This window comes from Chelonia mydas, chromosome 6, assembly GCF_015237465.2.
Source record: "Chelonia mydas isolate rCheMyd1 chromosome 6, rCheMyd1.pri.v2, whole genome shotgun sequence".
Lineage (NCBI taxonomy): Eukaryota > Metazoa > Chordata > Testudines > Cheloniidae > Chelonia > Chelonia mydas.
Window position 1 is genome coordinate 130318883 of NC_051246.2, and position 72089 is coordinate 130390971.

Here is a 72089-nt window from a genome sequence, read left to right on the forward strand (position 1 = left end):
CTGACTGCTATGTCATCATTTTTAGTATATGTGAGGGGTCTAGAGCAGAGATACGCCTTGAATGATTAACAACTATTAATTCCTCCTGGCCCTCAAATTTAGGGGGGGAAAAACTATCCACCTCTGTTTATCCCCAAATAGGGTCCACCTAGGAGGTAAAGACAATAAGAAAATGGTTCATATTGTGGGAGACACTTTGTCTCAGGACCCATAGATCAACCAAGATTGGGAGCTCCACTTCCCACAAACAGAAACTGAAATGGCTAAATGCGATTACTGCTAATCCCGTAGGCAAGACTCTCTCATACATTACGTGTGGATATAACCTTTCTCCCTCCCAACATAGCTAAAAAGAACTCCAGAAAGTTATCAGGAAAGGGTAACACCCTGCTTTCCTATACAAAATATCCCATTGCACATTGTGAGAGGATCAAATGGGGGCATGGATCAGCGTTCATGTTGCACTCCCCATCAGTAACTAGCCAAGTGGGCCAAATTCGGTGATGAACCCTGGTCATGTGCAGACATAGGTCAGGGGTTTGTCACAGGAGTGGGTGGGTGAGATTCTGTGGCCTGCATTGTTCAGGAGGTCAGACTAGATGATCATAATGGTCCCTTCTGACCTTAAGGTCTAAAGTCTATGAGTTGCATATATGCTAAGAAGTGGATCAAATGATGAATGGGGAAGATGTGAGTTAACCAAACTGGAAACAATTTACTGTCAGATTGAATGTCAGACAGGGCAAACTGCCTGTTACCCCAAGAAAGCTAAACCCCATGGTTTCACCCCAAATTTTAAACCACACATGTTTGCCTTAAAAAAGAATCAAATATACCATGGAGTCTGTTTTGTCCCATCACACTGAATAAGAAGCCACATATTTGTCTGCCTGGTGAAGCAGATGATACCTCTTGTTCTGATGTAAGCCCTAAATAATGTAAAATGTTTATATGCAATCAAAGAGTACAGAATATATCCAGCTAATTTAGAAGACTATAAAGGAGTTTGTTTGTTCTCTTGGTAAATGATTGTTGCACACTAGAAGCAATAGGCATTTTAAAGCAAAAAAATGAAGGTTGAAAGAGATAAGTCAAAATTATACCCTGTCTAAGTGATTATTAAAAGAAATTGCTAAAAAGGGGGAAATTCCAATTAACAACATGGGCTAATGCTGAAATTCATTTCAAGGATTGTATCAAACATAAAAAGCCGCCGATAAGAAAAGGATTGGAGACTTTGTTAAACACCAGCACCGGCTACTGGATACCGATTGAAGCAGCAGAGAAACTGAGAGCTGAAATCTGACACACAAGCTTTTGAGCTTACACAGTAAAGAAAAACTCCCGGTATGCTCAAAAGCTTCTCTCTCTCACCAAAAGAAGTCAGTCCAATAAAAGATATCACCTCACCCACCTTGTCTCTCTAATATCCTGGGACCAACACAGCTACAGCAGCTGAAATCTGAGGCACTCAACTGGCAAATGGTTCATAGAAATTAGAGTGTGGTCCCTCCAATGAGCCCTGGAGTCAGGATATATAAAACTGAGGTCACTATGTGGGTCCCTAGAGTTGTGTAAACCGACAAAGAAGCTGTGTGCCCAGGCCAGCTATATGTGCAAAGTACCCACAACGCACCATTAAGATAAGTGGTGAGATCTCATTTAAAAAATACATATATTTCTCCTTCTATTCTTTATTATGGAATCATGGGGTTAAATGGGACCTCCAGGGTCTTCTAGTCTAACCCTCTGCCAAGATGCAGGATTTGTTGTGTCTCAACCATCGAAGACAGATGGCGACCCAGCCTCTTTCAAAATCTGCAGTGAAGGAGTTTCCACAACCTCCCTAGGTGTCTGTTCCATTGTCCTCCTTTTCCTACAGTTAGAAAGTTTTTCCTGAGATTTAATTTAAATCTGCTGTAGTTTGTCCTCTTGTTCTGCCCTCTGTGGCGAGAGAGAACAACTTTTCTCCATCTTTTTAATGCCATGTTCTTGTGGTGCCCAATTGGCAAGGAGAGATATTACTCCAAGCTGCTGGGGGGACACCTGCACTGTATGCAGCCGAAGTGCTCAAACGTACAGTGACTGAACAGCACATCTATGAATGAAGTGGGCTGGTCAGCTACCAAAATGACCCTACAAAATACACCCTTCCCCAAAATGTCACGACCTATCTGGAGTTCCTGCTTCAGGAAAAATTTGCAGCTGTCACACCCAGGACGGGTCAGAATTCATGAGGGAATCAACAGGGTGTTGAGTTGAGCTTCCATATGGCTTACGCTGTTGTGGCTGCATGTAAACGCTCAGAACTCCACAGCCTTCCTCCTCCTCTTCCCCTACACACTTCAAGACAAAAATTCAAATCCCAGTCATACGTGATGTGACAGAGTGTACCTAGGGTGACCAGATGTCCCGATTTTATAGGGACAGTCCCGATATTTGGGGGTGTCTCTTATTTAGGTGCTTACTACACCTCCACCCCCGTCCTGATTTTTCACACTTCCTGTCTGGTCACCATAAGTGTACCTCACTCAGACCTTGCTGCAGGCCTCACAGTCCTACCATACCCCACCCCAGGAAACAGCTGAAGAGGTGAGTCCTCCAGGCTGCCTAGAGAGGCTACGGGAAAGCAGCCAATCAGAGAGATGCTGCAGGGAGCAGCCAATCAGTGCATAGCGGGTCCAGCTAAAAAGAGCTGCAGGGCCTGAGCACATTCAGTTTGCTGGCTGGAGCCAAAGAAACAAAAACGGTTCCCCCTGACAGGCTGCAGGAGCTGCAGGGCTAGACAGATCAGTGCTGGCTAGACCAGGCTGCAAGGAAAGTACTGGGGCTGAGAAGGGAAGTGGCCCAGAAGCAAACAGTTAAAGTGAAGCAATAGGCGGCTGCTACTTATAGGGTCACTGGGTCAGGACCCAGAGTAGTGGGCAGGCCGAGGTCCTCACACACACCAGCCGCCAGCCTGAGCAAGGGAGTAGCCCAGGGAAGGAGCTGGAGATCCAGAAAAGGGTCAGCATTTGTTGGACTTTAATACCCCCAGAAGGGGAGTCGACTGAGCTGAAAGGAATGAGACAGCTGGGACAATGAAAGTTAAAGAATCTCCAGGGAGGAAGCTCTGGGGCCACTGCTCCATATCAGAGCAGGGACGGTGGTGAGATAGCTCAGAAGGGGCCTGTCGGACAGATTGTGGAGGGCTGAGCCCAGAGACACAGCTGCGAATAGAAATACCAACAGAGGGCACCGGGCCCTGTTGGACTGTTTACCCTGGAAGACATCAGTTTGTTGTTTCACACGTGGACTGTGTATGACTTGGCCAGAGGGCTGAATCACCGAAAACCCGCCTGAGAAAAGTTAACACAGGCCAGAGAACTTCCCTGGATTAACTCCTGTTTGAACCACAGCAGAGCTCTTAGAAAAACAAACTAATCTTAATTTAAAGATTTGCAGTGATGCAGAATCCAGCACAACCTTTGGTAAATTGTCCTAATGGTTAATTACACTTCAAATCAGGTCTTCTTGCGCTTGGAAGGGGGGGGTGGGGATGTCAGCGCATTATGCAAGAAAAACACATTCCATCACATGCTGATGCAATAACTCGCCAGTACGGATGGTAACCTGAACCTGGCTTTCACCATTTGACAGAATATAAAATGTCTGACCAACCTGGAGGTGGGAAAAGTTCACCCTTTTCCCTTCAGGAATATTTTGTTGCAAAGCCCATGGTTTTATCAGGTTTGCACAGGAGTCATACAAAATTCAGTGTGGTGAACAATTCACATTTATTTTTGTGAAATAAGCAAGCCGTTGACATTTTGCACCCGCAAACTTTCCATCCCCATGTCAAGCAGGGATCCTGCTGAAACCAGATGTCTTGTGTGACGTGTAAAGGTGCTAGACACAGAAAACAAAGGAGTCCGTTTCACAGCTACACCCACCACAAAGAGAAGACACAAAAGCTTCTATCTGCTTAACCACTCTGATTAACACAGAGTGCAATCGCTCCATCTGGAAAGGCAGCAGAGGTCACACTGTCACCACCTCACTTTAAACTGCAGAGCTGTTCAAAAATTGCTATTTTTAGAAATTGCACGTATTTGCCTCAAATTGTCCCTATCTGACCCTGGCTTAGACACCAAAATGGTGAAAGTCCTAACCAGACTTCAGAATAGTCAAATAAACTTACTTGATATTCAGGCTGGATCCTTGGAGTATGAGGGCTTGTCTACACGGTGTGTTAGTGCACACAAGCTGGGCACTAGCATGTCCCGCGCTAACTGGCCCATGGGTACCCTGCCAGCACACACTAAAAGTCCCCTAATGTGCATTAATGGAGTGCTGTTTGAAACAGGACTACATCGTGCACTAGGGAGCTTTCAGTGAGTGCAATCAGGGTACACGTGGGCCAGTTAGTACGCGGCACATGGGTGCACACTAGACTTTACACCCCAGCTGGTGCACACTAACACACTGTGAAGATAAGCCTTAATTTATCCCCAGACTTTCCTCAGCAAGGCTTGAAAAGCGAAAGCCTATCAGAGTGGTGAGGATTCAGCTCGGTGGCTGCAGTGTTCCATAGATGAATGCCACCTCTTGGAACAGTGGGGATTTGATCCAAGCCTTCCAATTTGTAACCCGTTTTCAAATGTCACTGGGTAGCTTATCAAATATCACCCAGCTTTTACTTAGCAGAGGGCCGCCTGCCCACTGTGTGCATCATTGGATGGATACAAACATTAATTCAAGCTGACTCAGTGGCTTTCACACTTTAAACACCATTGGAATGCATCTGTCCTACATACATGGGCTGTTACGCTCCACATGGTCCCAATCCACTCTAGGCCAATGGCAAGAGGAAATGGCTTTGATCTAGATCAGTGGTTCTCCAACTTTTTATTTCACAGACCACCTGAAAATTACTGAGGGTCTTGGCGGACCACTTAATGATCTTTCCAAATGTTGGTTGTACCATTAGCTAACTATTGTAAAGTGCTTTGGATAAAAGCGCTATATAAAAAAAATTAACATTTTTTGTTCTACCGATAAAAGCACACAACTCATATTTTAATATCTTTAATATCTTACTTTTCTTACTTTTCTAACGCAACAGGTGTGCCTTCTCTCCCCCACCACAGCAGCCCCCGAGCTGGGACTGGGAAGGAGAGGGGGGTCTCTCTCTCTATCCCCCACCACAGCAGCCCCCGAGCTGGGGCCAGGAAGGAGAGGGGGTCTCTCCTTCTCTCCCCCACCACAGCAGCCCCCGAGCTGGGGCCGGGAAGGAGGGGGGGGGGGTCTCTCCCCCACCACAGCAGCCACAGAGCTGATGCTGGGAAAGAGGGCCTCTTTCCCTGGCTACCACAGCCCTGCACGTCCCAAATTCCCCCCACCCCCTCTTCTCACCCCACTGCCCCCTCCCACCTACCCCCTATTCCTCCCAAGGCCACCACCTCACCTTACATGTGCATCTTCTCCAGGGTCCAGGCACCGAATTAGTGGAGCCACGCCTGCGCAGCTCCACTAATTAGGTGGGTGGCCCTTCATTCTCTCGTGTGCAGCGGCCCAGGCGTGCACCTTAGAGGGAACTATCCGCAGACGACCTGAATGGAGCTCGCGGACCACTGGTGGTCTGCAGACCACAGTTTGAGAACCTCTGATCTAGAAGCTCTTTGGTGCCCTTTGGTTGATGAACTGGAGATTTCACTGATAATATCTGCACATTTGGTGTCTTTGCTGCGAAGGACCCTATCCAGAAATAACAGCCACATTAAACATCAAACATCTCATGGTAAATGCCTTTCTCGTCTCTCCTCCCCACTGACGACAGTTCCTGTGCCCCTTCTTCTTCCTGTCTTCCTCCACCTTCTATATTTATACCCAGAGAAGATGCATGTGATGCCACACTCCACAATGGGTGACGTTTTAAAGGAGTTCCAGAGAAATGGCCCAGAGGAGTTCACTATAAGGCAAGTCCACCACCAGGAGACTGGTTATTATTCATTTAGTCATTCGAAGCAGACAGCTACCATTCACTCATACTTTACTCTGAGGCAAAAAGGAATAGTGGGTGTAGTACATTCAGTAGCAACCAATCCCAACCCTAAAACCTAAGGCTGACTGCAAACAGGTAGGGACAGAGCTTAAATCCTTAATTCAGACATGCTGGCCTCATTCAAAGACTTAAAAGAAGGACATACACTAGGATTTAGCCAGCAGCCACAGAGGTGTGGTCGTGCCTTGGTGCATACAGCAATGAAGGCTTGGAACTGGGAAAGAAAATAAAAGAGACTGAAGAGAAAATTCAAAGGATTGCAGGGAAGAGCAGACAAGGCAAATGTAGAAGTTTTATGGAGTTCAGTGTTAGAGAACTGGAAGAGAGACCAACAGATCCAGAGCACATTAAATACTGCTTCCTTCTGAAGCAGGATCACGTCCAGGAGACTTGAGGATGGTTACAATGAATGATTCTAAGGACAATGAGGGGTGTGACCATCAACTCCCCACTCCATTCAAGCACAATCTTTTGCCGTTTGCCAAGATTCTCTGCCCTCATTCGGAGGGAAATGAAGGATTTCAGGGTGAAATACCACTGGGCTTCCCACTCAAAGTGACTTTCCATGTTTCAGTCTCCAGAAGTTGGTGAGCAGGTACTAAAAGGAACTAAAACATAAATAATAATATGTAATATTTGTTTTAGTGAGTTAATTTGTTCTTTGTCGGCTGTTTGGGGTTTTTTAATACTGCTGGGTGTATTATGCTGTTGCAAGATTAATTGCCAGGTCACCGAGAGCTCTCGCACAGTCGTTTGTCTATTAGTTATATATCTAAATAAATACAGACTAAATTGTTCGGTCTCTCTGTATTTCCTTGGATTTTATTTACTTTGCATCTGAAAAGTTCTGCAATTAAAAAGAGGTGTGTGTGTGTGTAACACACACAAATTTTTAATTGCACAACTTTTCAGATGCAAAATAAATGCATGCACACATATATACATACACATAATAGGATATTTAATCTTCACTTCTAAGTTGTGTATAGGTTTCTTGAGTTACGGTTCAAATGCATAATTAAGACTCTCTACTCCATCTTGCTTTGCTCTTAGAAAAGATTTCACAAGTTATCAGAAAAGAAAACACTTCCTCTAATTTTAGTGTGCTAAACTCTAATTACAGTAAGAAATTTTTTATTTTTTAATTCTTTACCATTTTTATTCACCCTCTGGGTTCAGAAATGTAATTAATTCTGCTTTACTTTCTCTAATAGATTTATGTGTATTATCATATATATTAAATTTTCAGTTCTGTAACTTTTTTCATTTTTATTGCTTCCCACTCTGACAATGTGCACTTCATTAAAAACATGTAATCCCTGAGCTGCAATCAAGACATAATTGCACATTTTTGTATTATAACAACATGCATGTTCTTCATATTTTATTAATGGAATTCTCAGTTCTGTTTGTCTTACAGTAACCTTCCAAATTGCAATCGGATTCAAAACAGGTTTAATCTTTAAGCAAACTAATGTTAATATTCATTTACATGTATTGAAGTATGCCAGTGACAAATATGGGAAAATGCTGTTTTAAACATTTTGCCAAAAAAAAAAACATTAGATTGTAATGGGTGGATCAAAACCAAGCAACAGGAGAGAACTTCTCTGTAGCTATGAACTGCCAAATCATTTGCCTTCTTGGAGTCAAAGCAGCTAAAAAAAAACACAACTGAAGAATGGTTGAAGGTGGCCTGTAAGTGGAATGAGCTATCAAGCAGATGTGAGACTATGCTCATGTCTGGATTGGTTTTGGAGAATGATCCACCAGATTTCCTTATTTTGAAACATACAAAACCCATGTAGACCCAAACAAAGTTTCCCTAGAACATGGTAAGAACAAAGAGTAGACTCCTTTATAAAGTCTACTTTGGACAATATCATGCAGATCTACATTAGCTGAGTTTGGGCAAACTGGACCTTCACAGGAGAATTTTGGGCAGGATCAGGCCAATGATCCAATATATAGCAATATTCACAAAGTAGTAACTGAGGTGAATGGGGTCCCTTTGGAAGGGAGAGCCAAGAGCCTAGGGCTATATTATATGATAAAGAGGGATCTGCTATACAGAGTAGTCCGAGTCCAAGAGCAAGTCGTGGAACAGCTCTTAGTACCACAGAAGCATCAGAGGGGCGTGATGGATCTAGCCCACAGCCATCTGCTCAAGGGGCCTCTAGGGGTAGATAAAACCCTCAATCGAATTCTGAAGAGGTTTTTTTTGGCCCAGAATTTATGCGGCGGTCCGATAATATTGTGCCTCCTGTCCGGAATGCCAATTACAAGGCCCCCGACCACACTTAAGGGTCCCTTTGATACCTCCACCGATTATTGAAGTCCGATTGAGCGAATAGCTATGGACCTAGTAGGGTCCATACCCTGGAGAAACTGGGTCCATAACTGGAGAAATCAGCCCAGGGCCATCAGCACATTTGTGCTAGATTATGTCACCCGGTACCCAGAGTCTGTACCTCTACAGAACACTATGGGCTGCCTGAGACCCTTTTAAACCCTCCCCTATTGGGAGAAGTGGGGGGAAACGAGAGAGAGAGAGGAGTCAAGCTGCCAGTAGGCTAGGAGCAGCAAGGCAGCAAGCCTCACCAGGAGTGGAGGCTGCATTCCCTCCCCTAAGGGAAGAAAAACAAGCCCAAAAGACTGGCTGAGAGAAGGAACGGACTGCCCCTGTGCATCCTAGAAGGAATGATGCATCCTCAAGGAACGATGCATCCTGTGCATCCTCAAGGAATCAATTCTGAAGCACTTAGAGGAGAGGAACATGATCAGGAACAGTCAGCATGGATTCACCAAGGGCAAGTCATGCCTGACTAATCTAATTGCCTTCTAAGACGAGATAACTGTCTCTGTGGATGAGGGGAAAGCAGTGGACGTGTTGTTCCTTGACTTTAGCAAAGCTTTTGATATGGTCTCCCACAGTATTCTTGCCAGCAAGTTAAAGACGTATGGGATGGATGAATGGACTATAAGGTGGATAGAAAGCTGGCTAGATTGTCGGGCTCAATGGGTAGTGATCAATGGCTCCATGTGTAGTTGGCAGCTGGTATCAAGCGGAGTGCCCCAAGGGTCAGTCTTGGGGCTGGTTTTGTTCAATATCTTCATTAATGATCTGGAGGATGGTGTGGATTGCACCCTCAGCAAGTTTGCAGAAGACACTAAACTGGGAGGAGTGGTAGATATGCTGGAGGGTAGGGATAGGATACAGAGGGACCTAGATAAATTGGAGGATTGGACCAAAAGAAATCTGATGAGGTTCAACAAGGACAAGTGCAGAGTCCTGCACTTAGGACAGAAGAATCCAATGCACCACTACAGACTAGGGACCGAGTGGCTAGGCAGCAGTTCTGCAGAAAAGGACCTTGGAGTTACAGTGGACGAGAAGCTGGATATGAGTCAACAGTGTGCCCTTGTTGCCAAGAAGGCCAATGGCATTTTGGGATGTATAAGTAGGAGCATTGCCAGCAGATCGAGGGACGTGATCGTTCCCCTCTATTTGACATTGGTGAGGCCTCATCTGGAGTACTGTGTCCAGTTTTGGGCCCCACACTACAAGAAGGATGTGAAAAAATTGGAAAGCATCCAGCGGAGGGTAACAAAAATGATTAGGGGACTGGAACACATGAGTCATGAGGAGAGGCTGAGGGAACTGGGATTGTTTAGTCTGCGGAAGAGAAGAATGAGGGGGGATTTGATAGCTGCTTTCAATTACCTGAAAGGGGGTTCCAAAGAGGATGGCTCTAGACTGTTCTCAGTGGTAGCAGATGACAGAACGAGGAGTAATGGTCCCAAGTTGCAGTACGGGAGGTTTAGGTTGGATATTAGGAAACACTATTTCACTAGGAGGGTGGTGAAGCACTGGAATGCGTTACCTAGGGAGGTGCTGGAATCTCCTTCCTTTGACGTTTTTAAGGTCAGGCTTGACAAAGCCCTGGCTGGGATGATTTAGTTGGGGATTGGTCCTGCTTTGAGCAGGGGGTTGGACTAGATGACCTCCTGAGGTCCCTTCCAGCCCTGATATTCTATGATTCTATGACTGTTTTACCCAAGCCCGTCTCACCAAGACTAAAAACAGCTGAGGCTGGTGAAACCGAGAAGGTACCTTGTCACAGTATATGGATGTGCAGATGCACATTCTGTAGTATCTCTACCTTACTGAGCTGGAGTGTTCGTGACTGTGCTAAATGCATTAATAAACTGTTTGTAAATATAGAAGAGTTCCTACGGTGTGAATGTTGCAGATGTGCACATTGGGGTTCCCAACTATATAATAATTTCAATAATACTGGGCCTGATCTTGGGACAAGAACCCACCAACCCTCCAAGTGATAACTGGGAATTCTTAAGTAATCAATATAATTGATACATAATCTATAGATCGGGCACCATTCAGCAGACCTAGGATTAGAGCTGCCCCACTCCATAACCCGTATCCAGTTCGAAGTTATTCTTAGAACTTTTTTCACTCAGCTTCATGCACTGATGAGGACTGGGGAAGAGCCAATGACGACTTGACCAGCACTGATATCTGCTGTGCGAAGACTTTTGACACGAGTGGATCTGTTTTAGGTGACGAATTCCCCTCTTGAGGTGTGAAGAAAATTGATGTCTGTGCAAAGAGCACTTCTACAGTGCCAAGTGGGTAGGGAGGCTGTGGCCCTGGGTAAAGCTGGCTGGGAAATAATTTTCTCGTCCTGTGGAAAATTTGAGATAGCAAAAAATTTCCCCATCCTGAACTGGGACAAAGTGTCACGATCTCAAACTTTTGCAAATCCAAAAGCCAAAAAGAATTTGGTTCAATTCAATCTAACGGTTTTGTTCCAATAATCTTGAAACATTTTGTATTGATTTTGACCAGCCTTTTAGCCCAGCCTCACACTGGTTTTGCCTCACTGAAGCAAACATAAAGAGCTTACGCTACAAAACCCCTTTAAACTGCCATATACAGCACTTATGAATTCTTTTTTATGCCTAAACAGATGCATGCTGAGGGAGAATGCCTCTGCTCTTATTTGATGTGTGGAGAACTCTGAGCAGTTCATGTGACTGGGAAGAGTGCCAATGTGAGCAGAAGTGTTGGTTTATCAATTTTTTTCCTAGTGTTGTTCATTAATACAAACGCTTTCCTGACAGTGACTTCTGTTGGCATCAACACTACATCCTGACATTGTTCTGAGATGAATCAGGCAGGGGGAACAACCTAAATGTAAGGAAGAGCTGCTTTGTGGACACTAAAAGTGTTGTAAAACACTGAAATGCAGTTTTCTAAAATGTGCCCCGACTGTTCTCTGTGTGTGTGTGTGTGTGGGTGGGTGGGTGTGTGTGTGTTTGTGCACAGTAAGAAAAATCAAGCAGTTTAAAGAAGTTTTGTAGTGTATGGTTTTTTTTTTCTTTCAGTGAAGCAAATCAATGTGCACAAAAGCTAAAGGACTGGTTTTCCTATACAAGAAGATAGCTTCGATAACTGGACAGATGCTTCAGCCCGTGGTTACTTGATCTTAGAATGTGTATTACGTCTTTTCTTTTTTTTTTTTTTTTTACTTCTATCTGCCTTTCATTGGTGGATCTCAAAGCACGTTAGAAACATTCTGTTATTTCCACAGGGCAAAAAAAATTATATCCATTTTACAGGTGGAAAAACCAAGGCAAAAATATTTTTAGCAACTAACCCAAGGCCTTACAGCAAGTCGATAATAAAAATGGACCAGTAATGCAGAAGATCTGACTCCAAAACACCTATTCTAACCACTAAACACTTCAGCTATCTGGAATGCAAATAAGGTTTACATCCAGGTGGGTGACTCTACAAACTAAGCTAGTCCTCATCCATACACTGGAAAAATAAACCATTGCATATGAACAAACCAAGTTCTGTTTAAATCATTGAATCATTTCCTCACTTTAACATGGATGTTGCTCAGTCAGCTTTACGACTAGTTGGAACATCACCACAATGAGAGATCAACTCAGTGTTATGCTATATTTTAATCTACTGTTTTAATATTACTCACTATAAATTTGATTGTCACCTTAAAAATACCAGGTTCCTGTCCAGCTTTTTAATATTCCCCTTCACTGGAATGATGTACGACAAAAATTGTGTTTAGTAATTACCTCCTAACTGTCAGAATTAAGAAAGAACCTGGAAAAAGTCATTTCAAGTCCCGTAGCAAGATGTCAGCTCTCATAAAAAGTCTTACTTAGATCAAATTAGAGATATGTCTCTGCTGACAGCAGCAACAAAACACACAGCCCAAAGACAGGAGGGAATCTGCTGGCTTTGGGAAAGGAATGGGGTTTCTAATTAAGCAATGCTATGTAAGGCAGCCAGATAAATCAGATTTCTCTCACATGCGTAACTGACACACAGATGCAATTAATTCAGAGACTTAAAGAAATTTTTGAAAAAGAAGGGAAAGCACATAAAGCACAAACTATACACCATCTCCAACCCAAAGAACTGATATAAACTTTGTCATGGTTCTCCTGATATTTTTTTTAATTCCTTGTTAAAATGATTATTCATATTCCTGTGGCATCTAGCAGGGCTTCTACTTCACCATCACACAGACTGATGCAAAGACCCCTAAGCTCCATGGAAGGTCCTAAGGACCTGCCCTCTGAAAACCAGGTCCCTTTACAACGTGCATCAAGTTGGGCTCCCAAACGGAGATGCCCAAAGCACTAGTCTGTGCACATCAGGCGTATTTAGCAGAAAGTGTTCCATCCCATTCATAGAATCACAGACTATCAGGGTTGGCAGGGACCTCAGGAGGTCATCTAGTCCAACCCCCTGCTCAAAGCAGGACCAATCCCCAACTAAATCATTCGTTACAGGCGATGCAATTCGACATCGATTAGGTCTCTAGACACGGCACTAGCCTCATGCAGTATGGGCAGGTGTTGACAAAAGCTTCTTTCAGGGCGGGAAGATTAGGTCGGGAGCTGCTGGAAGGATTTCAAATAATGCGGTGTGACGTGCTCACCTACCGTGTGATACTCCCACTTTCTGCCTTTCAGGTCTTGAAATATGAGGTACCATTAGAAAGCTGTGAAAGGAGTCGTCCCCCAAGGGGGTGCTGGGCTCTACTGCAGTACCTACCCTGCATATGTTTCCCCAGTTTGATAAATGCCTTGGGCTGATGTCAGTGGGACTCTGGACGGGCAGGGCTGGTCTGCCTAGGCACAGTTGATATTGCAACTCTCCCCTCGCTCACGGGGTGGGACAGCCCCGGAGCGGCTTAGAGGGGATTCTTCTGTGAACATTCCCTTCGTAGCATTTTTCAAACTCTACTTTTTTTTTGTAACCTTGTTCATCTGCCCCTCCCCACCACCCCCAGCTCTCATCGCGCCCCACTTCTGCATCATAACATCCATCCTCCCCCTCCTTCCATCTCCCTTCCCCATCCTCATTATCCTCACCCCTCTGCTGGTCCCACCAGCTCTGCCGGCTCCTCTTCCCCACTCCTCCTCCTTCCCAATCTTTCCCCAACTCTGCTCTCCTCTGCCCTCCATACTGCTGTTACCTACTGTCCACCTGGCTCCCCATCAGCCTTCCTCAGCTCCTGTCTCCCGGTCCTCACTGTCCCCCACACTCATCCTTGGGGACTTCCACGCTGATGAGTCATCCAACCCCTATCTGCACGTTTCTTCGCCCCCCACTTCTGCCTTTCACCTGCAGTCCTGGTTCAACTCCCCCACTCTCCGAAAGGGACGTTCACTTGACTTGGTCTGCACGAAGCACTGCTCTCTCTGATCTCTCTGTTGCTGAGCCCCCATCTCCGACCATCGCCCGGTCTCTTCAGCATCGCCCATCAGCCCCATCTGCCACGCCCTGTCACTTGGCCTTTCTGTGATTACCAGTCCATCAGCATGGGAGACTTCTTGTCTGCTGGAAGGTGCACATGGCAAAAACAGAGCTCCTGATCTCCCCACCACCACCAAGCATTCCCAGCTACCTCCTTTCTCGATCACGGTGCACACCACCAGCATCCTGCCTGTCACTTACGCCCATAACCTGGGCAAAGATCATTTTCCCACCCTGTGGCTTTGACCATGTCACCCCTCTTTGCAACCCTCCACTGACTCCCCCTTCTAGATCACATCAGCCATACACTACTTGTCCACTTTCAAGGCCCTTCAGAGCCTATCCCCAACTACCTGTCATTTCACATCCACTAACAAGATGTCTCCTGCCTCCAGTTGACCCATACCAGCCTCCACAGCCCACTTGCTAAATTTTCAAACAAGCTCCGTCATGCTTTCTCCCATGCTGCCCCTCATTCTTGGGAGAAGCTCCCTGTAAACACCCACAAAACTACCTCATTATCCTTCACATCCCTCCTTAAATCTCTCCTTTGCTGTCATTCCTATAAAAATCTTGACAGTGGATAGACCGCTGGTGTGCTAAGACCACAGCCTGTCATGCTATCATATTGTCTTACTGGTTCCTTGTACTCCCACATCTGGCTATATCCATCTGTTGTCTCTCATTGCATACTTAGATTATCAGCTCTTTGGGGCAGGGACCGTCTTTTTGATCTGGGTGCGTACAGCTTCTAGCACAGTGGAGTCAGAAATCCAAATAAATGAAAATAATTCCTACCAGTGCTATTTGGAGCAGGAAAGTTCTAAGGTACTTAGCAGTGAATCAACACTCATCTTGTCTTACATTTCAGGTCAAACACTTTCCACTGCACCATTCTGCTTTGCACTGCACAGACACTATCAATCTGCACAACACTTCAGCAAATTCCATTGAGATTTTCCAAGCCGATTGGCAGAATTCTGCAGCACACAAACTTACAAACCAAGCTTCAACAAGGCTCCAAGGGGCCTGATTCTCAGCTAGTGCAAAGTAGCGTAGCACCATTGACTTATAAAGTGTCTAGTTCACAGGAGTCATTTCCTGTGCATTTCACAAGGCAGGAAAGTTACGGTGAACATAACTACTGTAGAAAATGAGCAGGTAATCTTCGGGCAAGCCTGCACTACAAAATTAGGTCAACCCAAGGTACGTCGACATACAGACACCACAGTAATTATATAGCTTGTGCATGTAAGCGGCCGTCCGTCGACCTAACTCTGTAGTGTTCACCAGGCCTTAGTCTGTATTACAAAAAAGAAAAAGGGAGGGAAACACACAGTAGGTCCATCAAGGGGTATTAGTTAGGATGGGCAGGGATGGTGTCCCTAGCCTGTTTGCCAGAAGCTGGTAATGGGTGACGGGATGGATCACTTGATGATGACCTGTTCTGTTCATTCCTTCTGGGGCACCTGGCACTGGCCACAGTTGGAAGACAGGACACTGGGCTGGATGGACCTTTGGTCTGACCCAGTATGGCCAATCTTATGTTCTTGTGCTTCCTCTGGTTAGAACAGAGCATTCTGAAACCAGGCTGTGAGCTTTAGATTCTGAAAAAAATTATCTAGCAGATGATGAATAAGGGCTTTGTCTAACCTGCTGAACTTTAAAGATATGATGAAAACCCAGCGCAAACATGGTATTTGCACCTTCATCTTATTAGAGATTCACCATCTCTACCTAACCAACAGGCACTGGGGGCAGTACAGCACCTGCCCAAAAGACAGCTGGCGGCACAGGGAAACAGGGTGAGCAGGGGAGCGGTACCGAGTATGACCAGGAGATGTGGAGGGAGAGAAAGACTTTGGCTGCTACAGCACGGGCTACCGAAGCAGCGGACCTGGCTAAGGTGCTGTCTCCAGGAGAGGGTTCGCCACTGAGAATCCCAAGTGGAGGGAATCACCTCTCTCTGGCCCATCAGATCAGCTGATCACACCAGATCAGCTGCTTACCACCAAAGCCCCTCTCTCCACCCATCTCCTCAGCATTTTCTATTTCCCCACTCAGCTTGCTGGCTTGGGGAGCCTGGGTGGCTAAATCGGGGCTGACCAGGCAGCTAAGGGGTTAGGCATTGCAACACAGAGCAAAGCCACACCTAAGAACCTATGAGGATCTGGACCCTAGTGGCTACAAGGAGACACTAATAGCTTCGTGTTACAATGAGTCAATAATGGTGCCGTTAAACACAAGCCACATTTATAACTGGTAGCTCTTTCTTCTAGTTGATTATTTTATATTATTTTTGCTCAGTGATTCTAATCTGGCGTTCATTAAATGCTTGGCTAAACATCAATGGGCAGTTATGGCACTACTGCTGGTTCAGCTGTTTGCTTAGGAAATCCCTGACATCGGACAGTTATTCACCTATACACAACCAGCAAACAAGACAACTGTCGTAAGCTAAAGAGAAAAGAAAGATCTCCAGGGATGAATGTAAGGCAGTTTGCTCAGTTCCTCTTTTGGTGCTAGAGTCTCAGTCTTCCCATAGGTTGATGTCTGTCATTTCCTTTAAAATTCAGAAGGAAGCTGTCTGGTTTGTTTATCTGTTGTCAGACATGACAATCAAACTGGTGCCAATAGGAACCGATCAGCAGAACGAAAATGCACGGGAACCTCAACTATTATCAAGCTGCAACACTGATGTGCAAGCTAGAAATGTCTCCAGCTGAACCCCAGCCTCCCCCACTCTTAACCAGAAATGATAGGAGCTGCAAGAGATTTGCATCATTCCAAAGGGCTATTTGTAATTCCTGGAACAGCTGTGGGTGCCGGGGTTTACTGTGAGAGTCACAGTCTTGCTGAGAGAACAAGTTAAATGGTATTTTCCAGGCCTCTTCTTCACCACATCAGATTCCAAAACATCTGCTGCTAATGTAACACGCACAGCTGGTTAGATCCCTTTCACAACATAGACTCTCAGGAAACTCCAGGGTGAGATTTTCAGAAGAGCCTGAAGGAGTCAGGCCCCCAAATTCCACTGGCTTTCGGTTGTAACTGGGCTCCCAACTCTTCTGTCCGAGCATTGTAATTGGGATGCCAGCCAAAAAAAAAAGAAAAGAAAACCCCTCCACTGCTGAGGCCTCTTTCTCTGACTAACAGCTGCCATTCACTCACTCAAGCCAGTCAAACATTGTATTGGATCAGAGCCTGAATGGAAGACGCCCCATGGAGAGGATTACAATCTCTCTACAGTACCTAAACCCCGATGGCTCACCTGAAGACCGGATCCTCGTATCCTCCAACGCTGGTGCTACTGCCTTGTGCTGTTAAATGGCTGCAGCATTCTGCCCCTAGGGTGCAGGGGTGGATTAACGCAGGGGCCCGTGGGGCCCACACCCACATGTCCCAGCCAATTTAGGAGCCCCCACAGGAGCACTGGCACCTGTGGGGGAAATAGGGGGCCACCCGCACTGGAACTGTGGCCCCACCCCCTGCTCCTCCTCTTCTCCCCCTCTCCCCCGAAGCCCTACCCCCTGGTCAGACTGGAAGCCAGAGCCGGGCCATGGTAAGAGCCACCCAGTCTGCTATGGGAATCCCCGGACCTTCCACCTGCCCTGGGCGGGGGCTGGGGTGCCCAAGAGCAGCCCCCAGCCCATGTCCCCGCCCCCGCAGGGTTTGCCACCCAGGGCAGGTGGAGGTTCTGGGGCACCTCACAGCAGCCTGGGCTCCTGGGTAGCTCTTACCATGGCCCAGCTCTGGTTTGCAGCCTGGGCAGGGCCTCAGGGGAAGAGGAGGAACAGGAGATGGAGGAACAGGAGATGGGGCCCCATGACAAGGGGGAACGAAGGCCCATCTCAGTCCCCCAATGGGAAGAGGCTGGCGTAGCTAGCAGGGGCTGCGCTTAATGGCGGGGAGCTGATCACCTTATCAGCTCCCTGCCGCTGCTGCTCCATGCCGGTCTGAAGCTACTACGCCCATGTTAAAAAGTGGATGGGCATAGCCCCGCTTCCCAGTTCCAGTGCCCCTGGACCCCCCACGGAGTGGGGGGCCAAATGTTCTTTGTGCCCAGGGCCCCAATAAATATTAATCCACCTCTGCTAGGGTGGCTTCATTTCAGTGGTGGGCACTGTAATCCCTCACCTCACAGGTGTTTTATATTAATCTGAATTGATTATCATCTGAATTTTAAGTCAGGTTTGTAAATCATTCTGAGAAACAGAGGCAAGTGCTGTAGCATTGTCATTATTCATCACCTCGAGCAGAGCTGTTTTTGTGGCTAGGGCTCATGGCAATGGGGATCCAGCGCTGGACAAACAGCTTCAACCCGGTTTCAACCTGGTCAATATAAAGGAGGGCTGCAGCTTCTGAATGAGACCTGTCCATTCCGTTTCATTGGCTGGGTTCAAAGTACATTGCTGAACAGCTCACTCGGACCTTATGAGATGGGGTGTCTTGGGGATGGCATGTGGAAGAATTGGCCACTGAAATACCCTGCATAATGACAGGTTTCAGAGTAGCAGCCGTGTTAGTCTGTATCCACAAAAAGAAAAGGAGGACTTGTGGCACTTTAGAGACTAACCAATTTATTTGAGCATAAGCTTTCGTGAGCTACAGCTCACCTCATCAGATGCATTCAGTGGAAAATACAGTGGGGAGATTTATATACACAGAGAACATGAAACAATGGGTGTTACCATATACACTGTAATGAGAGTGATCAGGGGCGGGGAGGGGTGGAAACCTTTTGTAGTGATAATCAAGAACGTCTGAGGAACAGTGGGGAAGGGGGGGATAAACATGGGGAAGTAGTTTTACTTTGTGTAATGACCCATCCACTCCCAGTCTTTATTCAAGCCTAAGTTAATTGTACCCAGTTTGCAAATTAATTCAAATTCAGCAGTCTCTCGCTGGAGTCTGTTTTTGAAGTTTTTTTGTTGAAGAATTGCCACTTTTAGGTCTGTAATCGAGTGACCAGAGAGATTGAAGTGTTCTCCGACTGGTTTTTGAATGTTATAATTCTTGATGTCTGATTTGTGTCCATTTATTCTTTTACGTAGAGACTGTCCAGTTTGGCCAATATACATGGCAGACGGGCATTGCTGGCACATGATGGCATATATCACATTAGTAGACGTGCAGGTGAACAAGCCTCTGATAGTGTGGCTGATGTGATTAGGCCCCATGATGGTGTCCCCTGAATAGATATATGGGCACAGTTGGCAACAGGCTTTGTTGCAAGGATAGTTCCTGGGTTATTGGTTCTGTTGTGTGGTGTGTGGTTGCTGGTGAGTATTTGCTTCAGGTTCGGGGGCTGTCTGTAAGCAAGGACTGGCCTGTCTCCCAAGATCTGTGAGAGTGATGGGTCATCCTTCAGGATAAGTTGTAGATCCTTGTTGATGCATTGGAGAAGTTTTAGTTGGGGGCTGAAGGTGATGGCTAGTGGCCTTCTGTTATTTTCTTTGTTGGGCCTGTCCTGTAGTAGGTAACTTCTGGGTACTCTTCTGGCTCTGTCAATCTGTTTCTTCACTTCATCAGGTGGGTATTGTAGTTGTAAGAATGGTTGATAGAGATCTTGTAGGTGTTTGTCTCTGTCTGAGGGGTTGGAGCAAATGCGGTTGTATCGTAGAGCTTGGCTGTAGACAATGGATCGTGTGGTGTGGTCTGGATGAAAGCTGGAGGCATGTAGGTAGGCATAGCGGTCAGTAGGTTTCCGGTATAGAGTGGTGTTTATGTGACCATCGCTTATTAGGACTGTAGTGTCCAGGAAATGGATCTCTTGTGTGGATTGGTCCAGGCTGAGGTTGATGGTGGGATGGAAATTGTTGAAATCATGGTGGAATTCCTCAAGGGCTTCTTTTCCATGGGTCCAGATGATGAAGATGTCATCTATGTAGCGCAAGTAGAGTAGGGGCATTAGGGGATGAGAGCTGAGGAAGCGTTGTTCTAAGTCAGCCTTAAAAATGTTGGCATACTATGGGGCCATGCGGGTACCCATAGCAGTGCCTCTGATTTGAAGGTATACATTGTCCCCAAATGTGAAATAGTTATGGGTGAGGACACAGTCACAAAGTTCAGCCACCAGGTTAGCCATGACATTATCGGGGATACTGTTCCTGACGGCTTGTAGTCCATCTTTGTGTGGAATGTTGGTGTAGAGGGCTTCTACATCCATAGTGGCCAGGATGGTGTTTTCAGGAAGATCACCGATGGATTGTAGTTTCCTCAGGAAGTCAGTGGTGTCTCAAAGATAGCTGGGAGCGCTGGTAGCGTAGGGCCTGAGGAAAGTTAGAACAACGCTAACCCTCCCCCCCCAACCCGCTGTTCCTCAGACGTTCTTGTCAACTGCTGGAAATGGCCCACCTTGATTATCACTACAAAAGGTTTCCCCGCCCCCCCGGCTCTCCTGCTGGTAATAGCTCACCTTACCTGATCACTGTCCTTACAGTGTGTATGGTAACACCCATTGTTTCATGTTCTCTGTGTATGTAAATCTCCCCACTGTATTTTCCACTGAATGCATCCGATGAAGTGAGCTGTAGCTCACGAAAGCTTATGCTCAAATAAATTTGTTAGTCTCTAAGGTGCCACAAGTCCTCCTTTTCTTTCTGTTAAGTTAGTAAGTAATCTAGCTAGAAATGCATTAGATTTCCTTTTGTTTAATGGCTGGTAAAATAGGTTGTGCTGAATGGAACGTATATTCCTGTTTTTGTGTCTTTTTGTAACTTAAGGTTTTGCCTAGAGGGATTCTCTATGTTTTGAATCTGATTACCCTGTAAGGTATTTACCATCCTGATTTTACAGAGGTGATTCTTTTACTTTTTCTTCTATTAAAATTCTTCTTTTAAGAACCTGATTGCTTTTTCATTGTTCTTAAGATCCAAGGGTTTGGGTCTGTGTTCACCTATGCAAATTGGTGAGGATTTGTAACAAGCCTTCCCCAGGAAAGGGGGTGTAGTGCTTGGGGGATATTTTTTTTTGGGGGGGGGGACATTTCCAAGTGGACACTTCCCCTGTTATTCTTTGTGTAACACTTTGGTGGTGGCAGCTTTTAACCTAAGCTGGTAAGAATAAGCTTAGGGGGTCTTTCATGCAGGTCCCCACATCTGTACCCTAGAGTTCAGAGTGGGGAAGGAACCTTGACAGTCTCTAAGGTGCCACAAGTACTCCTTTTCTTTTTGTGAAATACCCTGTGTTCCAAGTGACCCTCTCCACGGAGGGTTTAGATGGAGGAAGCTGTTCAGCCCAATCCATCTCAAACAGAACAATCTCCAACGCTGTGCAGGCAGCTGACAGTTCCCTGTTCTCTCTGTTGTTAAGGAACAAGAACACGAATCCAGAGGGCCGTACGCAGCAAGTGCCATGACTGCAGCTACATTTATGCTGTAAAAGGAGAGCAGCAGAGGGGAAAGCTAAACATGTGTAGCAGGGCTGTGTGAATGTCAGTGCAGCTGTACCATTGACCCGGATGGAAAAATCCTATCGAATTTAATGGTGATTAAACTAATGGGAATTAAACTAAAATGTAACACACAAAGGTGAACTTGCTAGGGAATTCACAACCAACCTACTGGATTCTGCAGCCGGGTTACAATTCTCTAGACTAGAATTCTAAAAGCAAATAATTTTTTCTACAGAAAGATTATTGTTCCCTGTTAGACCATATAGAGCTTTTCTAGGTGAGGTAACTCTACTTTTTATCAGCGTAAGACTGGACCGGCACAGGTGCTCTCCCGTTCTGCTGTAGAATGTGAGTGACCACATACTACAGCAGCGCTCCATGGAAGAGGCATGAGATCGATACCTGTGCTCCAGAAACTGCCGTTTCTGAGTCTTTTCAGGATGCAATTCACCATTTCAATTCTCATCTATGAAGCCTTTTAGGATTTGGGTCCTGTGTATCTCAGAGACCCCAAGTCTCCCAGGGCTATATCCCAGCAGCTGGAGTTAAGAACCCTTACATACACTTGGCGGGGGGGGTCAGGAGTCTTGAGCTACAGCATCCACAGTGGAAATCGCCCGGCTGTGACATTTACACATTCCTCCCCCAGCCTTCAGACTTTTTTTTTTTTTTGACTATCAAGGTAGATTGCAAAGCCCGAGCATGGAAAGAGGCTTTTTGCAAGGATGAGGTTTAGTGAGTTGACAAGGGAGGGGCTTACATATGGTTGATTTGGGATGCCTACGTGACACTGGGTCAGTTTCCATTTGTGTGGCAAACAGCCTGCGTAGGCACCGAGAGCTGTTGGATGGGCCCCTTTTTCAAAATAGGAAGCAACCTTGTTCCATGACAGATTCAAGGATTTCTCCAGCTGCAGCCGATTTACACCGGTGCCTCCCAGGTGACAACTGTGACAAACAGATTCAAGTTTCAAGTGGCAACTCCACTGTGAGTAATGCTGAAATCCGCAGTCGCGCACCCCTCTGAATGCCCTATCAACCTCCGTTTCTCAGCAGCACCCTGGTAGAAACACCCCCGCACACATCACAGCACCATCATGCTGCCACTTTCGGAAGTGTCGAAGAACATGTACTCTTTTCTTTTAGCACCAGATGGTGACAGCAACAGTTCGAGAGGAGGCTGCCTTTTCCAGCACGCGCTGACCCACTCTGAGCACGGAAATGGTTCTCAGGGGACATAAAGACAATACAAAAATTAGGACTAGACTTCCCAGTTGGTGAACATACAATGATCAAATTATTATTTAAAAGTCCTCCTTTTCTTTTTGCAGATACAGAGTAACATGGCTGCTACTCTGAAACCAAATTATTCCAAGTAATCATTTTACATCTTCCAGTCTGCATGGGGAGCAGCCCATCACAGGACAGCCAGATTAACACTCCCTGGCGGCCTGGGGTCTCTGGTCTCAGTTGATTGCCATTCCATGTCAATTCTTGTTAGCTACCAATGTGGTTGTTCTAAAACAAAATTCGCAGCACAGTGAAATATTGTGAGTCACATGTTTTGTAGCAATTTACAGCGAGTTACATGAACATTTTACACTGGTTTAATATGGATTTATATTTTCCAGACAAAGTCTGAAAAGAAGCCGGGGGGTGCTCACAGATGCACTTTTGGCTCCCCTCTTTGGCACAGTGATTGTGTCAGTGGCAAAATATTGTAGGGGTTGGGTTAAACCTCATTGAAGCTGGAGAGTTTAACAGCCACCCTTCATTCAGGATAAGTGAAAACAGCAATTGAGCTCCTTTATGGACTAGATAGCTGGAAGTGTAACCTGCCGCCTTTAGACTGCAGCATTTGACTTTGGCCCAAAGGACAGGAGAGAAGCAATGGGGAGGAGACGTGGATTTTTGTTTGAATACTCCATGAATCTGCACATGTGCAGGGCAGGGCAAGAGCTAGCCAGGTCCAGAAGCATCCGGCATAGGGGGTTGCAGTTACTGGACGTGCTCAGCAGCAGTTTCTGAAGCCGCCCTGGGCAGTTGTGGGCAGTCTGTCTGGCAGGTCACCCTCTGAGAGCTGAGCCAGTCAGAGCACCAGCGGGGAAGGGTATAAGTAGAAGAATTAAAGACAGCTCTGCAGGCTCAGATGCCGACTCACGCAGGCCCAAGAGATGTCTCTGCTCGGAGGGCTGGGCCCCAATCCCTGTGCCACTTTGGATACCGGTCGGTGCAGTTCCAGCTTTACTTACATGGGAATGTTCGGTCCACTTTGGTGTGCTCCAAGGACCTAGAGGGAGAGCGGTCAGGGAGCATCTGCTACTCCTAGAGGCTTCAGAGCCCGTGAAACTCACACAGCGCTCTCAGCTAACTGCTCCCAACTGGGATTCTGTCTGAGTTAAAGGAAAAACAGGTGCAGAACTGAGTGAGGTAGGGACTTGTGAACTTGAGCCTGATTTAGGAGGAGAAGTTAGTGCCCTAGGGTGAAAGCCTGGTCTTATAAAGATGCGAGGAAAGGCTCTTTTCTATACTGACCTGTGCCATTTTGGATAGACGCTACCAATTTCTGTTTCACCAGCAACTGAGAACCAGTCAGTTGGAAAGCTGCTGGCGCTGGAGACGCCAGAGTGTCTGTCTGCTGCCAGGGTTCTGAAGTGTTTGAAACAACCGAGATGTTGCCATTCTTCTTAAGCTCTGAAGAGTCCAGGTGACACATACTCTGTAATATGATCACACTCTAAAGACTGAGAAATCATCTCTGAGAGGAGATTGGAGGCGAATGTCTTCAGATGTGTGTGCTAAAGCACAGAAGTGTAAATGCCGTGTTGAAACTTTATATTTAAATATCTGTAACTACATAATAACTTTAGTTTAAGTTGTTCATAGTCTTCAAAATATTGATGTAGGCCTGGGCATAAGAACATAAGAATGGCCAGACTGGGTCAGACCAAAGGTCCATCCAGCCCAGTATCCCGTCTTCCAGCAGTGGCCAATGCCAGGTGCCCCAGAGGGAACAAACCCAACAGGTAATGATCAGTGATCTCTCTCCTGCCATCCAGCTCCACCCTCTGACAAAAGAGGCTAGGGACACCATTCCTTACCCATCCTGGCTAATAGCCATTAATGGACTTAACCTCCATGAATTTATCCAGTTCTCTTTTAAACCCTCAAAAAGAAAAGGAGTACTTGTGGCACCTTAGAGACTAAGCAATTATTTGAGCATAAGCTTTCGTGAGCTACAGCTCACTTCACGAAAGCTTATGCTCAAATAAATTGGTTAGTCTCTAAGGTGCCACAAGTACTCCTTTTCTTTTTGTGAATACAGACTAACACTGCTGTTACTCTGAAACCTTTTAAACCCTGTTATAGTCCTGTTAAGATCTTGACATAAGTAACTTTCCTCATTTTTTAGGGGACATGACTGGGAAGGTGAATGGATTAGCAGAGCCAGGCCATCTACACTAGCTGAGATACTAGATTTGTACTATTTACGATGGACAAGACAAGGTGAGGCTGAAGTAAAGAGTAGGGCATGCATTCACCGTGTGTGCACAGAGCCTGCCCTGCGGGGATTGCTTCCTGCAGAGTAACCAAGCCAATTCGAAAGCATGTAATGCAATGTATTGTTCAGAATGCAGGTGTTAATGAGTGTTAGTACAAATGTCTAGACGGTGAAGTTTTGGTGTGTAACTTTGGATGTGTGGCACGTCCTGTGCCCCACCCCCTATGCTTGACTCTGAGCAACTCAGCATAGCTTTGCTGTGAGCGTTGTCACATAGGGTGACCAGATGTCCCAATTTTATAGGGACAGTCCTGATTTTTGAGTCTCTTTCTTATATCGGCTCCTATTACCCCCCACCCCCTGTCCTGATTTTTCACATTTGCTGTCTGGTCACCCTACTGTCACGGATCCTCAGGATTGGTACTGTAGCCCTAGGGGGAACCCCTTAAGTGTGACAGACCTCCTTGAGGTCTTGCTCTTCTTCCAGTGCAAGCCACGCGGCTTCACCACCTCCTTCGACTGAATCTCTAGGCCTGCAGCACTCCTGCTTCCCACGGTGAGCTCCATTCAGCAAGTCCAACTGCAACAGACACTGGTGGAGACTTGTCCACTCTTCAGGGATTAATGCACCTTGCCCAGCATTTGCAGTGATGCTCAAACAAACAGCGCTGTCACAACAGTTGGGTTAATTCATTAACTGAAACACAGCATAGGATAGTCTAGAGAAATGAAGGTTAAAGCACAGTCCATTCTGGTCAGCCCAGAGCCCAGCCAAGCTGTAGTGAACCCCTTGGTTCAAGCTCTGTCTGTCTCTCCATCTGATCTCCTTCATCAGACTCCAGCCCTGACTCCTTCCAGCAGCCAACTCTTGTCCTCCACTTCACCCCTCACCAGTCCTTTGATCTCCAGCTGGGGGAAATGGTGCTCAGCTTCTTGCAGAGAGGTGGAGCAATCCATGGTTGTTGGTTTCTAGGTATCAATGTCCCGGTGATTGGATTAATCATTGTCCTCATGGATTCTCCATTGGTATGGGGACTAAGGCCCAGACAGCTGGGCAACACCCACACTTATGTGTCTCAGCCTTCCCTGGGAGCAAACAGTCCCCAGGTTACATTTCAGCATATGGGGGAAACTGAGGCACAAACAGGACTCATATTCCCACTTTGTTACAGTGCCAGATAAAGAAACCTGAGTGACAAGACTGGACTCAGACTGAGTTCTTGGGAAACCAAGTGGAAGAGGTCTCGGGAGAACAACAACTAGTCACATATTTTATACCATTTACAATGTTTTATGTGCATTAATTGTTTGTTCACTTTGGTATACCTAATGTCACGCAGGGGTGTGAATAATCCACACTCCTGAGCAACGTAAATTACACCGACCTAAGCGCCCGAGTGGACAGCGCTATGTCACCGGGAGAGTTCCTCCCGCTGGCACAGCTACCTCCTCCTGTGGAGCAAGAGTGAATAAGCTGACAGGAGAGCTCGCTCCAGGTGACTTAGAGCATCCCCACCACAAGCGTTACAGCGACGCAGCTGCACTGGTGCGGCTGCGCCACCGTAGCGTCTGTCGTGTAGTTACAGCCTAAGAAACTGTCTGGTGCTCTTTCTGTGAAGCTGGTGTTCAGAGAGCTGGTAACACCCACTTACATTCTTCTACATACAATAGCCCTGACGTTTAACTCTGTGTAACGCTTTCTGAAAAGGCAGCATTCTAGCCTGTGCTTAAGCAAAGAGATAAGCGGAGGTGGAGGAAGAATGGGAGTTGAACATAGAGTTGTACATAATCTTGCTTCAGCAAGCATTCTCCTATCCCATTACACAAGGTTCGAATAGGAGTTTAGCCATGCAGCCCAAGGGGATTCCACTGTGGTCTGATAAAGGCAGGGGTAGGGGACCGATTAGATTGGAGCATGGTGCCTGTGCAAAGCAGCAGACAAGGAGCAGAAAGCCAAAGACAGAGCAGAACAAACACTGGGAATGTGGCCCTGAGAAAAACTCTAGGCAGAGAGCTTTTGGGGCTGAGTGCTGACTGAAAGAGGCTTGGAACTGAGAACACGGAAACTTCCTCCTGTTTGATTCCTTGTGTGTGCAGAGAAACAGGACTTTGAATATTCTTTGTAAATAAACAGGATTGCATCAAACTTAAGAACATAAGAGCGGTCAGACCAATGTTCCATCTAGCCCAGTAGCCTGTCTCCGATGTGGCCAGTACCAGAGCTTCAGTGGGAGATATCCTTCCTTATTTTGGAGATATCCTTTCCTTCCTGGCTTCTGGCAGACAGAGATTTAGGGTCACCTCAAGCATGAGGTTGCATCCCTGTGGCCATCCTGGCTAATGGATCCTCCATGAACATATCCTCCATGAACGTATCTACTTCTGTTTTGAACCCAGTTATACTTTTGGCCATCTCAGCATCGCATGGCAATGAATTCCACAAGATGACAGTGTGTTGTGTGAAAAAGTACTTCCTCTTGCTTGTATTAAACTTATTAATTTCATTAGGTGACTCCTGGTTTTTGCATTGTGGGAAAGGGTAGATAACACTTCTCTATTTACTTTTTCCACACCATTCATGATCTTATCGACCTCTATCATCTCTTTTCTAAGCTGAATAACTAATGTTTTTAGTCTCTCTTCACATGAAAGCCGGGTCCACACCCTTGGTCATCTTTGCTGCCCTTCTCTGAAGCTTTTCTAGTTCCACGATATCTTTTTCGAGAAGGGGTGACCAGAACTGAACGCAGCACAGGATTTGCTAACCCTTTTCTAACAGTTCCTAACATTCTGGTAGCCTTTTTGACCATTGCTGTGCATTGAGCTGAAGTTTTCAGAGAACTATCTATGACTCCAATATCTCTTTCTTGAGATGTAACAGCTAATTTAGACCCCATCACTACATAGGTGTAGCTGGGATTATTTTTTCACAATGTGCATTACTAGGGTGACCATATGACAAGAACAAAATATCGGGACACATGGGGGGCGGCCACAGGCTCACCCCCTCACCAGGGCCGGCTCTAGGGTTTTTTGCCACCCCAAGCAAAAAAAAACAAACAAACCTGGAGAACATCGGTCAGGATGCGGGACAAACAATTTCATCGGTACATCTGGTCACCCTATGCATTACTTTGCACTTATCAATGCTGAATTTCATCTGCCATTTCATTGTCCAGTTTTGTGAGATCCCCCGGTAACTCTTTCCAGTCAGTTTTGGATTTAACTAATTCTGTCATCAATTTCTCCTCCTAACCAAAAAAACATGGAAGGTGCTGAATATTGGCTAACTGTTCAAGTCAAAAAGAGGTAACAGTATTCTAGGGAAAGTGTCCGAAATATACATCTGCATACCCGCTTTTTAGTAACAATGCACTCAAATTCCAATTTCACGGCCAGGGAATAGAGATTCCATTTTACTACCCTTTTGTGTAGGACATGGGGTCAATGCAAGTATAAAGGTATCCTGCTAGGAACACATTACGTAGTACTCTGCCATTAAATTGCAGGCTCCTTTGTTGGTGACAATGGGGAATGGATGACAGAACTGCTTTATCAAAGCAACTCATGCTGATGATTATGATGTCACCATGACTAATGTCAAAAAATCTGCTTCTGTTTCAATGTTGGTTACCAGCAGTGCTGGTGCACAATAAAGAAAAAGAGAGAGAGACACAGCACAGAGACATCTAATCTCATGCTTCAGAGCCCAAGCTGATCTGCAGGGACCAGAAATGAATTTTAATTATTCCTTACATCTGCCCTTCTCCTCCACCAACATACTCCATGCAGAGCATTTAGCTTCATGCATGTTGTAAAGGACTTGCCTTCCATCTGAATGAGCCAACTACTGTCCATAGCATGAGGCTGGCTAGCTTGTCCAGTAGTTTCATGGGATATGGCAAGTCCTATGAAACACCTCTGAATTTAACGTACAAAAAATAAAAGAATCAGATCACTTTCCCACCAAGAAAAGAAGGAAGCTGGGAGGGGAAAGGAACTACCGTAACAGAGAGAACTCTGAGAAGGAGGCATTTACAATGGATGAAAATATTTTTGTTGAAAAATTGTGGCAATCAGCCATAATGCTTACAGGCTTTTTTGTGCCTGGTCATGTAGTGTGGAGAACTAGTTCTCAAAAAGTTGACCCTAGAAGGAACATGACCCTTGAAATATTGCCTAAAATCATAGAAACATACAGAAACTGACCAAATGATGATGCACTCCAAGAACAGCACAGCTGAGAGGATGGTGGAAGTTGTGCACAGAACTCACTGGGGATTAGGATCTGTGTCTCCGATATCACCAATTCCATTGCCTGCATCTCTGCTATTCAGCAGCTTGAGAAGGGATTTTGTGTGACCATCCAGGTAGGAGGAGGGCGTGACAAAGAAACCACAAATGAGTGCAGATCAGAAGGGGTTACAAAAACTTATCATGGAGTGTAGCTATTCTTCACATCGTTCGATGCGGAGGACTTGGATATTGGTGCATCTCCTCAACTGAGACAGGACCTTCAGTGTCGTAAGATACAGAGGAAACAAGGTGGCAACTGAGTGTGTTGAGGAGACATTGAGTTGGATTGGTGGACTGGGGGAAGAAGGGGTATTTAATAGAGGTTTTTTAAAAGCGCTGTCTTTTACCCAGTTTATCTATAGGAAATAACGTTCCATTCCAGCTGCAATCTGCCTTCACTGACAATTGGAGCTTTTACTTGAGCTGTTGGCTGAGGACAGAATAGGCGTAAATAATCCAGGTCACTTGACTCAGCGGCAGCAGCATCTCTGAAACGCCTGAGTACCGAAAGCACTGAAACGACCCTTGGTAAACACTGGGAAACGGCAGGTCTGATCACGCCAGCCGAAGCTTGTGAACACCTTAGCAGGCGAGAGAGGAAAGAGTCCAGGGGGAGAAAGACACATGTGAAAGGCTATAGCAAAGCTAGGACAGAACCCCTCACCGCAGTGTAAATGCAGTGTGAGCCACAGAGCAGAGTCGGGACACACATTTAAACAAGGTGACCTGAGGTTTATTGAAATATCAGTTTGTTACAGAGCTGTTGGCGATGGATTCTCATGAGCTCACTGCAACGTAGAGACACAAGTGACAAACACGCTGTGCAGGCCAAAGGCCTTATGCCAGAAAGGACATAAAATGAGCCCTGCCGGGTTTCAATGCTTCCTCTACAGCAGATGACACCATCACGAATACCTGAAGTTGTCCGGGAGTTGCAGCAAACCTGTGCTGCAGGCCTAGCTCACCATCGTGATGGACGAATCCCTCCCATCTGGATCTGAGTAGGCACATGGTGAGCTGAGACTTCTGCCTTTCCACTAAACTCTGTTCATTTTATTGCAGCCTCGTCCTCCCAGCTCACCTCCCTGCAATTCGCCTTTCATCCACCTAATGCAGCCAGTCTGCCACCTCACTTGGTAAGTCTCTGGGGCAAGGACTAGCCTCTCTATTACTTTTTGGGACAGCACCTAGCACACTGAGCTCTGCTGCTAGCTAGGGCTTGCTAGGCACTGCTGTAATGATCATCATCATTATCATCCCTGTTTACAACTGTCCTTGAGGAAACACCTGAAATCTTTTGTCAAACAGGGGGAAGGATGGACTGAATATGCTGGAGCCATCAGGGAGCTCCCTCCTGTAGAGGTCCTAGACTGAGCTGGCAGAAGGTAAGCGCCACAAACTGGAGAGGCTCCCGTGACTACCCTTATCCAGCCTGAGTTTCAGGGGGTCTGGATCCTGCGGGTGCCCATTGAGATCAGTGGGAGTCGGGGACGTGCACTGCTTCTGAAAGTCGGCCCCGTGGTGCCTGCTTCCATTCAGTGCCGCTCTGGGGGAGCCAGTTATCTCAGGGGAAGAGAGATCAGGATTCCCCGCTGGAGGTTTTCCTTTCCAATCTGCACATCTAGCCCATCTCCGCTTAAGATCTTAAATATGATTGTGTTTATTTTTAAAAGCATTTCAATCCCCTTCCCTGAGACTTTCTTCGCTGGCCCGAGCCCTGTGCTGCACACAGACTCGAGTATCCATGTCACTCATATGAGGATGAAGTAGTCAGCGTGGTAGATTTGGAGCACACTAACAGAATGCTAAACCTTACCTTTTCTTCCCATTCAATTTGAATTTATCAGGTACGCTGTAGCAAAGCACCCACGCAACCTTATTTCCCCTGCCATCTTTCAGTCCTCCATAAAATCAGGCCGACACCCTGCTTTACACTGACAGTAAAGTAACCACGGGGGTGACCCAGGGCCAATGGGGGTGAATTTTTCAAGACCTTCTAAATTCTTCAGGAGCCCAAGTCCCATTTTCAAAAGTGACATCAACACTTAGGCCCTGAAGTCATTTAGATTCTTTTGAAAATGTTACCCCTGGGCTTACAAAGACCTTCTTTCTCAATCAGCTAGACCAAAGGAGAGACTATTTTGACTTTAGGCAAGGATCACTTTGTTTGGAGAGCAGTGAGGATCAGGAGTGACAGAAGCTTCCTAAAAGTGGTGGGGGTCACTGGTACCTGAACCAGGGCCATGCTCCCCCATGCCGCCCCTTCCCCGTGAGTCCCCACCCTCTCTGCCCCCTCCCCCTCCATCATTCACCCTTACGGCCAGTAAAAAGTAATGGGTCCATGACCCCCCCTGTTCCTGCACCCCTGGTGAGGATGCCACCCACTGTCAATCTTAAAACCCCACCCCCACTGCCGTCAGTGCTGACAATCTAGAGCTGAAAGCCAGGTAGCTCCCGTACCTGTTAACCTGCCATTTCTTTGTTCTAAAACTGTGCACTGTCGCTACTGAAGCAAACAAGAGTCACTTTGCTGGAAACCTTTCTTCCAGCAGGAGCGTAAGTTGTGGGGACAGGATCAATTTTCCAGTTGTTTTATCAAACGCAATCCAGAAGACCCCACCTTATAAACAATTCATGGCCTTGAAACAGAGAGTCTTAGCATCAGCCACAAGTTGCAAGGAGCCCGGGCCTCCTTGTTCACCAACCTCCAAGTTTGCACAGCAGTGGAGAGAGCATCTTAAAAGGGAATTTTTATAAGTAACAGCATGTCTGGCATTTACCTTTACTGAACCCCTTTCAACCTGTTTTCAGAGAAGTGTTCCTGCCAAGCTCCTGTAGCTCTCCAGCATGATGTACAGCGAATTAAACAGAGATCGAATCCTGGAAAAGCTGCAAGGGCACCGCCTCGGAGAAGAACCCGGTAAATAAACAAGAAGCAGAGTGGGAAATTATTAAAATATAGAAAGGAAGTGGGAATATTTATAGCCCTCTGCCTTGAAGGAAGGCCTCCAGTGCCTGGAGAGTAGAGATGTTTTGCATATGAACTTTCTCATTCCCTGGATCAGCTTTTCGAGAAGGGCTTTTGTTTGTTTTATATTTAATTCACTGGTTTACTGCTGGAATTCTAACACTACAGGCAGCCAAATGTCACTCAAGTTAAATATTTAAACATTTGGAATTGTAAACATATGGTAAATTAAACACAGAGAGCTTCATGTGAAGTGGGGATAGTCAATGTCAAAGTAATTTTGCAACTTTAAATCCAGTGATGGCATTTGAATGTAGAAAGCCCCACAGATGATCCTGCCTGTGTGCTTGGGCAGATTTGGTACATCTGGTGTGCAGATCTGGTCACCCCATCTCAAAAAAGACATACTGGAATTGGAAAAGGGTCAGAGAAGGGCAACAAGAATGATGAGGGGTCTGGAACGGCTTCCATATGAGGGAAGATTAAATAGACTGGGACTTGTCATCTTAGAAAAGAGAGACAATTAAGGCGGGGAGGCTATGATAGAGGCCTATAGAATCTGGACTGGTGTGGACAAAGTGAATAAGGAAACGTTACTTACTCCTTCACATAACACAAGGATCAGGGGTCACCCAATGAAATTAATAAGCAGCAGGTTTAAAACAAACAAAAGGAAGTACTACTTCACACAATGCACAGTCAACCTGAGGAATTCTTTGGTAGGGGATGTTTTGAAGGCCAAAATTATAACAAAGTTCAAAAAAGAACTAGAGGAGGATAGGCCCATGTGGAGAATTAGGAGAATAATGAATCCCAAATACAATGGCACTCACTCTAGTTGTGAAGTGGTCTCTACTGTGGTGATGAATGCTATCGAAAAGCCTACAAGCTTTAGCCCCACTCTCCTTAGACAAGTGCTATGTGTGCAGTAAAGACTAAGCAAAATAACCCAGGGAAAAAACACAGCACATGCCCAGCAAGAGCTGTGAAAGTCTCCTGCAATTGTCTCTCTTCCAAAATGGGGCTCCTATCTACCTTCATACGTAAAATGGCTGATGTTTCAGGGGGGATTGTTAAAAGGGCAAAACCTAGAGATTATTCAGCTCCTCAAATTCATATCATTCCAGCTGTTTTTAAAATGTTCCTTTGGACTATTGCTTTTTCCTGGTTTCAGTGCATTTCTGTAGCCATGAAAAGGAGCAGTGAAATGTACAGAAATTTTCCTTTAAAGGAATGAACAAGCATATCCTGGGTTGGATTTTCCCCCTCAACTCACACACAGCTGTTTCCATACATCTCAATCCTACCTCCCAATGACCTTGCTATCCCGTTCCAAGTGGTTTCTTGAAACCTCAATTGTTTCACTATGTGCACAGATGAGGAAAAAAAACATAGTTCATTTATAATTGTGACTTATGATTGGAATTTGAACCTGGGTCCCAGAAGCAACTTACACTACCATCCAGCATCTGTCCATTTCTCAAAATTAATAGGCTAGCAATTAAAGGCATGACATAGACACAACAGGATCGATTCCCATCTCAGTCCTGAGTGAGACTGAGGAAAAGCCAATTTGACACATTGGAATTACACCTGTCTACACATGTAATGGAATTATCCCTGTAGACTAGATGGCCCTTACAGTCCCTTCTAGCCCTGTGGTTCTATGACTCTGTGTAAAACTAGTGTGACAGATTAAAACACACTGAGCTTGATTCTTGCAGACTCAAATGGTGCTTATTTTGTTTGTAGTTTTCAGAAAATGTGTATTGGAAATATTTTGCCTGCAGCAGTCTATTGAAAGATTGATAGTTCAAACTCCAGCCAATGCAGGAATGTGCTCCAAATAACAATTTAAAGAAGGTTGTCCTTTAGCTGCAAGCAGCGTATCCGTTGCTTCAACGGTTGAAATATTGAAGAATAGCAGAGGCATTTCAAATATAAAGTGTGTTGGGATCATGTATTACATAGTGCCGTTTAGCAATATTTCATTTGCTGTGTAAGAAGCAACTGTCCTGAATAGCAGGATGGTGAATAAGCTACATCAGAGAATTTCACATGATCGGTGCAGCCTTCCATCACTTACAGGAAATGCCTAAAAACGGCTTTGGAAGAATATGTCAGGCCCTTTGTAATGGCCTTGTCCATCACAAACTTGATACTGCTGCAGCCGAATGTAGTCAGACACTCGATTTCAGGCTGGCATAAGAGTCCATCTGGGATTTCACAAGACTGCCTAGGTGGAAAGTGTCAGCTAACGAATGGGCAAGTTCTCCAAATCAATATGGGATGTGTTGTGTATGTGCAAGTCATGGCACGTCATCAAGATTAGATTATACCCCAACCAACCTGAAACAGAAGCATTCCTTTGAGCTTTCTCTGTCCACCTGATGTGGGTTTTAAATAGATCGCTGAATACTTTTGTTGCAGCCTTCTTTTTAAAAAGCACGAGCACGTCTAAAATACTGATGTAGAACCACATTGGTTTAGACCTTCACCGGTTCACTTGTCTGTCTAACTCAGAATTCCTTGGCGCCAGAGAAGTGGATGTCCCAGCAACGTTTTCTTTATTTTTATCCCCCTGCTGGGCTCTTTATTGGGGTGAGAGGTCTAGTTCACAAAGGCTTTCCGATATGTGTTTCCTTTTATCCAAATGGTGCCTTCGCTCTTCCAAGTTAAATACTTCTCAGGAAAAAATGTGCCTATGTCTCATTAGCAAGTTGACATGATTTCCCCCCCCCCCAACTACGTCACATAAAGTCCATCCCTTCCTCGCTTACCAGAACAAATACAATCTTCCAGCCGTCCTCAGACTCTGGAGCTCTTCCTCTGTTCAGGGTGAACCCTCACAGGTGCCCACTGTCTCTTCATCTGTCCTGGGCTACAATTCCTCATCCAACTCCCTCCTGGGCTCAGCAGTCCATTTGCCCAGTTGGCACAGGACCAGGGAACTGGGACTTTCTCCCATCCTTGCTACAAGTCCCAGCCTGGACCTGAAGCAAGCACAAGTGTCAACCCCCTTCAACACCTCTCTCAACCATCCTGTCCAAGCTTCTCAAAGTACCCCTCCTTAGGGTCTTTCTCCATCCCATTCCCGCTTCCTCACAGCTCTCTTCCACCAGCCCTCCTGCCTCCTACCACAACAAGTCCCAACCTAGCTCATATCTTCACTCCCCTCCCTCTCTCATTATGCCACAGGTGTCTTCTTCAGACCTGCTAGTACATGATTCCCTCGGTCAATATGACCTCAACAGTGTTGGATCATATTAAAGAAGTTCTGTATTAAAATCACAAATGAGTTTGATTCCCCATAGTTTAAATTCCAGGGTATTACTAATTAAGAGGTCTCTTGGTTTTTGGTACTGTTTCTCTCCCTCTATGTGTGAAACTTGCAAGCTGCTAATTGTGTTAGTACATTCTAAGACAGAGTCTGTTCTCAAAGCAATTCACACAGAGAGAGACTCAAAGCAATACTCTGTAACAACAGAAACAGCACCCAGAGACTCCCTGCCCTTTTGTTGTATTAACAATTGTGATTAAAATAGAGCTAGAGGATGTATGTGGATGGATGCTTGGTGTGGATAAGAACTGAATGATCAGGGAGGTGCCAGCCTAAGAATCCAGTGTCCATCGGCTGAAGAAGGCATCAAGTGGAAATAACCAGAGGACCCCCGGAGGGCAGACTGGAATCCACCCAACAGCCTCAAGAATGGGAGAACCAAAGAACAAGATAACATCTAGCAGCACGGAGCCGTCAGGAATGTGCTATCTGCTGATTGATTCAGCAACAGCATGATGAAGCAATTCCCATAGACTGACATAGGAAGAAATTCCTATAAAAATAGACTCTAGAAAGTGAGAACTTTGGGGTCTGATTCTGCAAACCAACTTCCAGGAGCATCAGATGAACATCTGACAAGGCCCTGCTCCCTCCTCATGTCCAGGCCACCTGGCCAGTGCCTTGGCATGAGCAACTCTAAGGCTGGTAACTATGATAACAACCTTGCAGAACCTCTGTGTGTGTGCGTTTGTATGAATGAATGTGTGAATAAATATGAGATTGAATGGAATGTTATAGCTATAACTAACTGCTTACTGTGATTCTTTCTGTATTCACAATAAATGTGGTATGTTGTCTTTTCCTCTTTAATAAGATCCTGCTGGTTTTTATTTTATTGGTATAATAACAGCACCTCCTGGAAACTACATTTCCCATGGTTCTCCGCTCTTAAAGGCCCAAACTCCCCAGTTATGCGTGGGCTCATGACATCTGCTCTTAAATGGCCCAGCACAGACAGGTACAAAGTCATAAGTTTTTACAAGAGACTGGAAAATTCATTACACTAGTTTAGCATAGAAGTCTTAACCAGAAACTATGGCTATACGCTGTGAAAAAGCATGCATGCAGAGAGTAGCTAAAGCTTACAGGTATTTCACATAAAACCTGATTTGTGGTAACAGTCAACTGTCAAGGAAAAAAACTTTGACTTGATGAATGCATAAATTATAAATAACAGAGTTTGACAGTGTTTCAGTATTGGTTAAAGTAACATAAGATCTTATAGCAAACCAAGATTAGGATTACTTTTGCTAGTGAGATTCAAGAAAACCCAGGAGTCATTTTGAAGCATTAAGTGCATACCTGTCGTTAGTGTGTGTGAGTGGGTATGAGAGAGAGGCTTGATAGATCATCATTTCCTGGAAAGGCATGTTTGTAATAAATTGATATTTATGTAACTGAGTAACTGTTTAAATTTCTACGCTTAAAATTACTTTTGGATGAACAGTCCCTTAACTCTTAATCAGCACACTGACAAGGAGCTGTAAGAAGGGTACATGGGTTTTTGTAGGTTCACAGGTCTATAAAATCTCCTCTTCAGAGAAGTAGAGAATTAGAATAAGTTCATGGTAAAACTTTGATTTGTGATTTATTACTGCTGGATATCTTCTGCCAGAAGGAGCTTTGAGGAGCTGAAGTTTGACCTGTCATTTGACGTTGATACCTAGGCTAAGTATTTTTCGCAGTGACTACTTAAACTTAACAGTAAAGACAGTGTTATCTTGTTTCCAGCTAACCAACCGGTTAGTTCGTTGATAGCTGCAGGTCCTTCTGAACAATCAGCCAGTCATTTTTGAACTGTACCCTATTTATTTGGAGATAAAACTTGACCCCTCTCTGTCCTTTTGACAACACATCATGAAGACACACACCAAAATTCAGTCAAGAGTGGCATTCCTCTGCAGGCTTGCTGGAAATTCATGGGGCTCTAGTATTGCTACCTTATGGACATCTACCAATAGCCTAATGACTGCACCTGTCAAATACACTGCAGCAGCATGGGGCTCCAGTTGTCACTCTGGCAAGTTGGACTCAACAAACAACTCTATCCTTCAATATCATTATTGGTGCGACCTGGACTGCTCCAACCTCCCAAACCTGGCTGGCCTTGCTCCACTAGTGATTAGGCATGAGAGACGCATACCGGCCACATTAATGCCTGCAGCCAACTATCAAGACAGTTTCCTTCACACTTTCATCTCAAAGCCACATCAAAAATGCCAGTGAAAGTCAAGACACACCTTTTTTGAAATAGTTGTGTGTTTCAGACAATCCATCGCAACCTTTCTAAAGAACAGCAGCAAGAAGGTGGTGCAGAACTATATTTTGGATCAATGGAGCATTTCTTGGCAGACAACTCAGATCTGTCCCACCAGATCAGATCTCACATGTCCCTCAGAATGAGCCAAAAGATTCTCCTTCATTAAAACATGATATGTTGTGGTCACAGGAGGTTTAACATACATCTTTACCGGTGGGGCTTCTTTAACTCCCCATCCTGCTCTGTGGAGCTCAAGAAAAAACAGTATGCCATCTGGTTATGGATTGCCCTCTTCATCATCTTGGCGATAGATGGATGCACTTGATGACTCCAGATGGTGCTGCCATGATAGAGTGGCTACACCACTTACCCAACATCTAATTCATTGTTTGTGCTGTTAAAAGCCATATGCCAGAAGAAGACTTCTGGATACATTTTAATATCCTATGTTAAATTCATTCATTTAAAAACTTTGCAAGCACTGTTACATTCCCATTTCAGATTTACTTTCTGTCATTTCTTATCCTTGGCAGGGCTGCTAGCACAGCCTATGATTAAGGTTGCCCAATGCTTCCCATTATAAGCCCCTGTTTTCAGTTGCTTTTAACTTTGCCAAATTTTAGTAATTTGGACTGAAATTTTCCATGCTAGTTGTCTGCCTCAGGCTGAATTTTTTGGGGAATCATAGAATCATAGAATATCAGGGTTGGAAGGGACCTCAGGAGGTCATCTAGTCCAACCCCCTGCTCAAAGCAGGACCAATCCCCAATCAAATCATCCCAGCCAAGGCTTTGTCAAGCCTGACCTTAAAAACTTCCAAGGAAGGAGATTCTACCACCTCCCTAGGTAACGCATTCCAGTGTTTCACCACTCTCTTAGTGAAAAAGTTTTTCCTAATATCCAACCTAAACGTCCCCCACTGCAACTTGAGACCATTACTCCTTGTCCTGTCCTCTTCTACCACTGAGAATAGTCTAGAACCATCCTCTCTGGAACCACCTCTCAGGTATTTGAAAGCAGCTATCAAATCCCCTCTCATTCTTCTCTTCCGCAGACTAAACAATCCCAGTTCCCTCAGCCTCTCCTCATAAGTCATGTGTTCCAGACCCCTAATCATTTTTGTTGCCCTTCGCTGGACTCTCTCCAATTTATCCACATCCTTCTTGTAGTGTGGGGCCCAAAACTGGACACAGGACTCCAGATGAGGCCTCACCAATGTCGAATAGAGGGGAACGATCACGTCCCTCGATCTGCTCGCTATGCCCCTACTTATACATCCCAAAATGCCATTGGCCTTCTTGGCAACAAGGGCACACTGCTGACTCATATCCAGCTTCTCGTCCACTGTAACCCCTAGGTCCTTTTCCGCAGAACTGCTGCCTAGCCATTCGGTCCCTAGTCTGTAGCTGTGCATTGGGTTCTTCCGTCCTAAGTGCAGGACCCTGCACTTATCCTTATTGAACCGCATCAGGTTTCTTTTGGCCCAATCCTCCAATTTGTCTAGGTCCCTCTGTATCCTATCCCTGCCCTCCAGCGTATCTACCACTCCTCCCAGTTTAGTATCATCCGCAAATTTGCTGAGAGTGCAATCCACACCATCCTCCAGATCATTTATGAAGATATTGAACAAAACCGGCCCCAGGACCAACCCCTGGGGCACTCCACTTGACACCGGCTGCCAACTAGACATGGAGCCATTGATCACTACCCGTTGAGCCCGACAATCTAGCCAACTTTCTACCCACCTTATAGTGCATTCATCCAGCCCATACTTCTTTAACTTGCTGACAAGAATACTGTGGGAGACCGTGTCAAAAGCTTGGCTAAAGTCAAGAAACAATACATCCACTGCTTTCCCTTCATCCACAGAATCAGTAATCTCATCATAGAAGGCTATTAGATTAGTCAGGCATGACCTACCCTTGGTGAATCCATGCTGACTGTTCCTGATCACTTTCCTCTCGTGTAAGTGCTTCAGGATTGATTCCTTGAGGACCTGCTCCATGATTTTTCCGGGGACTGAGGTGAGGCTGACTGGCCTGTAGTTCCCAGGATCCTCCTTCTTCCCTTTTTTAAAGATTGGCACTACATTAGCTTTTTTCCAGTCATCCGGGACTTCCCCCGTTCGCCACGAGTTTTCAAAGATAATGGCCAATGGCTCTGCAATCACATCCGCCAATTCCTTTAGCACTCTCGGATGCAACTCGTCCAGCCCCATGGACTTGTGCACGTCCAACTTTTCTAAATAGTCCCTAACCACCTCTTTCTCCACAGAGGGCTGGCCATCTACTCCCCATGTTGCGATGCCCAGCGCAGCAGTCTGGGAGCTGTCCTTGTTAGTGAAGACAGAGGCAAAAAAAGCATTGAGTACATTAGCTTTTTCCACATCCTCTGTCACTAGGTTGCCTCCCTCATTCAGTAAGGGGCCCACACTTTCCTTGGCTTTCTTCTTGTTGCCAACATACCTGAAGAAACCCTTCTTGTTACTCTTGACATCTCTTGCTAGCTGCAGCTCCAGGTGCGATTTGGCCCTCCTGATTTCATTCCTACATGCCCGAGCAATATTTTTATACTCTTCCCTGGTCATATGTCCAACCTTCCACTTCTTGTAAGCTTCTTTTTTATGTTTAAGATCCGCTAGGATTTCACCGTTAAGCCAAGCTGGTCGCCTGCCATATTTACTATTCTTTCGACTCATCGGGATGGTTTGTCCCTGTAATTTCAACAGGGATTCCTTGAAACTTTAGCCAAAACAGTTAAACTCTTGAGAAGGAAGCTAGGGGAAAATCCATTATTTTGTACATGTTAAAAAATTCTGGCAACTTATTTTGAACAGCTCGGGTGCCACTGGGCTTTGGAGCAGGGACTTGAAATTTAGCAGGGGTGGCCTTTGTGTCAGAGAAGTGCCTTTTGCCATCCACATGAAATGCTCAAATTTAGCCAAGTTATAAGCCAGGGGTCGGCAACCTTCGGCACGCGGCCCATCAGGGTAATCCACTGGCAGGCCACAAGACATTTTGTTTACATTGACCGTCCACAGGCACGGCCCCCTGCAGCTCCCAGTGGCTGCAATTCACCATTCCCGGCCAATGGGAGCTGCGGGAAGTGGCAGCCAGCACGTCCCTGCATCCCGCCGCTTCCCGCAGCTCCCATTGGCCAGGAACGGCAAACCGCAGCCACTGGGAGCTGTGGAGGGCCGTGCCTGCAGATGGTCAATGTAAACAAATGTCTCACAGTCTGCCAATGGATTACCCTGATGGGCTGCGTTCCAAAGGTTGCCGACCCCCGTTATAAGCCTTTGAAAAATTGCAATTTGCACATGCTCAGTAGAGACTTTAGATTTTACCAGCTCAGTTCCCTGAAGAGTCCAGCTTCACTGAGCATGCTCATAGTGCCGACAAGACTGTGCATGGCCCATCCTCACGCAGCGACTGAGCATGCTCCATCCACTCACAGCTCTGACTGCGATCGCACCGTGCAGATAAATTAATTAATCTTTGTGAAGCACATAGATACTATAGATGTGAGCACCAAAGAAAAGCCCAGGAGAAATTAATAATTTTGCCTTCAGACCAGGGTTGTACACTGCGGAGAAAACTAAATATGGAATAGCTGCTCATTAAGTGAGTTCCATCCATCCTGTGCACTGAATGATGCAGGGGCCCCTGTGGGTGGGGAAAAAAACAATATTTCATCATATAATTAAAGGCTATCTCATAATGTATAGGAACCGGTGGGGGGGGGGGCACAAATTAAGATTGTACAAGGAACCTTAACTCTGACATTTCCTAACTTTTGAGTGCTTGACTTTGCAACCTCCATGTCCTTTTAACATTTTTTCTGTATGTAATATAACTTGAATTTCTAATTCTGATTTTTAAAAAAAACACTTATAAATGTATGGATGTTCTCACCTCTGTACTTCAGCTTTAGCTACTCAAAATCCAATGAACTCATGAAAAATATGGTCTGGGTAACTGGTTAATTAAAACTGGGCAGCGGTCTGTTGGCAACTGGAAGACAAGCTGCTGCACTGAGGATATCAATGGAGTAAGAAGGGAGAAATCCATAAGAGCTGATTGACATTTGAAGGTACACCTTATTTATTTATAGAATCTACACTGAAATACAAGCCAGTTCGCTGATGAAGAACTTCATTAATAAAGAGTGTCAGTCCTACATTATCTAATTTACACTTAGATCCATGTTAATTACAGTGGATTAACCAAACAGGAATCACTTTCTAGAAAATAGTGACTTTCATACACAATGTCGGAAGAGATGGGGCTGAATTCAAGAGTGGTTGGACTCAAGCAGGAAATTACATTTTCTTCCAGTTGCTTAAGTCCTTAAAAAAAAAGGGAAAGAGCTACAGCTTTAAAAAAAACGGTTACAGTAAAAATAGGTTAATGATCACTTGAAAAAATGCAGATTGTTCCTTTTAGGTACAAGACCTTCCATCGCCAGCAAAGACCAGTTACTAACCAACTATTCCACCTGCATTTACAGGAGTTTCCCTCTTCAGCTCTGTTCCTGAAGTATGTGAATTCCCAAAGCAGCCAAAGACTTTCCTTCTGGCCATGGGGAGGCAGGCAGCAAAACTGCTGAAATATAAACGTAAGGATAGTTTTGGCTTGTTTCCCAGTAAAATGAAATAAGAACCTTTGTCCCCTCCTAACCTCAGCATAAAAAATTCAAAGCCACAAGTGCACCAAACTCAAAGCCTAGATACAAACATCTCCCAGTTTGGGGATGTTTAGAATCTGGATATTAATTTGGCCTCCCAAGTCCATCTCTATTCAAAACAAACCTCTAAGACTGAGAAGTAGTTCTGGGTATTCTGCACCCCTCCTCTCTCGTGACTGCAGAAGTCTTCAGGAAATCAAAACCTGAAGTGCAGAAAAAGCCGCGGGAGATGGAGGACACTTGGTAGAGAAATAAAGCAACAGAACGACATGCTCTTGCTGATACTAATAACACTTGAAAACACTTGTTTTCTTTACAGGAGTTAAAGTCCATTTACGGACCACGAAGAGTCAATATCTGTTCAATCCTGTCGACTGAAGGCACCACCCTCCTGACTGAACACAGTATGATACTAGAAAGATGGAAAGAACATTTTGCAACTCTCCTCAATCATGAGTCGAGCACAAATGATCAAATAGTAGACTCAAGCAAGCAAAGACCAGATCAATTTGAACTCGAAGATCCACCAACTTTCCGTAAGAACGCACTTACGGAAAAGGCAAACAGAAAGGGAGCTGGAGCTGATGAAAACCCAGCTGAAGTGCTGAAACACGGTGGTCCTGCACTTCACAAAGCTTTGCTAGACCTATTTACTTTCTTCTGGAAAAATGAGAAAGTAAATATGGAAGTGTTATTTACTCCTCATAACACAAGAACTAGGGGTCACCCAATGAAATTAAGAGGCAGCAGGTTTAAAACAAACAAAAGGAAGTATTTCTTCACACAACACACAGTCAACCTGTGGAACTCTTTGCCAGAGGAGGTTGTGAAGGTCAAAAATATAACAGGGGTCAAAAAAGAACTAGATAAGTCCATCAATGGCTATTAGCCAGGTGTCCCTAGCCTCTATTTGCCAGAAGCTGGGAATGGGAGACAGAATGAATCACTTGATGATGACCTGTTCTGTTCATTCCCTCTGGAGCACCTGGCATTGGCCACTGTCAGAAGACAGGATACGGAGCTAGATGGACCTTTCGTCTGACCCAGTATGGCTGTTCTTATGTTCTTACCCCAGGATTTCAAAAATGCCAAAATTGTAACTGTCTACAGGTGCAAAGGGGACAGATACGACTGCAGCAATTGTCATGGCATTTTGCTCCTCTCCATAGCTGGTAAGACCCTGGGTAAGCTGTTGCTGAAAAGACTTCAGGTTATTGCAAATGATGTAGTCCCTGAATCCAAGTGTGGTTTTCATTCTTCATGCAGCATGGCCGACGTGATATTTACCCTATACCTGTTACAGGAGAAAGCTGCTGAACAGCAAATGCCCCTGTACACTGCCTTTGTCGACCTTAATAATGCATTCGACTTGGTCAGATGTTCTGCTCTCTGGAGCCTTCTTGCAAAGTTTGGCTGCCCAGACAAACTAATCAACCTTATACGGTACTTCCATGACAACATGCAAGCCTGTGTATCAGGGCTGCTGACTCACCTGATTCCTTTCCTGAAGTCCATGGGGTTAAACAGGACTGTGTGCTTGCCCTACATTATTTACTTTCTTCCTGGCTGGAGTGCTAGAAGTCGCTGCATGTACTACCACCACGGGTGTCACTCTAACAACAAAATTCAGTAGTAGCCATCTAAACCTCTGCCGATTCAAGGCCAAAAGCAAATCCCAGCAAAGTGAAATAAAGGATCTACTGTATGCTGACGACGCAGCATTCGTCGCCCTTTCCAAGAATGAGCTGCAACATTTGCTGAATTCCTTTGCCCATGTTGTATTCCTTTTTGGCCTCTGCATTAATGTAAAGAAAACAGAAATCACGTACCAACCATCAGCCAGAAACTCATCCTTCCATCACCACCAGAAATAAAATTGAACGGCTGCCAATTAAACAACATCAAGTCTTTCTGCTACCTGGGTGGCACAGTTTCCGACAATGCCCACATTGACAAAGAACTTTCAGCAAGCTTAAAGTCAGCTGCTTCAGCTTTAGGTCATCTACAAAAAGACTATGGACAAGATGGGGGGTCCAAGTGTCCACAAAATGCCAAGTTTACAGAGCTGTTGTGCTCCCCTCGTCTTCTATACTCGTTAGAGACCTGCCCCTGATAAAAACTTAACTGTCTGAAACAACGCCGCCTATGCAGCATAATGGGAATCAAATGGTCTGACAAAATCACCAACAATAAATTCCTATGGCTGGCAGCCATGCTAGCACGGAGGCAAATGGCATAGGTTGGCTATATTATACGTATGGATAACAATTGATTGCCTTAGAGAATTCTGTACAGTGAACTTGAAAGGCAGTAGGAATGTCGGCCATCCCAAACTCCTCTACAAGGATTGCATTAAGCGGTACATACAATCTGCCGAGCTGCGCTTAATGACCTGTGAGGATACGCCCAGGACAGGCAAGCTTGGCACGCCGCTACGAAGAAAGCGGAACGAGCAACAGAATATTGTTGTGGATCCAGACTAACACAGCTCCCCCTATGATCCTCAGAATATTGCTGTGCCACCTTGGCCAACAGGAGGAGGGAACGTAGACACCAATTTGCCCTGGCATGTCTCCTGAACCCTACATATGGAAACTGATTTCCAGTGGTACGAGTGACAGTCATTATTCTGTGCATATTCTTCCTCCCCTTTCACACAGACTTCCATGTCTTAGTAGAAGCACCAGCAACTTTACCAGAAAGTCTGTTCCTGCTGATTTCCTGCTTGATTTTGCAGGCTCACGTCATGAGGTTCAGATAAACACCCAGGGTGGAATCCTGGCTCCATCAAATCAATGGCAAAACTCCCACTCATGTCAGTGGAGTCAGGATGTCACCCTGGACCTTTTGGGTGTTGTCTCAAATTTTTTGAGGTTGGCACATTGCTAGCAATATGCACAAGCCACTTTTCCAGCAATTGCAAATACTGCTTAAGAATAAGGTAATTCAGTGAGATGGCTATGTTTGATTTTCACTGGTCCCTGCCTTTTTCAAGAATTCATAAATCAAAATAATGTAACTAAAACTAAAGGCTAAGTTGTGACATAGTCCCATCACCATATCAAAGCTAAAAGTCACTTGTTTACTCCTCCTTATGTGCCATAAGTGATGGCGATCCCATAGTGAGGGGTGTTTTAGAAAAGCACTGATTGATCAGCAGGAGTTGTGTTACTTTTATTTTGTTGTTAAGACTCAAGTAACTTTGCTCATTGATTCAGTGGCAAGTCCACCAGGTAGGTAATAGACACTGAGTTTGCTAATCCTTTCTGCATGTGCACTTTGCTAATTGCTTCCCAAATCCACAGCGACAAAGTGAGGTAGATGTGGGATAAAAGTAACTTTTTCCTCAGTGGATAGCCCTCAGCTAACATGATGCTGAGCCCCGTTGATCTGCCTTAATCACTATGAGGGCATTCTCAGTAAGGGCTAACACTCCTCTCTACTTTCATTTCACCAATTGTTTTAATTAGGAAAGATAAGAGCTCTACCAGTTATTTACCCGATGCTCATAGGTGCTCCAATTTCTACAAAATAGGCATTGATGTGCGAGCTATGTTATTGTGAGCTCTTCAGAATGGGGCTCAGATGAAGATACTTTGCTTTTTCTTTAAACAACAACATTTTCCTCACTGAGGACTTTTGATTCTCCAGATTGCTCGTTGTGTTGTTCCGTGCACCTGTGCAGAATGAGTGTGAACTCACTACCACGCCAGAATGACAGCCTTCGGAAATAACGGCAAAGCGCAACACAGGAGAGAATCCAGATCTGCACATGCTCAAACAAATGTTCTTTAGAGCTAAGAGGCTAAGCAAGAGAAAGAATTTTACCGAGCGCGTTCTGGGTCTGCAGACGTAGCTCATATCGAATGTAACGGTACCTTCTTTACTAAGCATGGCTGTGAAGGAAGTCATGTTAAGGAGAGGCAAGGCCCAGCATGAGGGTTACACTTTTGACACAAAGATTTTTTAAAACAAAGCTGTGGGAAGGGGTGGAGGTAAGTGTACGTCTTCCCTGTCCCTCCCAAAAGGTCTACGTTGCATGTGGTGCTATTTGCTGCGTGGAAAATATGCTGGCCTGACTTCATGGTGTCATGGGCGGGGGGGGGGGGGGGGGGGGGGGAAGGGTCAGCACGCTCCATTTTTTGGTGATGAACGTTCGTTCTCAATCCCAGTGCCACATGAAGTGCTAAAGGGTCAGAACATTTCCACCACACAATGAGGTTTTATTCTCCCTCACCGCCCCCTGATAAAATATTAAAATTAACAGGTCCCATTCCAGAAATAAACAAAGGAAGCCATTCAAAAATATTGCCATCCCTGCTTTCTGAACTAGTTTGGTACAAGGGGTGGGGAAGAGACAACACAGCAGTAATAAATCATTGCTATCCTAAAGGCCAGTGCGAAATAACGAGACAATGAAGACAAGTGAACTAAGTTAGTCAGAGGCTCAGAATAGTTTTGCAACTGAGTTACCATCAAAGCCAAGGAACCCGGTAAAAGATGCATTTTCCACCCTATCCTTTTATGGAGCTGCAGGACTGGATTGCTTTGATGTAGTGAACATATAGGTCGTGCAATCTTATTGAAGTCACAATGCAGCCAGTTTACAATTGTTACAGTTTCATATTTTTTTTTTAATAATTAGCTGCATAACAAGAATTTTCTATACAACTTGAGGGTAAAAGTAAAAGCATGACCCAAGAGAGAAGCTGAAAGAGTGTTGTTCGGCAGCCAGTCGCATTCACCAGCTGAACATCCATTCATTTGCATATACAGAGTATAAAGTATCCAGGGCTGGGACCATCAAGAGCCATAAGTTTCCTGAACTGGAAGGTTCTAGAATCTGAAGACTTTGTCGATTTTTCTAAACACAGCCCTGGAACAACTCCAGCTCAGCAGTCAATGCTCGGCAATTGGCGTAGCTGCTCCAGTGCTGACTCCAAAGCGCAGCCAAGGGTACGCTGTGATGTGCACCCACTGAGCTAACAGACATTTACCCCTGCTTGGGGTTTGTGGTAGTGCGGTTTGACGCACGCAGATAATACCTGTTAACCTCATTTGATCTGCTTTGGGTGCTCAGCTCCCTACAACACAAACAAATGAGGCACAGAGCAGAAAGGAAAAAGCAGTAGTTTGCTTGATCCTGGAATTCCCAAGAACTAGATGCAGAATCCAGAGCAAACCAATGTTTGCCTTTAATGGCAGATGAGCATACTTGTGAAATCGCATCTTGATAAAGAATTTAATGCCCATCTTTCTTGATAATGATGGACATGAAAACAATAAGGTAAGACATGTAAATGACAAAATGCACTAAGAAAGGGAGGAAAGCACACAGCAATCACAAGAGTACACCAAATCTTCAGTGTGAATGACCAATTTCTCTGCATGTTTCTGATCCACAGACAATCAGCTATCAACACACTTTAGTGTAGTGCCCATTACAACTCAAAATATTGCTTTGTGGTCTCTTTTTTCCCTAAGGCAAAATTAGCAAGGTGAGAGTTAGGTTAGAGGTAAACTGCCTAGTGTTTCTATCTAATTTAATCAAAAGTATGATTGGTTCAATTTTTTCCAGAGATTCTATAAACTGGTCAGGAACAGAACAACAGGTTGCCACAAGAAATTTCAAAAACTTCTGCAAAAAAGTCATCAAAATCTCAACACATTTTGACAAACTGTATTTAAAATACTGCTAGTTCCTTCTGAAAAACCAGTGATACTCTTGATACACCTACATATTTATATGGATGCCACTACTGTAGAACCCACCATCTGTTTGTAATAATCCTCTGATCTAGTGAGAACACAAGTACTGTCACTCTAAATGCATGCTAGGATTTAGTGCATTGTCACATACACTGTTTTCAAACAACAGCTTGCCCTGACGTTATTGGTGTTCAGTGAAGCTAGAGGCATTGCTGAAAGAGCCTTCTCCGCAGGCATCGGTACATTTGCATCCATATTAAAAACCAATGATCATCCAATTCCAAGAAGTGCAAAAAACACAATGGACGAATCTACATCAGGACTATGTCCCATTTGAAACCCAGCCTTTAGAACAGATCTAGACTGTGGAATTAGCCTGTCTCGCTACACTCTTTTTTTTAAAGGCCAACCAATGGATATTATGATTTATGTTAACTTGCTGCATTTATCTTTCCTCTCGGTATTCAACGTTCTTGCTCTCTGCCATTCGGCACTCGGATACTATTGTGCTGAATCCAGGCTAGATTAGATTAGAGTCCAAGTACAAGCTAGAGAGTGTAAAAGGAGAGGCTAGTGTGTGTCTGCCAAACAACAACACTGTCAAGTAGTGGAGGGGGGAAGAAAATATTACGACAAACTGCCACCTTTCACCGAGTGTAATAGGCAGCTCGCACGCTCCCATTCTCATCAGAGCCTGTAATGGAAAAGAAAATGCCACAAAATTAATCATTTCTCCTGACAAAAATTGTGACAGGAAGGGGGGAATATTATAGCTTTAAATCACACTCATTACCTGCTTAGCACTGTAATCTGGCAGGCTTCATTAAATGGCATTCCTGCTGGGCTTTCTTTGCTGTATCAGTGGCTGGGCTGCCAGACCGCTTCACTTCCCTGCTAAATAGCATTGCTGTTTATATTCGAGTCCACCGACTCCAAGGCAGAGCTAACCCGTTCTGCCACTCGAAGAGGCACAGGCTCTCGAATCGCAGCGAGACTAAGGGGATATGTCTCTACAGCAATCCCGGGCTGGGATTGCTGCTCACACAGACAGCCCTGGACTAGCTTGGGTCCCAGAGCAGGGAACCGGTGGCAGCTCCTCAGAGCAGCTTGTACCATCCACAGTTTCACTGCTCTGGGACTCAAGCTAGATGGATTGACGCTACACTGGGTAAGTCTACTTGAGCTGCAGGCACACCCGCTGAGCGCAGTGCAGCCGTAACCTTAGAAAGAAACTGGTGATCTCTCAGAAATGTGCTTCCTAGTTCACAGACTTGTACCTTCGGTGGTTTTTATAGGTGGACGTATTTTGTGGCTGGTTGGCTGTTTTCTTGTCATTACCAACCCTTTCCTTTGTATTTGCTCAATAAGATTAATTAAGTACTGGATGGATTGGAGGAAGCAGGAGATCCACATTTCCCGATGTTACAAAGGACCCGACCTGGCAGTCCTTAGAATCATAGAATATCAGGGTTGGAAGGGACCTCAGGAGGTCATCTAGTCCAACCCCCTGCTCAAAGCAGGACCAATCCCCAACTAAATCATCCCAGCCAGGGCTTTGTCAAGCCTGACCTTAAAAACCTCAAAGGAAGGAGATTCCACCACCTCCCTAGGTAACGCATTCCAGTGTTTCACCACCCTCCTAGTGAAAAAGTTTTTCCTAATATCCAACCTAAACCTCCCCCACTGCAACTTGAGACCATTATTCCTTGTTCTGCTACCACTGAGAACAGCCTAGCTCCATCCTCTTTGGAACCCCCCTTTCAGGTCGTTGAAAGCAGCTATCAAATCCCCCCTCGCTCTTCTCTTCTGCAGACTAAACAATCCCAGTTCCCTCAGCCTCTCCTCATAACTCATGTGTTCCAGTCCCATAATCATTTTTGTTGCCCTCCGCTGGACTCTCTCCAATTTTTCCACATCCTTCTTGTAGTGTGGCTAAAAACTGGACACAGTACTCCAGATGAGGCCTCACCAATGCTGAATAGAGGGGAATGATCACATCCCTCAATCTGCTGGCAATGCTCCTACTTATACAGCCCAAAATGCTGTTAGCCTTCTTGGCAACAAGGGCACACTGTTGTCTCATATCCAGCTTCTCGTCCACTGTAACCCCTAGGTCCTTTTCTGCAGAACTGCTACCTAGCCACTCGGTCCCTAGTCTGTAGCAGTGCATGGGATTCTTCTGTCCTAAGTGCAGGACTCTGCACTTGTCCTTGTTGAACCTCATCAGATGGCCCAATTCATCAGATGGCCTCATCAGATGGCCTCATTGGCCCAATCTTATAATTTGTTTAGGTCCCTCTGTATCCTATCCCTACCCTCCAGCATATCTACCATATATCATCTGAAAACTTGCTGAAGGTGCAATCCACGCCATCCTCCAGATCATTAATGAAGGTATTGAACAAAACCGGCCCCAGGACCGACCCTTGGGGCACTTCACTTGATACCGGCTGCCAACTAGTCATGGAGCCATTGATCACTACCCGTTGAGCCCGACAATCTAGCCAGCTTTCTATCCACCTTATTGTCCATTCATCCAGCCCATACTTTTTTAACTTGCTGGCAAGAATACTGTGTTACCATGTCAAAAACTTTGCTAAAGTCAAGGAATAACACGTCCACTGCTTTCCCCTCATCCACAGAGCCAGTTATCTCATCATAGAAGGCAATTAGGTTAGTCAGGCATGTCTTGCCCTTGGTGAATCCATGCTGACTGTTCCTGATCACTTTCCTCTCCTCTAAGTGCTTCAATATTGATTCCTTGAGGACCTGATCCATGATTTTTCAAGGGACTGAGGTGAGGCTCACTGGCCTGTAGTTCCCCGATCCTCCTTTTTCCCTTTTTTTAAAGATGGGCACTACATTTGCCTTTTTCCAGTCATCTGGGACCTCCCGCAATTGCCATGAGTTTTCAAAGATAACTCATTGCAGACAACAATTTCCTTTAGTCTCAATGTTTCTCATGGAGACTCCACAACCTTACCACGCGCGGAGACGTCTGCATCATCATGGCCCAGCAGGCTGTGATTGTTCTTCCCTGATGTGGCTCTTCCGACACAATCCATGCTGTGTCACTTCCAGATTTGATTAGTGCAATGGGATCTGCTACCCCTGCAGTCCACCTGGACAACTCAACACAGCAGCATACCTGTGAAGAGAGTATCTTCCAAAGAGAAAGCCCCCCTGGTGCTCTAGGATCAGCCCTGGCTGGCAGAGTGAAGTCTAAAGGGGCTGGCTAAGACCAATAACATTCTAACATTATTATCTCTATTGCCAGGTTTCCATTGTGCTAGGCATTGTATGAACATAGCAAGGATGGTCCCTGCCCCACACAGAGTTTATGATCAAAGTACAAGACAAGAGACACAGCTGGACAAATGTGACAGACAAGGAAACAAAGGGGACAATTATGACGTTGCATCTGCCTGTCTAAGAGACCACTTCACTGTCTATAGCATAGTGCCATAGTGGCAACCAGCTATGGCTCTTCATTTGAAAGGGAGAGGGAATTCCCTCTAAACCTTTGATCCAAATTACCCTGAATCTGTTTCTTTTGGTGTCTTGCAACACAGCCCATGTGTTTTCCCAAGCCTTTGGAGAAGAAGAACATGTAGGGTATGTGTGTAGTAGGTGACATGGTATTGCTGTTCCTTTCTTTGGTAGGCTATTTTTTGTTACATGGGCGGAGATGGATTGCAGGATTTAGAATTTATTGCAGATTATGTTGATTGTTACATTCAATCACTGTCCCATCTCAGACACCACAGTGTGGCACTGGCTGGCAAGTGTTTGAAACGGCAGCCACTCTTTCCATCTCCTTGCAAAATGCTGAAAGTCACTGGCATAGAATAAAAATATTCATAAGAATATTTATCTTCCAGCAGCATTTACGGCTTAGTCGGAAGAGTTTAAGTGGATAATAGCCCTTCTGAGCTACATTAATTAGGGGAAATTAGATTGTTTTTCACTCTTAGGTTTGTTGAAATATATTTATGAAAATATTTTGACAGCTGCTGGCAAATGAAAAAAATAGAACATGGAAAAATATTGAGAGTCTCCCAGGAACACGCCGTTGTTTTGGTCCCTTAACAAATCATCTTCTAATACCCTCTCTGGAGGCTCCATTCAGGAGTGAAAATACTGTAGGATGTTTAATGTTTAATTTTCGGAACAGTGTTGTATTAATGCGCAGAGCAAACCTGGTTTATACTCAGCTAACAGATCCATAGATAACAGCAATAGAGAGGGAAATGAGAGGAAGGGGACAGGGAGATGAAGGAGCAGAAGTTTTGTAGCCAGACATTTGCTGGGTCCAGGCCTTGCATTCCACAGAGTGATGTTGTTCGCTGTGATGCTCAGGGATTAGGCACCGCTACTGAAAGGCTGCTGTAAATTATAAGTCAGCATATGTGCAAGGGAAAAAGACAACCCATTAGTAAATTTTTCAAATATAGATAGCCTCTCAGGAGATTAGTTTGTACATTATTCACAGAAATAACTTTGACGGCATAAAGATTTGTAGAGCATTTCAATTGCCCTGAGATAATTAAGAATTTGTTCAGTGAACAAAACTGGAAACCTAAAAGTCACAGTAGCTGAACAAATTATTCCAAAATCTGCATCACTTATTTGATGGCCGTCCAGTTTTGGAGAAAATTAACATAAGATGCAACTGCAGTAGCTTACACTGAGCTGAGAACTAGAATAAGAATTAAAGTTGTTTTACAAGACTGCTGAAGCCTCTTTTCATAGGAAGCCACAGTCCTTGCTAGTCATAATTTATGCTGTAAGCCACTCTTGAATAAAACTAAATGCAATTTTTGGCCCATATCTTGCAAAGCTGCCCATATTTGATTCACTATAATTACAGCATAGACATTGAGTGCTTCAGTAGATAAGACATTTGTACTTGGTGCATACGCAGCCTGCGATTTTCATTTCCAAATTTCTCTGTGACAGACTAGTTTAACTTCACTGAAATCCACTTGGTTAAAATGTGGCTTTGAATAATGAACTGACTCTCTTTTAAAGCAGACCTACCAACAGCATGAAGTGAATAATGGTTTTCATTGACATCTAGTTCCACTATATTAACATACCTAAGGTTTATTATTCCTGGGCCAGAAAGGGAAATAGTCTGGCTGGATCACTGAAAGATAAACCTACTTTCATCCCTGTATTTAATGAGGACACATCAAACACAAGTAGCTTATTCCATCATACAAAGGACTGGTTATAGGAAATAAGACATTTTGCAAAGCAGAATTTAAAGGAGAAAAAGATAGGACTGCAGTGGTGAGTAAATGGGATCAGGGGATGAGAGAGCTCAGTGTGGAACAGAAAGGAAAACTAGTTTAGATTTATATTTTTTAAGGTCCTTAATACATACCTCTCAATCTCCTGCCTGCTTCAGTCAAGAACAGCGGTTCTCAAACGTCATTGCACCGTGACCCCTTCTGACAACAAAAATTACTACATGACCCCAGGAGGGGGGACCAAAGACCGAGCCTGCCTGAGCCCTGCCGCCATAGGAAGGGGGCCAAATCTGAAGCCCCAGGGCTTTTGCCCTGGGCAAGAGGCATGTAACCTTAGCCCTGGGCAGTGGGGCTTGGGCATGGGCTTCAGCCCTGGGCGATGGGGCTTGGGCTTCAGACTTGCTGGGGCCCAGGGCCAACACCAGCTTTGGCAACCCCATTAAAATGGGGTGGTGACCCACTTTGGGGTCCTACCCACAGTTTGAGAACCACTGGTCTAGAAGCTCTGACACTTACTCAGAAGGAACGGAGCTTTAGACCATGCATTTGCAGGAAAGTCTCTGGGACAGATGACCGGCTACTGACCACATAGTAAAGTTCTAAGGGCCTGTTTTCAATGGTATTTCAGCTCTCAAAGATGCATATAGGTGCCTAGTGTGATTTTTAAAAGCCTCTAGATACCAATCATCAGCTTTAGGTGCCCAACTAAGTGACCCTCTCAAAATGCTTACTTCTTTCCGCTTCCTTCTATCAGAGCTCATGCTGTAATTTATTTATTACAGTACAGGAAGGTCATCAGAACTTAGTAAATATTTGCTGCGCCTTGACTTGAAAGTATTTATATAATGCTATAAAAGTGACATGAGTCCATGTTTATAACAAATGGGAGGAAACTGTTCTAGCTACATTTCAGTCTGTTTTGGGGCCTTTTTGGAACATCCCCTACTTTATCTACCTCCGAGTTTATATTCTACTCAGAGGCCACATCCTTTGCCGAAAGGAACACTAGATACCACTCCTGAGATCAAACTTGCCTTTACATATCTGAGGTGCTTCCACCACATCAACCAAAGGTGTTGGCAAACTTCTGCAAGGCGGATCCTTCCCACAATAGTTCCTGGCCACTTCTAACTGAAGCACAAAATCCCAGACGTGGGAACTGAACCCACCCTGCACACTCAAATTAAAGAGCAACCCAGCTCCTTTGTATGAATCATAGAAGATTAGTGTTGGAAGAGACCTCAGGAGGTCATCTAATCCTGCTCAAAGCAGGACCAACCCCAACTAAATCATCCCAGCCATGGCTTTGTCAAGCCTGACCTTAAAAACCTCTAAGGATGGAGATTCTACTACCTCCCTAGGTAACCCATTCCAGTGCTTCACCACCTTCCTAGTGAAAAAGTTTTTCCTAATATCCAACTGTAAAGGTTCCTTCCCCACTCTGAACTCTAGGGTACAGATGTGGGGACCTACATGAAAGACCCCCTAAGCTTATTCTTAGCAGCTTAGGTTAAAAACTTCCTCAAGGTACGAACTTTGCCTTGTCCTTGAACCCTATGCTGTCACCACCAAGCGTGTTAAACAAAGAACAGGGAAAGAGCACACTTGGAGACGTCTTCCCCCCAAAATATCCCCCCAAGCCCTACATCCCCTTTCCTGGGGAAGACTTAATAAAAATCCTCACCAATTTGCATAGGTGAACACAGACCCAAACCCTTGGATCTTAAGAACAACAAAAAAGCAATCAGGTTCTTAAAAGAAGAATTTTAATTAAAGAAAAAGTAAAAGAATCACCTCTGTAAAATCAGGATGGTAAATACCTTACAGGGTAATCAGATTCAAAACACAGAGAATCCCTCTAGGCAAAACCTTAAGTTACAAAAAGACACAAAAACAGGAATATACATCCCATTCAGCACAACCTATTTTACCAGCCATTTAACAAAAGGAAATCTAACGCATTTCTAGCTAGAGTACTTACTAACTTAACAGAAGTTCTGAAGAGCATTTCTGACCTGGTCCCGGCAAAAGCATCACACAGACAGACAGACCCTTTGTTCCCGCCCCCCTCCAGCTTTGAAAGTAACTTACCTCCTCATTGGTCATTTTGGTCAGGTGCCAGCGAGGTTATCTTAGCTTCTTAACCCTTTACAGGTGAAAGGGTTTTGCCTCTGGCCAGGAAGGATTTTATAGTTCTGTATACAGAAAGGTGGTTACCCTTCCCTTTATATTTATGACACCAACCTAGATCTCCCCCACTGCAACTTGAGACCATTACTCCTTGTTCTGTCATCTGCCACCACTGAGAACAGCCGAGCTCCAGCCTCTTTGGAACCCCCCTTCAGGTAGTTGAAGGCTGCTATCAAATCCCCCCTCACTCTTCTCTTCTGCAGACTAAATAAGCCCAGTTCCCTCAGCCTCTCCTCATAAGTCATGTGCCCCAGACCCCTAATCATTTTCGTTGCCCTCCGCTGGACTCTCTCCAATTTGTCCACATCCTTCTTGTAGTGTGGGGCCCAAAACTGGATGTAGTACTCCAGATGTGGCCTCACCAGAGCCGAATAGAGGGGAATGATCACGTCCCTTGATCTGCTGACAATGCTCCAACTAATGCAGCCCAGTATGCCATTGGCCTTCTTGGGAATAAGGGCACACTGTTGACTCATATCCAGCTTCTCGTCCACTGTCATCCCCAGGTCCTTTTCTGCAGAACTGCCGCTTAGTCAGTCGGCGCCCAGTCTGTAGCGGTGCATGGGATTCTTCCGTCCTAAGTGCAGGACTCTGCACTTGACTCTGTTGAACTTCATCAGATTTCTTTTGGCCCAATCCTCAAATTTGTCTAGGTCACTCTGGACCCTATCCCTACCCTCCAGTGTATATACCTCTCCCCCCAGCTTAGTGTAATCCGTGAACTTGTTGAGAGTGCAATTCATCCCATCATCCAGATCATTAATGAAGATGAACAAAACCGGCCCCAGGACCAACCCCTGGGGCACTCCGCTTGATACTGGCTGCCAACTACACATCGAGGCATTGATCACTACCCACTGAGTCCGACGATCTAGCCAGCAGAGAACATCAAGGAGACAACCACTGGATCAGCATTCAGTATTAGGCATGTTTACTGTGCTACACCATGCAACTGGATATATTTTTCACCCTAATACCATTTTCAGACTCCCCGTACTGATCTGACATATTCTGCCGTTTTACTATGGCATTAAATCAACAGCAATATGACTTTTCTGGCTAGGAAATGTAAATAAAAGTGTTTCCAATTCTAAGTGAGCAAAAGTCATTTATTGCCATGATGTACATTTGGAAAGACAATACAAAAAAGATTCCATCTTTGAATTTTGGTGGCAAAATTCATCAACAGAATTATATCAGTGTATCACAGTTTGTAACTATTTCAGACAACCAAAATATGCTTTGGTTTCCTGTATGTTTTAATCATTAGCATCAAATTTGTACAGGCTGTGAATATACTGTCCCATTCTAATTGAATGAGCAATGCAATATACTTGTAGGTGGATTTGGTGCTCATGAAAATGTTGGACTAGCAACACTTGCAAGAGTCAGACACAGTTCAGGCAGTTATTTCTAATGGAATATGGAATATCAGTCTTCAGTTCCAGCTGCTGATCTGTTGTTTTAGCTAACCTGGTAAAGATCTGTGGGTTTTGGAGCTGAAGGTTACATAAGGTTAGCGGACATCTATGTTATAATGAGAAGGGAGTGATCCAGTGGTGTGCGTACAGCCACCTTGGACTAGTCAGCACTTTCGGAAATTCAGGCCCCTTTAAGGCATCCTGAAGTGGACACTCAAAATGGTGGCACTCAGAATCACCTGTGCTTTTTGAAAATCTTGGCCTTACTCGCTCTGCCTCCATTTCCCCAGGAGACAAAGGAAGATAGTCATTACCTGCTTACATGGGGCCAGGAGGGTTCATTCAGTCAGGTTTGTAAAGCTCTTTGAAGGCTTGGAAGTGAACTGCAAACTTCCAGATATAATTCTTCCAGTGCACTTTACTTTGCCACACCAAACCCCTTTGCTTTCCTTTCTGAACGCGGGCCAGCTCTTAGCAGTTACAGCCTGAAATTCTCTCGGCAGCTGCAATGCTTGTGTTCTAAAAAGCCCTAACAGTAGCAGCACTGTGTTTTCTGGAAAAGCTTCCCACGTGTATAAAAGAGATTGCTCCACCCTCGTTCTTGCCCATCTCATGTGCCGTTAATTAAGGTTTGACTGACAGATTTTGGTGGGAGGGCCCACCACTTGCTTCATGGGCTACTGAACCGTAGTTAATTTATAACCATGAGCTAAGAGAAAAGCTCTCCGCATGCTGCAGCTCCCCCTAACCCCGGCTGCAGCAGCCCTGCTCCTGGAAGTCCGTCAACCTTTTCCATAGGCATTAATATTATTGCTGTGTTGACCTTTGATGGTCCTGCCATTTTGGAATTTATGGATCAGCAAGCACCAGTAAATCGTGTCAGAATTAATGCAAACAGAAGGCATACTCGCTACCATCCTCCCTCAATAAAGAATAGCTTGCTACAGTGTTATTACAGAGACAATTTATCCTGATTGCCAGAGAGATGAAAAGCCCAGACTTTAAGCAATAAGCTGGCATGGAGAAATCAATCCTCTTTTACGCTGCCCACGCAGAAATGGGTCACACTGCTGCATGCTGTCAGCAGCGTAGATGTGATTGAGCCAGCAGTGCAGTGCTGCTAAAAAACACCACATACATACATACACACACACACACACACACACTGCACCCAATAATCCATCCTGGCATTGCTTGCTCTCACCAGATCTCAGATCCACCACATCTCACCAGGCCTTGCCTGTGCCTGGAATATTAACATATTGGTCACAGAATGGTTGACAGAACTTTTCTTCTCTTTTATTTATTAAGAAGACAGATCACTGGAAGAGTTCAGAAAGTATCAGAGTTTGCTGCCATCTCATTACAACTCCATCCTTCAGCTCCAAGTATTTTTTAATGCTCTAGTCATTAAGATAATCACTATATGGCACATGGTAATTAAGATCATGACACAGGAGATTTTCTCTCCAATAATGGTTGTAGCTCTCAGCCCTCAAAGCTTCCCCAGGTTAGGTTCCAATCAACCCCCCAAAGCGCAGAATCGTCCACAAAGAAATCTTCCCTCCCCAAGGTTTGGCTTCAGTTTCAGACACAAGCTTGGTGGGATTTCTCTGTCTGCATCAGAACAGTTCCCTCCTCTTTGCTAAGGCACTAGGTAGGGACTAAGTGAGCTGAGCTCAGTTCCTGGCTTTTCTGTGTGATCTTGGGCTGCTCACCCCATCTCTTGGTGCCTCTGTTCCCTACCTATAAAGTGGGGATGATGCTTATTTACCTCCTGGAGAGTTGTGAGGCTCAAACCATAACTACCGGGAAGCAGACACTACTGTTACCGGGGACATACAGGTACCTAGCTAGATAGGAAACAGCTCTGCGGAGGATGGTGAAATGCAAAAAAGTCTGTGCTGCTGTCTGATAGGCTACCTGCCGACCATCATCATCCCAAGGTTTTGCCACAAGAAAACAAGCAGCTTCAGACTCGGGTACCCACGTGGTTTTAATCAAATAAATTAAACTGGTTGAGACTAAGCAGAGCGGGGAGGTTTGTGGGGTTTGAAACCTTTCAAGGCTCCATAGAGAAGCTGAATAAATATATAAAGCAGAAGGGTGTCTCCTTTTCCCCCACACTCCCAACACATAAAACCTCACGGGGCCTTGCATGGGCATTAATGTGGATAGTCTGTCAGGACCAGCAGAGCAGGACAGCCCCATAGCAGTGCATCTCTGCTTTTAAGGAACAGTGCTGTGGACATGGTTTTACTGGGTTTATAGCATAGAGCTCTTGGACTAAAAGGGGCCGAGTGCGAGCAAGAGGGGGCAAAAGGGGAGGCCATTGCTGGAGGATAGGAAAAGAGACATTGGCTGCAGCTTCTGGAGGGGTCAACACATTGCAAATATTTGACTGGGTAAATAAAGGAATCTGCAGAATAGGTAGCCGGCTGCTGCGGAGGGAGACAAGCCGTCTAAGAAGAGCAGGGTTTTTCTAGGTAGCTACAGAAAGGTAGGTGGGCTCTCTGAAGGGCTGAACCTAGAGGCAGGCAGCTGGAGGGGGAAGAGAAAGGAGCTAGAGGAGAGAGGAAAGCAGGCGAGATGTCTCTGGCTAGGGAGGCAGGAATAAGGGAGCTAGTGCTGAGCCGTGGGCATGGAAGGACCATGCAGTAGCTGGAAAATATGGCAGTAGGCCACAAGTCAAAAAAGGATTAGACATTGACACAGATAACAAGAATATCTGTTAATCGTGTGTTAATCTTTCATACACTGTTCACAAGTGTACCCTTAATATAATGTGTTACCACTAATTTAAAGTGTCCATGCCTATCTTCAATGTGCATTTTATGAGAACAGAAGTCCCTGGTGCAAGCTATGAAGACACAGATCCATCATGCAGGAATAAACAGAGACATAGAATGCTGCACAGTAACTCCCATCCACTGCAACCCCACTAGAATAAGGAATCGTGGGTAGAAAGTGTGGTCCTTCACTTACTTCTTATAGAGGACATTGACCTTTCATTGATTAAAATAAGCATCTGGTACACAATTCAGACACATCACAATGGATTGTTTAAATGGAACATTAGTTTGGAACAGTGTACCCACATTTTTCAGCTAGGCACATTCGTCTTATGTGCCTGGCTTTATGCAGCTTACCCTCTCATACATCAGTTCCTAGTGTGACATGATAGTTTAATACATCAACAGGTTGCTTTGACACATCCAGTCTGGAAAAATAAAAGAAGTTTTGTAACAAGAGCTAGATATCAGCTGTTTCTGGCAATTTCTTACCTGCAAAAATTTTGTTTTCCAAATTACCAGCAGGCTAGATGGTTCCAATGTACCCTAACTAAAGCTCATAGGGAAGGCCAGGCAGAAAGCTTAGGGTGCATCTACCCAGCGAGCAGCAGCCCAAAGCAGCCCCGGTCCACAGATTTGGGATCACACTATGGCATTAAATATAGCTGTGTAGACATTGTGGTGCAGGCTGGCACTCTGGTGCTGAGGCCTACCCTCTCCCTAGGCTTCATAGCCCACACGCCAGCCCAAATGTCTACATGGCTTTCTTAGCTCCATCCCCCTTGAGCCCGAGTCTGCCAACTGAGGCTCTGGGATTAGCTGCCCCTGGGCTGTGTAGATGTAACCCACGCACCTCCTGGGTGTGGTGGTCTGTCTCATCTAGTGGCACAGAGACCACTTAGAGAGAATTAATGAGTCTGCTCTACAGCCTCAGCTAAGAGCCAGTTGGCTTTTAGCTCATGCGATAGAGGCTCATGCACGAAGCTCCAAGGGTCCCAAGTTCAATGACAAACGGGGTCTTAGAGGCACCCTAAGGCACTTCAAGGTTAGTATGCGGGGCAGGCTGACGGGATGTCATCTCACTGGAGCTGCTCCTCAGCTCTTTCCCTACAATATTTCTAGACTTGCACTTGCCTTTAGAACGCTTCCTGGACAAGGGGCTAGCTGTCTCAAAGAGCAGCTTTTCCACACCTCACAGTGGCAGCTGCAGTCAACATGCACAAAAGTGAAACTCGTGCAGACCAGAGCAGTATTTGCTCAGCAGACGCCATCGGCTGTGGAATTCACTTCTTCTGGAGATCAAGATGAGACCAACCCTAGTTGCCGTCAGAACACAATACCAGACTTCTTTACACAGGCTTCTGGAAACGACTAAGCTGGTGTGCAAGGTCAGCATCTTCGTGGAAAACAGCCAGAGAAGCTCCTGTTGCTGGGTAAGAAGCCAGTTCGATCGTTCGACAGAAATAATGTCTCCAGCGTATGCTCTTAGACAGCAGGGTGAGAGCTGCATTCCACGTATTTCGGATAGGTCTACACTGAATCAGAGGCGTGAGTGCAGCACATGTAGACAAACCAGAGTTAGCTTTACTCCAACTCCAATAACAATAGCCCTGAAGCTGTGGCAACCCAGGCTTCACTCCCCTCCCCCGGACAGAGGGTATGTACTTGAGCAGCTCGCCCATGCTGCCATGGCTTCACTGCTATTGTGGTTCAAGCTAGCTGGATTGGCGCTAGCCGAGATGTGTCTACACATGCTGCAGCCACACCTCGGATTGCTGTGTGGACGTACTCTGAGACAGACAAATTATTTTTTGCTACTCTGGCCAATAAACTCCACTAGGTGCTTACAAGCAAGGAGTTAGAGATATAGGTGGTTGTAAGTCAGCCTTACTTCTGAGTCACTATAAAGCATTCTGCACAGTAGTAAAACCAGAGCCCGCCACAAATTAAATATCACCTGCTGGAGGCAGGGATGAGCTAGCATCCCCATGTACTGCCTTGCGGGAAAGGCAATGCGCATCTGAGGCTCTGGTATTCCTACTCCATCAGTTACCAGAGCATATTGTATTCAGGCTTTATTGTCTGTATTACAGTAGCTCCTGCAAGCTCCAGCTGAGATTGGGGACCCATGGTGCTAAACATACACATACCACTCTGTCTGGGAGGGGAAACTGAGGCACAGAGCATGAAGTGACTTACCCAAGGTGACAGAGCAAGTTAGTGACAGAAACAGGAAGAGAACCCAGGTCTCCCAAGTCCCAGAGCAGGGTCCTACCCACTAGACACCACAACTTCTCAAGTAGTTGTTAGAGAGCTTATTCCTGCACTCTCCCACTTCCCTGGTCCGTCTCGCATGAACAAAGAGCAACAATACCCAAAGTCCAAAGGTGCAAACAATTTGATGTTTATTGGGGTGAACTTCCAGCATGCTTAAATACAAGTTCCTTTTTCCGTATTTTCGCATCCCAATTTACTTCCTGTTTGCTCCTAATTTATATAGTAATATTCTTAGCTATACCTTAACCAATCCTTCTACTGAAATTTAACTAACCAATCCTAACATATTGTAACATGATTAACCAACCAATTATATCCCACCACCTTAATTAGTTTACACCCAGCAAAATTAATTATACAGCAGACAGAAACAATCACAGAACCAGATAGAGACCATGCAAGTAATAGCAAAGTGGGAACTATAATGACAAAACAATACAGAAGTGAGGATTTCACAACGACATCTATAAAGACATAAGGGTTTCCCAGCTGTGCCTATTGATAAGTGAGTTCTTACCAGACAGAAAACTATCAAACTAAATTTCCTTTTACATCTTCTAGGCTCTTCCCTTTCTCTGGAGGGAATAGATCGGATCACCTTCCTAATAGCCCCATATTGACTAGTTTGGAATGTGAGGAGGTGACCGTTCACTTCCCAGCTTATGGCTGCCTCTGCTACTTAGCGAAAGGCCTTAGCCTAAGAACAGGGCCTCAGACTGTCACAGTGAGAGAAGCCCCTTACACAGATTCTCTCTTTTAGACCTCTATAACTAGCTTAATGATAAACATATACCTAAATTCTTAAAGTATAGGCCTTTACAGACAGGCCTGAATATCTATATCCTAACAGTAGTCTTTGGCAGAGAGGTGACGTGCTTGATTTCCTTTGGACAGCACAACACATGCCAGACAAGAACCTTACCTGGACAGCCACATCAGCACATCCAAAGCACCCTCACACCAGGTGAAGAGTTGGCTATGTAGCTAAACAATGGCATTAGAGAAGGAGGGAGATTAGGGAGTTAAAGGTAGAGAAATCAGCTTAGAAAAAGAAAGTGAGCATTTTAATAGCAAACAGTGTAACGCCTGGAGAGTTTTACAACAAATATAAAATTAAAAGAATTTCAAAATCAAAGCCTTTGAGGAGACTATGGGGTAGCTGATAAAGTCATGCAAAGTAAGACTCAGAGAGAGATTACTACTTCCTGCCACCAGACAATTACTTTGTTCAAATTCTTTGGAAGACGTGTTTTCAGCTTCCTGGCAATTTCTGTCAATACAAACAACTGAGTGCAAATTGAGAGACAGAAACCTGGAAGGAGAGGGTGCAGGTAGCAGAAAGGTGGAATCATACTAGCCAGTTAACGCCCTACAACAGATGCAAACAATGTCGCACAGTGTTCATGAAGCTGGTAGTTCGGCTCAGAACATAGCTATTATTATACCTGCTTTAAAACCTTTGCATAAAATTAGGTTCCCTGGGATTTTCAGCCATTGCCTAGAACATAAGAACGGCCATACTGGGTCAGACCAATGGTCCATCTAGACCAGTATCCTGTCTTCCAACAGCGGCAAGTGCCAGATGCTACAGAGGGAATGAACAGAATGGGACAAATATCAAATGATCCATCCTCAGTCATCCAGTCCCAGCTTCTAGCAGTGAGAGGTTTAGGGACATCCACAAACTGCATGGGTTGCAGGAAGTAGAGGGTTGGAGCCACTTACTATTGAAGTCTATGAAAGGACTCCCAGTGTTTTCATTGGGTCTAGTCCTTATTGACTATTAGGGCCAAAATATTCAACCTTGGAGACCTAAGGAATATTTTGTTCTGTGTTTGTACAAAGCCTAATAGAATGGGGTCCTGCACCATGCCAGGGGCTGCTAGGAGCTGGGGTAATACTAACAAATGAAGTGAGGCACCTTCATCATAGCAGCCAGTGGGAGTGGAAGATGCTCAGTATCTCTTAAAGAAGAGACCGCATATTAATGTGCCTGGCCCACATTTGAAAATTTAACCCTAAATACCCTTTAATGCCCTCCTCACACTTTTCCCACCTCACACAAATGGAAGGTTGAGTTTGGTTTCCACAAATATAGAGATTTATAGAGAAAGGCAACATGATTAGCTACGTACACCATCAGAATATGTTATGCAGGGCATATTTCAAGCCAATTTTGTAATTCATAGTAAATCACATTATATCGTCATGAGCCCAGTGTCATTCAGAATTGTTCCAGGATATAACAAAGGCTGTGTTCATTTTGCCTATGATAATCACAAATGAAGTTCTATCAAATGGACGACTTCATATTTCACCCCTGTATTTTCATTACGATGGGGGGTACTCGGCTATCATAGAATCATAGAATATCAGGGTTGGAAGGGACCTCAGGAGGTCATCTAGTCCAACCCCCTGCTCAAAGCAGGACCAATCCCCAACTAAATCATCCCACCCAGGGCTTTGTCAAGCCTGACCTTACAAACTTCTAAGGAAGGAGATTCCACCACCTCCCTAGGTAACGCATTCCAGTGTTTCACCACCCTCCTAGTGAAAAAGTTTTTCCTAATATCCAACCTAAACTTCCCCCACTGCAACTTGAGACCATTACTCCTTGTTCTGTCATCAGCTACCACTGAGAACAGTCTAGAGCCATCCTCTTTGGAACCCCCTTTCAGGTAGTTGAAAACAGCTATCAAATCCCCCCTCATTCTTCTCTTCCGTAGACTAAACAATCCTAGTTCCTTCAGCCTCTCCTCATAAGTCATGTGTTCCAGTCCCCTAATCATTTTTGTTGCCCTCCGCTGGACTCTTTCCAATTTTTCCACATCCTTCTTGTAGTGTGGGGCCCAAAACTGGACACAGTACTCCAGATGAGGCCTTACCAATGTCGAATAGAGGGGAACGATCACGACCCTCGATCTGCTGGCAATGCCCCTGCTTATACATCCCAAAATGCCATTGGCCTTCTTGGCAACAAGGGCACACTGACTCATATCCAGCTTCTCGTCCACCATAACCCCTAGGTCCTTTTCTGCAGAACTGCTGCCGAGCCATTCGGTCCCTAGTCTGTAGCGGTGCATGGGATTCTTCCGTCCTAAGTGCAGGACTCTGCACTTGTCCTTGTTGAACCTCATCAGATTCCTTGTGACCCAACCCTTTAATTTATCTAGGGCCCTCTGTATCCTATCCCTACCCTCCAGCGTATCTACCTCTCCTCCCAGTTTAGTGTCATCTGCAAACTTGCTGAGGGTGCAATCCACACCATCCTCCAGATCATTTATGAAGATATTGAACAAAACCGGCCCCAGGACCGACCCTTGGGGCACTCCACTTGATACCGACTGCCAACTAGACATGGAGCCATTGATCACTACCCATTGAGCCCGACAATCTAGCCAGCTTTCTATCCACCTTATTGTCCATTCATCCAGCCCATACTACTTTAACTTGCTGACAAGAATACTGTAGGAGACCGTGTCAAAAGCTTTGCTAAAGTCAAGGAACAACACATCCATCGCTTTCCCCTCATCCACAGAGCCAGTTATCTCATCATAGAAGGCAATTAGATTAGTCAGGCATGACTTGCCCTTGGTGAATCCATGCTGACTGATCCTGATCACTTTCCTCTCCTCTAAGTGCTTCAGAATTGATTCCTTGAGGACCTGCTCCATGATTTTTCCAGGGATTTTTCCAGGGCTGGGAGTACAAAGAGGATCTGCATAATTTCTGCTGGACAAAAACTAGACAAACTAGTCTGACAAAGTGCGCAAGGTGCTGAAGTTTACCCTGGAAAAGCTTGTTCTATCAAGTAATCAGTTTACAAACACACTGAACCAATTAAAGAAGAGAAATGTATGTTGTTTTCGCATAATAAACCTGAAATTGTTGCTGACTGAATTGTAAAACCCCATTATGGCTGAATAATGTTTATCCACAGCCTGTAATGTCAGCTCTATAGGTCAGCAGTGAATGATAAAATGATTTAATCATTAACCTATTTTAAACTAATTGTGGTCAGAAACATGGACTGTTACTTGTGACAGTGGAGTCCAGGGCTGTGCTTTCATAATGAAAGGAGACATGGTCATGGTAAAAAGACTTTTGTCTTCACTGAGAAAAAGGTGTGTTTTTACATCCAGATAGCTCTCACAAGGTAAAAAAATCCCTTTTTGCAGTAAAGATATACCTTAATCCCCTCTGGCAAAAGCTGGTGTTATAAACTCTTACCACTTAGACATCATTAGCAGGAGATCTGGGAATTTGGTATCAGATACATTGTTTTATCAACATGCCAAATGTTTTAACCACAATATGTTTTTGACCCATCTCCCTCCAGACTCTGACAATTTTGCAGATGCAACTTTGCATCAGAACTAAAAAAAAATAAATTATCTCACTACAGAAGAATGTAGGCACACTCTATTTACAAATCTACTACGAGCAACTGAAAGCAAGGTCGTTTTGAGGCTGTTGGCTTTGGTCAAGTAAAAGTAATCAGCATGGAGAGGTTAGTCCAGGTACAAGCTAAGAATGGAAAACTCAAAATCAGACCCACTCTCCAATCCAAGACCTTCTGCGGCTTCTGAAAAGTTAGCTAAAAGGCACTATTTGTACTACAGCCTGGATGTCTTTGATATCTAATCTGACAGATTTTTTTTATTCTCTGTTCTGTAAACAGCCAATATAGTTTTTGCCCCTCTGGTTTTAAGTCAGGTTAGTGCTCGTTTTCCTTAGGAGCGAAACAATCCCCGCAGATGAGCAGAACACAGTGCCCGGTTCTCCGTTTTACAGAGAGCAGGCAGGTCATTTGCTTTCACAGATTCACAGATTCCACAGCAAACAGGGAGCATTTTGACCATCTAGTCTGGCTACCTGTGTAACACAGGCCAGAGAACATCCCCACATTAATTCTTGAGCAGATCTTCTTTTAAATCAAACTTGGATGTTTTTCTAATTGTCAGTGATGGAGAATCCACCATCAACCTTGGTAAGTTGTTCCAATTGTTAATTACTGTCACTGTAATTACTGTCTGCTGCTTGCCAGGGGCTAAGATTCGCGATGTGACGGAGAGACTGCCGAGACTCATCAAGCCCTCGGATCGCTACCCCTTCCTGCTTCTCCATGTGGGCACCAATGATACTGCCAAGAATGACCTTGAGCGGATCACTGCGGACTACGTGGCTCTGGGAAGAAGGATAAAGGAGTTGGAGGCGCAAGTGGTGTTCTCGTCCATCCTCCCCGTGGAAGGAAAAGGCCTGGGTAGGGACCGTCGAATCGTGGAAGTCAACGAATGGCTACGCAGGTGGTGTCGGAGAGAAGGCTTTGGATTCTTTGACCATGGGATGGTGTTCCATGAAGGAGGAGTGCTGGGCAGAGACGGGCTCCATCTTACGAAGAGAGGGAAGAGCATCTTTGCCAGCAAGCTGGCTAACCTAGTGAGGAGGGCTTTAAACTAGGTTCACCGGGGGAAGGAGACCAAAGCCCTGAGGTAAGTGGGAAAGCGGGATACTGGGAGGAAACACAGGCAGGAATGTCTGTGAGGGGAGGGCTCCTGCCTCATACTGGGAATGAGGGGAGATCAACAGGTTATCTCAAGTGCTTATATACAAATGCACAAAGCCTTGGAAACAAGCAGGGAGAACTGGAGGTCCTGGTGATGTCAAGGAACTATGACGTGATCGGAATAACAGAGACTTGGTGGGATAACTCACATGACTGGAGTACAGTCATGGATGGTTATAAACTGTTCAGGAAGGACAGGCAGGGCAGAAAAGGTGGGGGAGTAGCACTGTGTGTAAGGGAGCAGTATGACCGCTCAGAGCTCCGGTACGAAACTGTGGAAAAACCTGAGTGTCTCTGGATTAAGTTTAGAAGTGTGTGCAACAAGAGTGATGTCGTGGTGGGAGTCTGCTATAGACCACCGGACCAGGGGGATGAGGTGGATGAGGCTTTCTTCCGGCAACTCATGGAAGCTACTAGATCGCATGCCCTGATTCTCATGGGTGACTTTAATTTTCCTGATATCTGCTGGGAGAGCAATACAGCGGTGCATAGACAATCCAGGAAGTTTTTGGAAAGCGTAGGGGACAATTTCCTGGCGCAAGTGCTAGGGGAGCCAACTAGGGGGGGCGCTTTTCTTGACCTGCTGCTCACAAACCAGGTAGAATTAGTGGGGGAAGCAAAAGTGGATGGGAATCTGGGAGGCAGTGACCATGAGTTGGTTGAGTTCAGGATCCTGACGCAGGGAAGAAAGGTAAACAGCAGGATACGGACCCTGGACTTCAGGAAAGCAGACTTCGACTCCCTCAGGGAACAGATGGCCAGGATCCCCTGGGGGACTAACATGAAGGGGAAGGGAGTCCAGGAGAGCTGGCTGTATTTCAAGGAATCCCTGTTGAGGTTACAGGGACAAACCATCCCGATGAGTCGAAAGAATAGTAAATACGGCAGGCGACCAGCTTGGCTTAATGGTGAATCCTAGCGGATCTTAAACATAAAAAAGAAGCTTACAAGAAGTGGAAGGTTGGACGTATGACCAGGGAAGAGTATAAAAATATTGCTCGGGCATGTAGGAAAGATATCAGGAGGGCCAAATCGCACCTGGAGCTGCAGCTAGCAAGAGATGTCAAGAGTAACAAGAAGGGTTTCTTCAGGTATGTTGGCAACAAGAAGAAAGCCAAGGAAAGTGTGGGCCCCTTACTGAATGAGGGAGGCAAGCTAGTGACAGAGGATGTGGAAAAAGCTAATGTACTCAATGCTTTTTTTGCCTCTGTTTTCACTAACAAGGTCAGCTCCCAGACTGCTGCGCTGGGCATCACAAAATGGGGAAGAGATGGCCAGCCCTCTGTGGAGATAGAGGTGGTTAGGGACTATTTAGAAAAGCTGGACGTGCACAAGTCCATGGGGCCGGACGAGTTGCATCCGAGAGTGCTGAAGGAATTGGCGGCTGTGATTGCAGAGCCCTTGGCCATTATCTTTGAAAACTCGTGGCGAACGGGGGAAGTCCCGGATGACTGGAAAAAGGCTAATGTAGTGCCAATCTTTAAAAAACGGAAGAAGGAGGATCCTGGGAACTACAGGCCAGTCAGCCTCACCTCAGTCCCTGGAAAAATCATGGAGCAGGTCCTCAAAGAATCAATCCTGAAGCACTTACATGAGAGGAAAGTGATCAGGAACAGTCAGCATGGATTCACCAAGGGAAGGTCATGCCTGACTAACCTAATCGCCTTTTATGATGAGATTACTGGTTCTGTGGATGAAGGGAAAGCAGTGGATGTATTGTTTCTTGACTTTAGCAAAGCTTTTGACATGGTCTCCCACAGTATTCTTTTCAGCAAGTTAAGGAAGTATGGGCTGGATGAATGCACTATAAGGTGGGTAGAAAGCTGGCTAGATTGTCGGGCTCAACGGGTAGTGATCAATGGCTCCATGTCTAGTTGGCAGCCGGTGTCAAGTGGAGTGCCCCAGGGGTCGGTCCTGGGGCCGGTTTTGTTCAATATCTTCATAAATGATCTGGAGGATGGTGTGGATTGCACTCTCAGCAAATTTGCGGATGATACTAAACTGGGAGGAGTGGTAGATACGCTGGAGGGGAGGGATAGGATACAGAAGGACCTAGACAAATTGGAGGTTTGGGCCAAAAGAAATCTGATGAGGTTCAATAAGGATAAGTGCAGAGTCCTGCACTTAGGATGGAAGAATCCAATGCACCGCTACAGACTAGGGACCGAATGGCTAGGCAGCAATTCTGCGGAAGAGGACCTAGGGGTGACAGTGGACGAGAAGCTGGATATGAGTCAGCAGTGTGCCCTTGTTGCCAAGAAGGCCAATGGCATTTTGGGATGTATAAGTAGGGGCATAGCGAGCAGATCGAGGGACGTGATCGTTCCCCTCTATTCGACATTGATGAGGCCTCATCTGGAGTACTGTGTCCAGTTTTGGGCCCCACACTACAAGAAGGATGTGGATAAACTGGAGAGAGTCCAGCGGAGGGCAACAAAAATGATTAGGGGTCTAGAGCACATGACTTATGAGGAGAGGCTGAGGGAACTGGGATTGTTTAGTCTGCAGAAGAGAAGAATGAGGGGGGATTTGATAGCTGCTTTCAACTACCTGAAAGGGGGTTCCAAAGAGGATGGCTCTAGACTGTTCTCAATGGTAGCAGATGACAGAACGAGGAGTAATGGTCTCAAGTTGCAATGGGGGAGGTTTAGATTGGATATTAGGAAAAACTTTTTCACTAAGAGGGTGGTGAAACACTGGAATGCGTTACCTAGGGAGGTGGTAGAATCTCCTTCCTTAGAGGTTTTTAAGGTCAGGCTTGACAAAACCCTGGCTGGGATGATTTAACTGGGAATTGGTCCTGCTTCGAGCAGGGGGTTGGACTAGATGACCTTCTGGGGTCCCTTCCAACCCTGATATTCTATGATTCTATGTTAGAAATTTACACCTTATTTCCAGTCTGAATTTGTCTGGCTTCAACTTCCAGCTATTGGAACATGTTAGACCTTTCTCTGCTAGACTAAAGAGCCCATTATTAAATGTTTGTCCCCGACGTTGATAGTTATGGATTATAATCAAGTCACCCCTTAACCTTCTCTTTCTTAAACTAAATAGATTGAGCTCCTTGAATCCATCTATATACTCTGAGGCATGTTTTTTAATCCTTTAATCATTCTCATGGCTCTTCTCTCAACCCTCTCCACTTTATCAACATCATTCTTGAATTGTGGGCACCAGAACTGGGCACAGAATTCCAGCAGCAGTCACACCAGTATCAATATAGAGGTAAAACAATCTCTCAACTCGTATTCGAGATTCCTCTGTTTATCTATCCCAGGATCACATTAGCCCTTTTGGCCAGAGTGTCATATTGGGAGCTCATGCTCAGCTGCTTATCCACCACAATCCCCCCAATCTTTCAGTGTCACTGTTTCCCAGGATAGAATCCACCATCCTACAACTGTGGCCTACTTCCTCTGTTCCTAGATTTATACCTTTACATTTAGCCATATTAAAACACATATTGTTTGCTTGCACCCAGTTTACCAAGCGATCCAGGTCATTCTGAATCAACGCCCTGTCCTCTTCATTATTTATTATTTCACCCAATTTTTGTGTCATCTACAAACTTTATCAGTGATGATTTTATGTTTTCTTCCGGGAAATTAATACAAATTTTAAATAGTATATGGCCAAGAACTGATCCTTGCAAGACCTCACTAGAAACACACCAGTTTGATGATGATTCCTGATTTACAATTACATTTGGCGATCTACCAGTTAGCCAGCTTTTAATCCATTTAATGTGTGCCATGTTAATTTGATATCGTTCTAGTTTTTTAATCAAGATTTAAAATGCCGTACAGGGGTCTAATACATCAATACTATTACCTTTATCAACCAATCTTGTAATTTCATCATAAGAACGTAAGAACAGCCATACTGGGTCAGACCAATGGTCCATCTAGCCCAGTGTCCTGTCTTCCAACAGTGGCCAATGCCAGATGCCTCAGGGGGGAATGAACAGAACACGGCAATTATCAAGTGACCCATCCACTGTCATCCAGTCCCAGCTTTTGGAAGTCAGAGGTTTAGGGACACCTAGAGCATGGAGTTGCATCCATGACCATCTTGGCAAATAGCCATTGATGGACCTATCCTCCATGAACTTATCTAATTCTTTTTTTAACCCAATTATACTTTTGGCCTTCCCAACATCCCCTGGCTACGAGCTCCACAGGTTGACTGTGCATTGTGTGAAGAATTTCCTTTTGTTTTATTTTTAAACCTGCTGCCTATTAATTTCATTAGGTGACCCCCGGTTCTTGTGTTATGTGAAGGGATAAATAACACTTCCTTATTCACTTTCTCCACACTAGTCATGATTTTATAGACTTCAATCATATCCCTCCTCACTAGTGTCTTTTCTAAGCAAAACTGTGCAAATCTTCTTACTCTCTCCTTGAGCTGTTCCATACCCCTCATCATTTTTGTTGCCCTTCTCTGTACCTTTTCCAGTTCTAATACATCTTTTTTTGAGATGGGACAACCAGAACTACACGCAGTATTCAAGGTGTGGGTGTACCATGGATTTGTATAGTGGCATTGTGATATTTACTGTCTTATTATC

General features: G+C 45.1%; 2 long non-coding RNA genes across 2 annotated transcripts; both read left to right on the plus strand.

Moving 5' to 3' along the window:
* The first annotated feature begins 29939 nt into the window (after positions 1-29939).
* On the plus strand, positions 29940-32469 carry LOC119566502. Its single transcript, XR_005225674.2, has 3 exons — positions 29940-30191; positions 30364-30440; positions 31867-32469. It is a non-coding gene; the product is annotated as an uncharacterized LOC119566502 (long non-coding RNA).
* A 9002-nt stretch (positions 32470-41471) lies between these two features.
* LOC122466407 lies at positions 41472-43048 on the plus strand. The gene is made up of 3 exons (XR_006291849.1): positions 41472-41715; positions 42133-42240; positions 42629-43048. It is a non-coding gene; the product is annotated as an uncharacterized LOC122466407 (long non-coding RNA).
* Positions 43049-72089: the final 29041 nt, after the last annotated feature.